At 45.0% G+C, this 72089-nt stretch overlaps 2 long non-coding RNA genes across 2 annotated transcripts; both read right to left on the bottom strand.

Moving 5' to 3' along the window:
* Nucleotides 1-16109: 16109 nt before the first annotated feature.
* LOC134482156 (uncharacterized) lies at nt 16110-23581 on the bottom strand. Its single transcript, XR_010058215.1, has 2 exons — nt 23194-23581; nt 16110-17435 (listed from the first exon to the last, which is right to left on the bottom strand). It is a non-coding gene; the product is annotated as an uncharacterized LOC134482156 (long non-coding RNA).
* A 2149-nt stretch (nt 23582-25730) lies between these two features.
* LOC103693719 (uncharacterized) lies at nt 25731-35247 on the bottom strand. Its single transcript, XR_005494364.2, has 3 exons — nt 26390-35247; nt 26096-26201; nt 25731-25930 (listed from the first exon to the last, which is right to left on the bottom strand). It is a non-coding gene; the product is annotated as an uncharacterized LOC103693719 (long non-coding RNA).
* Between the last annotated feature and the right edge of the window lie 36842 nt (nt 35248-72089).

Genomic DNA, 72089 nt, shown 5'->3' with positions numbered 1-72089 from the left:
GTTGCTCTTTCGAGGAAAAGGCTGTTTCCCTCTATCATTCCTGTCTCTGCAACTGATGATGCCACTTCCTCCCTCACTGTGCTGAGCCACCATTACCTGCTCAGCCAATCTCCCCAGCCCTGCCTCTGAGACAGTTCCCTGCAGGCGTGGCCATGCATTAGCATCTGTGGCCTGATACTGCAATGACCCCCTCCATGGCCTCTTTGCCTCCTTGATTACCACACCCAGTCTACTACCCCAGGGTGAGCCAAGTACACTTTTTTTTACTGGAATGTAAAAAAAGGAAACCCACTTACCTCTTTGCTCCTCAAGGCCTGAGCTGCCTTCCCTCACTCCCATAAATTCCTGGAATTGATACCAGTGTTTTGGTTTGGTTTCAGCATGGTCCCCTTCTCTCTATCCTGCCAATACTATGGTTACTATGAAAATAACTAACTTGGGAGTGAGAGTCAGCTCCGAGTAATCATCCTCGCCAGGGTCCATGAGATTGTTTCTCTTGCCTCTTTGCACTTCTCGAATTTCACTACAGATGCCAGTTTCTCTTGGTGTCTGGGACTCTACACTGACCCAGATGCCAGACAGTTTTATCTTCCTCTCCTTTGCAGGCCCAGGGTCCTCTTCCCAAGGGAAATCATTCTTGAAATTGCTACCCCTTCCAAGCCCCCAGCCTTCGCTGGTTTCACGGCCTCTGCAGCATGAGTCCCACTCTGGCCAGTGTGCATTATTCCTTCTCCTCTCACCTCTCGTCTCATCAAACAACATGAAAGTTCTGCGAGGAGAGAAGATGTGTCCCCTGCTCTATGGCAATGTGGCGCACAGCAGCTATCGGAACCACACAGTCACTGAATCAACGCAGGGACAGAACGACAAAGCCCCAGGGGATGAAGGAATGAGCGGGAAGCCTTGTCCCAGCCCGGGATGTTAAGGAGCCACACGCAGAATGGACAATGCAAAGGACAAGCCCAGAGGCCTGATGGAGAAGTTCCCTTTGTGTTGGTGCTGCTCTTCCCTCTCCTCCTCCTCCTCTGTCATGACTGCTCTGACTTCTCGTCTTCACTTCCTTCACTTGCTTTTAAAAACCCACAAACACAAAATCTAAACTAGTCTTCCTAGTCTTGGGTCACCTGCCTGGCTGCTTCCTGAGACCTGGTCTTGGGCAGAGAGATGCCCTTGACACGAGCAGGACTGATGGCAGGATTTCACTTTGATCACTCATCTGTCTTCATTATCTTTTATAGATTAACTTTCTGTCCCTTCCCACTATCGGCAGACAAGCACCGTGCTCAGTCTTTACATGGGCACAGTAACCGTTGTCTACAACCACACATTAAGAAACCAGATTCTGAAAGTTGAGCCGAATCAAAGAGGGACACCTGAATTTGCTGTATGCCAGGTACTGTGACAAACACAACTTAAGGAAGTGATGTAGGAACACTGGGTCATGAACGATAAGCAAGCAAGAGATGCTTTAAGGTACGGGCGAGGGTTGTATAGGTTATATACGGAGGCTGTGCTGCTTCATCTAAGAAGAGACTTGAGCATCATACGTTTTGGTATCCACAAAATGTCCAAGAATGTATCTCTCAATAAAGTGTGAGCTGTAGAGCCCATAGTCATATAAGCTTTGAAAACTGCAAAAACAGGATACTCTCTGATTGTAATGGTGATAAGATTCTTTTCCATTCCCACCCCACCCCCTCCTGCTTCCCACGCTTTCGAGCACCCTATGCAGACTTTCTGCAGTATTTTTGGAACACGGCTGAGGTGAAGTTGAGTTGGCATATTTAGCTTGGGTTTGAGGAGATATATTTAGTTGGCTTTTCGTCACCTCTGAGCATAGATAAGTTACTGCTATTCATAGGAATTGCTTCTAGAAATACCCTGTAATTTAAGGGCCAACTCATGCAGCATCGTGAGACCAAGGCACACAGTCTACCGTGACATGTGTGCAATAGAGGACTTGGCCCTGGGAATATATGGGAAATGAAAGATCACCTACGTTTGAGGTTACCACAGTGGGAAGTGGTCTGTGGGACTCCTCCCCTACCGATCATGCAAAAATGTAAGCCAGAATCTCCATCCTTCTCACTGTGTTAGTTAGGGTTTCTATCGCTATGGAGAGATACCACGGTCATAGCAACTCTCATAAAGAAAAGCATTTAATTGGGACTGGCTTTAGAGTTTAGAGGTTTGGTCCATTGTCATCATGATGGGGAGCACAGCGGCACACAGGGCTGGGGAGGAAGCTGAGAGTTCTACGTACAGTCTGCAGGCAACAGGAAGACAGAATGACACTGGGACTGCCTTGGGGCACCCAAACTTCAAAGCCCACCCCACTTCTTTCAACAAAACCACACCTCCCAGTAACACCACTTCCCGTGACCCTGTGACCACCACAGTGGTCACAAACCACCATAGTGACCATTACAGAATTTTGACTCTGGACTATAAACCTAGAGTAGTTTTCTAAACAGCATACATGTCCTGCTGTGAGGCTCAGGCTTGTGGATGTCAACTATTACACCTAGAAAGAAGTTATGATGTACTGATGAAAGACTACATCACCTTTCTATTATTCTTCTCTTTAAAATCGAGATGCTTGAAAGAGACCGGCAAAGAGTAAATATTCAACATAGTCTATGGAAAATATTATAATGTATAATGAACAGTTAACTAGAGGGGCTTTTCTCTGAATTTTGTCTTAAGCGACCCAAAGGCCCATGTGGTAAACTTGATCTCTAGATGAGGCAGAAGCTTGATGACAGGGCTGTGTTATTAGGACGTGCTAGAACCCTTAGGAGGTGGAAGCTAAGAGGTATTTAGGTCACTGGTGGGGGCAGTCCTTAGGAGACTCCGGGGACCCTCCCCCACATTCATTTCTTTGCGGTTGTTTTGTTCAGAGGCATGCTCCCACCATGATATACTGCCCCACCACAGCACTAAGGCAACTGGATGAATTGGTTCTGGAGTGAAACATCCAAAATGGTGGTTTACTAATAATTTCAAAAAATTATGGCGATAGGAAGATGACTAACACAACATGTGGTTTGGGTTACTGAGAAGAATAGCATGATGTGTAGTCATGAGTACACATGAGTAGAATATGTATGTATAGATAACATATATATTTATATATTAGATAGTATATATAGACAGCATATGTATATAACAGATGAGTCTCACACAGAAAATATAAAGAAGGAAAGAAACCATTAGACTGCATTTGAGATTTCTTGTCTGCCTTAAAAATAGTCCCCAACACTTATTCATGTTGAAAAAAAAGAAATTAAATTACGGAATTCATTATAGATCAGAGTTGGTAATCTTTGATATTCTCCTTCCCCTGTCACTAAGGAGGGAAGCTTCCAGTGTTTTATTGTTACTGCTTGTTCTGTTTATGCCGTACTATATAGATTAAGCCTTGGATCGTGTATATAACAAGCAATCAATCAACCACTGAGATTCTTTTTTTTTTCTTTTTGAGGCAAGGCTTCACAAAGTTTCCTAGTTTAGCATCAAACTTTAAGAAGTTCTTGAATTTGTAATCTTTCAGCCTTCTGTGTAGCTTAGATAACAGGCTACAAGGCCTCCTCTTCAGGGTGACTCTTGACCAAGCTATAGGGAGCAAGCTGACATCTTGGGGGGGGGGGTTGCACACGTTATTCCTAGGTCAGTCATTCTGAGGGGTGAAACAGCAAGTTGTACCCGGAAGACCCTCGATGCAATCAGCATGGTGTAAAAAGGTCTTTCTAGTTGTCCTGTGTCCTCCCTCCTTCTCTCCCTCCCTCCCTTTCTTCCTTCCCCTTGAGTACAGTAAGAACCCAGGGAGCCTTGGACTTAGGCAAGATCACACCACGTTACACCAACTTACACTTGAACAGCAAGTTACCCTGCGCCGCCTGTACCCACCCTTCCATCCCCCGCAGGACTGGGCTGTTCTCGAAGGCCATCAAGTGCAGCTTCTGACCTACCCCTGACTGTGGTTCCCAGGCGGTGAAAACAAAGCCCAGTGCAGTGAGACCCTTCTTCACATGCCAAGCAAAGATGTATATGCTAAGCGAAGCAGCCAGCAGATAATCATTTACCTCAGCTGTGACCTTTGCATTGGAGGTAACTAGTATGATTAAGCACCTGCTGGCTGAGGCGATGTTGAAATTGAAATTCTCTGGGCCTGACTCAATGCTTTTCAACCTCATCCCTGTTCCTCTCCACCGGGAGAGCGGGCTCCTGTCATAACAAACAGGGAAATCCCCACCTCAGGCCTGCCTTGAAACCCTGCACCCAGCCAGGGTTTTCTTTGTCGATGGAGGTTTGTTTACTTGCTAGGCAATGAGAAGCCGACAAACTTGTACTTGAACCCAGCAGAGGAAAGGCTACAGAGATCAAATAACACAGTGGATGGGAGGAAGCCAAGGCCAAAGGCGGACACCACCTAATCCCAGAAAGTAACTGCAGCTGTGCTCCAAGGCTGTCATCATTTTCTTACTGGAACCCTTGAAATGTTGTTTATCTCCTCTCTGAACTTGGGTGAGTGTGCCACCCTAGGATACTAACGTCCCGGTGAGGTGAGCTGCCCTCCTTTTCCCAATGTTGATTTCATTTGGACCCCTCCATTTTCAGCAGTACATGGCTCTGCCAACATTTCTTTGTCTTCTGACCACTGCCTTGAGAACCCCCACTCACACTCCTTCTTACCCCCCAGCTTCCTGTGAGAAACCAGGGACTTAAAGATGATCACATTCGTGGAGATGCTTAATTCAGACTTTCTCTTGAATGGGCCAACAGGAGAGAAGGGAGTAAAACAGGGTAGTCTAAAATATGCAGTGAAAGCTTTGGTTTGCAAGCACAGTCATGCAGAAGGCTTGACTTGGCATATTTAGACACTGGGAGCCAAATTCTCCCCTTGATTGAACTCTGTGCCTCTTGCTGGCATGAGGAGGCACACAGCTTCCACCTTCTCAGAATGCAGAAACACAGGAGTTCCCAAGAGATGTAGGCTCCACCCTTATTGAGCAGGAGGAGGGCAGTGTTAATACAGGAAGCAATTAGCATGGGGCCCTGAATGGGAAGAGTTCATGGTATCGGGGAGAAAGTGAAGGAGGAATAAGGAGAGGGGGACCAAGTGTACAGTCAGTGAGGCCTTGGGAATCCTGGTGAGGTCTGAAGTCACTACTTCTTTTCGATTACTGTCATTACAGGCTTTAAAATGGGACAGTGTAAGAACCAGATTATATATAGATTGGACCTTACTAAAATTCATTTTGAGAAATTCAAATATCAGAACACAGCAAACCTGAAATCCTAGTACCTTTCCCTCACACACTTCATCTTTTGCTCAATGAAGAGATGAGTTGTCGAAACCTGCTTATGAAAGAATCCTACACGTTGAAGACACGTAACAGAAGCCTACTCTAACTCCAAACAATTATTTTCATTACCGTTATTGAACCTTGACTGTCTTCAGGGGGCTTATTTGAACATACAGAGTATCCATAGGATGGTAAAAAAAAAATCACAAACCATAGTCGGCTTTTCTCTAATACCACACATAAGTAGGGAAGACAAAACACTAAGGCAGGCAGTGTAGCTAAGAGGTGACCCAAATAGACAGTTAAACCTCACAAGAAGAGATACTGAGTGTGTGTGTGTGTGTGTGTGTGTAGGGAGGGGGGGGAAGAGGAGAGGAGGTGGGACAGCTCATTCCTGCCTCTCACAGTGATAGAGAGATGCTAAAAATTGTGGTTGATAGTGAAGGGGGACATTAGGAGGGAAAAGCAAAATCCATACTAGGACACACACGGGGGATGGGGGGCAGTTTTAGCTGACATCCAGAACTGCCGTGCTGCTCTGAAAAGTGTTCCCAAAGATTCAAAATCACCTCTGGTGGTTTCCCTTTGTACCTGTAGAAGGTGTTTTGATGAATCGTCCTAAATTGATTCAGAAAGAAGGCAACTTTTAGGGAGGGTTTCAGATGCAGACCAATTAGTTCCCTGATGATGCGAGCTATTTGTTTTATGCTTACTTCCTGGGTCCCCCTGGAAGCCAACCGAAGAACGGTTTCTAATTGCTTAGTGCCACTTAATTCTAGAGAGTTCATTTACCTCCCATGGACCAGTTTGACTCCTTTATCCTAAATCTGTCATGGAACATGCCCTCCCTTTAATGTATTCATAACTTTCTACTCCCTTCAGAACTGCTCAGATGCTGAGTTTAAAGGGTAGGCATGACCCAGATCCAGCTTGGTTTCTGGGATAGAGATCAGGAGGCCTTCTGTGTGTGGGAGCATCCTCAGAGTTGGTTTGTAAACAAGATGCGGCTAGGATCACAATGCTGGGGGTTGTAACCCGCACAAAAGTGCAGCCATATAAAGAAAAGGGCTGGAAAGATGTCTCAGCAGGTCTTAAGGGAGCTTGCCACCAAACCTAATGGCTTAGTCCCATCCTCAGAATCCACATGGTGGAAGGAGAGAACTCACTCTTGAAAATTGTCCTTAGACTCCACATGTGCACTGTGGTGTAATCATGCATACGCACATGCACACACACACACACACACACACACACACACACACACTCATACACACACACTCATACACACACACTCATATACACACACTCATACACACACACTCATACACACACACTCATACACACACTCATACACACACACTCATACACACACACTCATACACACACACTCATACACACACACTCATACACACACACTCATACACACATTCACTTGTGCACACATGCACACACACTCATATACACATTCACACACATTCACATACACACATACACATGTGCATATCCACATGAAAGCACAAGTGTGTTAGTGTGCATGTGTGTTTAACATGTATCGGAGGGGGCTATTTGGTGATTGTGTACCTGCAGCGTGTTGAGGAGAAAACACCAACAACAAAGAAGAAACTCCCTTGTGTGCAAGGAGGCCCTGTTTTCAGCAGCCAAACCACACACCCTACCAACAGGATGATTTCCCAGATAATGCCTCCGTCTAGCCGACATTTCCCCTGAGATTTTACAATTAGCTTTGTTTTGATTCCATGCCCTGAGAGCAGCCTTCTGGTTCTTATTACGTCACTGCAGGTATCTGAATACCCAGAAGAGGTGCCCTGGATTACTGGAAATAAGTCGCTTAGTTACCAGAATGCTCGGTAGAGCCTAGCATTGTGAGGAATGGATCTGGTTTATAGCAGATACCTCAGCTCTCTGTAAGCATAGAATAACTCAGTCCCTCACAGACTAGCAGGACGGGGAAAATAGAGGTTCTTTTATCAGAAAGCTGGGAGCCAGACTCTAAATCACTATTTCCTCCAACCCCCACCATCCCTTGGTTTCCACACTTAAGACGCTGTGGGAATGAGTACCTGCCTTTGTACGACTGTTGTGAAGATTAATGGTGTTTATGGACCTGCATGTGCATGAAATGATTCAACCTATAGAAAGTGCTCGTTAACAGAACGACCCACTAGGTATTGGTTACTTACATGGATGGCCTGCCCTGCCAGCAGCGGCCAGTGACCCTCTCTTTCCTTAACTTTATTGCACAGCCTTCGGTGTAGTTCCTTCTGGACACCCAACTCTGAAGACGACTTCATATGAAAGCTATAGCCTGAGTGGCCTTATGAGCAAAGGACTCCTGTGCTTATGCAGGTTATGTGGGTCTTTATGACTCCATTGTTGCCCCCCTTGAAATTACTTTTTCAACAAGTCCCTTGTTTTTATTTTGTACTCAGCCCTAGTATGACTTGGATAAGTGCCCATCTAATGACCTTTGTGTGAAAAACTTGTCCCCTGACGGGAGCACAATCATGATCTACTAGGATCTTTAGGAAGTGAGGCATGATGAGAAGTCTTAGGCAGTAGGGGGTGTATATTCCAGGGGTCTGCAGGAGTCTGCTGGTTTCCTTTCTCTTATTCCACAGAGAGTCATCCCCCCTGCACTCCTCCCAGCCCTGGCCCTGGCAAACATGATGCCTTACAACAAACTTCCAACTGGTCATGAACTGAAAACTTTTTTTTAATCCCCTTTCCCAGTTTCCCCTCTGCACACCCCTATCCCATCCCCCCTTACCCTGCTTCTATGAGGATGCTCCCCCACTCACCCACCCACTCCCACCTCACCGCCCTAGCATTTCTCTACACTGAGGCATCAAGCATTCACAGGACCAAGGGCCTCCCCTCCCACTGATACCAGATAAGACCCCTTCAGCTCCTTCAGTCCTTCCCCAACTCCTCCATTGGGGTCCCTGTGATCAGTCCGATGGTTGGTTTCAAGCATCTGCATCTGTATTGGTCAGGATCTGGCAGAGCCTCTTAGGAGACAGCTGTCTCAGGATCCTGTCAGCAAGCACTTGGCATCAGCAATAGTGCCTGGGTTTGGTGTCTGCATGTGGGATAGATCCCTAGGTGGGGCAGGCTCTGGATGGCCTTTCCTTCAGTCTCTGCTCCACTCTTTGTCCCTGTATTTCCTTTAGACAGGAGCAATTCTGGGTTAAAATTTTGGAGATGGGTGGGTGGCCCCATCCCTCAACTGAGAGGCCAGGCCTAACCTCTGGTTATGGTCTCAACAGGTTCTATCTCTCCTTGGTGGGGTATTTCAGCTAATGTCATCCCCATGGGGTCCTGGGAGGCTCTTGCTTTCCTGGCATCTGGGACTTTCTGGTTGCTACCGCAGTTCCCCACCCCCCATGGCTACACAGCTCTGTTCAATTTCCTGGCCCTCTATACACCTCCCCCATCTCCCCCATACCTGACTCTGCCCTTCCTTTTTTTTTAAACGATGTGCAAAAATAAACCTTTCTTCTTCCTTCCAAGCTGACTGCCTGGGGCATTTTGTTATATGATTAACCATGGCTACAACCTACAAAGCTATCCTACCCACAAGAGACCCAAGTATTGTTCCTTTCATGTAGCTCTCTCTTCCATATGACATAGGGCTTCTCTCTATACAGCCTCAGCTGCCCAGGAATTCACCACAAAGATCAAGCTGTCCTCAAGCTCAAAAGACCCGCCCACCTCTGCCTCCCAGTACCAGGATTAAACAGTACTTCCCATCTCTATCTTCACTCCCACCTCCTGAATAATGAGCTCACAGTGTAATTCCTCCTGAGATGACTTGTAGCCAGCCTGGCCTTCCTTCTGGGCAGGGAGTTAGTCTGTACCTGCAACTGTTGCAAAGGACCTGAGGATAGAAGAGCCTTCCGCTCGCTCATGGTAGACTCCATTGCCAGAGTTAAAAGGAAGGAGTGGGCAGCATTCTCGGGTGACCACTAGGGAGCAACAACTATAGTTCCAGGAGTTCCCCCACCTGCTGCTGAAGCAGGAAACTCTCCATCCATCCATCCATCCATCTGTCCATCCATCCATCCAAGACTCCCTGTGAGACATGCACAGGATGCCTGCTCAGATAGGAGGAGCTGTATCTAGTTCTCGACTAAATCCTTTCATGGGAGTTAAAGGCAGAATGGTTTGAGTCAGATTTCATAAATCATTCTTTCTTTTGAGTTTCCAAGATGGATCGGCCCAAAGAAACACAGATTCTACCAAGTATATGGCCACGTGTCACTCATACATATCAATGTACTTTGTTCATATGTTGAATCTGACTTTGGGGCTGGGAACCTTGACATCACTTCTCCATTCCAAGGTTAGTCCCTGTCCTTCCTATGGTCTGATGATCTTTCATCCACAATCCTAGAATAGCCATGTAATTTTTCTTTGGTTACCCATAGTATCCTTATGTGGGCCAGCCTTCTGAGATGCTGTCTGGTCCAAGAAGTCACCTACGTATTCCACCTCTCTACAACTTGGTGTCTTTGATCAGCTCAGCTCGCTTAAGTCTTGTTTCTAAGAAGGGGTGTTAACCGTCCTGTTGCAGGAACCTGAGAAATAGTTTTCAAGGCTACAGAGAAAACAGAGACTAGGAAAAAGGGTTGTTTATTGCCAGCTCTCCCCACAGCCACTTACATAAGGGCTGGAGTTGAGACAGGCTGTCCCACCCAGACTCAGGATAAGAGCTAAACTCCTGTGGGATGCTGACAGAAACAACGTGGGAACCACAGGGTCCTGGCCCATGACGTCCAGGAAGGAAAATCAAGTGGTGTGTGGTGATTAGTCTCTTCACAATGATGCTGTGGTTTCCTGGGGTGTTTGGAAGCATTTGGGGGTGGTGCAGTCTCTAAGAGGGGGAAAGGCTCTGAGAACAAGATATGAATAGTTTCTTGTTTTCCAGTTTTAAGATAGAACAATGCACACTCGGCTGTGTGTGAGCCTAAGAGTAGAGTCAAAAGTTCAGGTGTCTTCTGGCCTTTCAGATCCAACTCTGACTCATGGGCAGCAGCACAAATAAACACTGTATCCAAATCACTATATCCAAATCCCGGATGGTTTAAAAGTTTGAGAGTAACCACGTAGGTTTTGTTCAATTGGTTTTTTGCAGAAATAAATACACAAAATCCTTTCTTCATAAAAACAAACACACAAAAGTTAACTCCGCCAGAAAAAAAATGTAAACCCCACAGACAGATTATGTTAGCGGTCCAAGGGGACGACTGGCTTCCCCCACATGTTAGTGGAAAGCAGATGTGACTACAGCGAAGTAGAGGCAGACAAACAAGCTTGGCGACACAGTCAGCTTAGCTGCTCTTCACAGCCTCCCTCTGAGGGAGACACTGCAGCCTCTCTTGTCTATGCTGTTCCCAGCTTTACACGGGAATCTGAAAAACACTTTCCACATGTTTTTATTTAACTTCTGGTTAAAACGTGGACCCAACCTTTCTTGTTCCTCCCTCAACAGCCCTTATGACTAATTGTCCACCGACCTTTCTGCTTGCACATCTTACCTAGGTGTGCCTTTTTGTCTAGAGCCAGACACACCTAACTCTTAGCATATGTCATCACAGTAACGTTTCTTCTTGTCACTTCCGGATGACAAGTTGAAACTAGTATAGCCTTACACATAAGTCATTTTTATCCAGCGTCGTACTGATGGAATTGTGTCTGCCCTGTGCTCTGTGTTTACCTTCCCTGACTCTCTCCTTTCTTCTCCTCTAGTCCTTTCGTTCATCTCCTCTTTTGCCAAAAACACTAAGCTCCGGTTGGAGAGATGGTTCAGTGGGTAAAGGTACTTGTATCCAAGCCTGAAGATCTACATTCACTCCTTGGGAATTCACATTGTGGAAGGAGAGTGGTAAACAACTTCAGCAAATAATCCTCTGGCTCCCACAAACTTTCCATGGCTCGCACACCTCACCTCCCCACACACAGTGAATAAATACGTAAAAAAGCTTTAAAGAAAAGCATCCAGTTCCTCTATTAAAGACTCTGAATGTCTAACTTATGCTTGGTATATATGCGGAACATGAGCACAGCCCCTGGGGTTTTCAAGGATAGCCTGAGTCTGTGGGTAGGGGCCCTGACTCATTTCAACAAAGATGGAGTCCAAAGGGTGAGACAGGAAGCAGGCAGGACTCCAGGATACCCTGTGCTGATAACTCCAGAATGTCTCACCTGGATTACTTCTCATCCTCTTTCTGCCTGCTGCCCTTCAGAACCACCATGGACAGGGTGCACTCTCATTTATATCATCTTTAGTTTGCCTTTCAGACTCTTGAAAAAGGTAGGAAAACCCGAGAACAAAAGTCACTCAGGACTCAGGGGTTGCAAATGGAAAAAGCACATCTTGAGTCAATAAAAACCACAAATGGAAACATATTTGTTTGTGTGGCCAAAGGACAGCAGACAGAGAGATGCTAAAATGCCCCCCACAAGAGTGTTCCCACACTCCTCTGTTAGCGCCCGCCTCCTGCTGTTTTCCCAGACCTCGTCATTCCAGGAGGTGAGGATGTGGTTGCCAGCGAAGTTTATCTCCGGTAGCCTGTGACTTAAGCAGAAATGTGCTTCTACTCACCCCCACCTCTACTCCCACCCCAGCTAATCCCGTGGAAGGGTCCCTAAGGAACGGTGCTGACTGGCCCACTGTGGTGAGTATGTGAGTGCCACAGCTGAGACTCCTGCATCATAGACCCCTCTGTGACAAGGGCAGGAGGCCATTTAAATTGAATCAAACAGCAACCATTATGACATCTGAGAGAAGGAGACCTGCAAACGCCATCAGGCCACAACAGGCAGATGACACCAGCCTTGGGTCTTCTGCCCAGTCCTCTGTCGCATAAGCAGGGCCACAAGATATATGTGATCTGGGTCTCACGTTTCTCCACAAAGATACAGTGACAATCACTGTCCCACCGTCCTGGAGAAGACCAAACACGAGAGTTTGTCCCATTTTCTTACCACTTATAACTACAGGTAATATTTGGGGTTTGCAGAAAACTGTAGACTTGGAGAATTAGAAAGATAGGGAAATCTAGATAATTTCCTACTTCTAAGCAGAGTTGAACAAAAAGGGGAATTGTTAGGTGTTCAAAGGTCTACAGGGTCATTCTTTGGGTAGCAAAGAACAAGAAAGCACCTAAAATTCTCTAGGACTGTGGTTCTCAACCTTCCTAATGCTGTGACCCTTTAATACAGTTATGTTGTGGTGAGCCGCCAACCATAAAATTATTTTCATTGCTACTTCATAACTATAATTTTGCTACTGTTATGAAACATAATAAAAATATCTGTGTTTTCTAATGGTCTTGGGCATCCCCTGTGAAAGAGTCTTTTGACTCCCAAAAAGGTCAGAACCACTGTCCTAGGTTTTGTGAGATGGCGACTCTGCAGTCATGCCAGCCTGAGGTCACCTCTCTCCTTCAATCCTGTAGAACATTGACCGTCCCTTCATTCCTATTAGCCGGCTTAGTGGCCAGCAGACCTTCAAGTCCAGGGTTCCACTGAGGTGTTTCACACCAGTGACCCTGTACAAATTGAACACATACCTATCAGGAGTTAGGAAGTCTCAGTGCTTAGAACTAGGAGTCTGCCCTTGGTTCTCATCTCATGTGTCAACATATGTGAGTCTCCTCTGCATGTGTCAACATGACCATTCCTTTCCTGTGTCTCCATTGGATTCACGAACTTATTGTTGATAAAAGAAGCATGGGGTTAAGTGTAATCATCTAGCTAATCTTTAGAGCAATGTTTCAGGTCACAGAGAACTAAAGAGAGGAAGACACACATAGAGATACACAGAGAGAAAGAGAGAAAGGGAGAGAAAAAAAGAGAGTTTTGTTTATTGTCTTTCTCCATCCCAGTAGTAGGAAGAATAATGTCCACTACCACCCTAAAAAGTTCTCAGCTCGCTGAAGAGGTTTGCAACCCCATAGGAAGAACAACAATATCAACCAACCAGACCCTCCCCCAGAGCTCCCAGGGACTAAACCACCAACTAAAGAGTACACATGGTGGGACCCATGGCTCCAGCTGTATATGTAGCAGAGGATGGCCTTGTCTGGCATCAGTGGTAACTACAGACTGTTAGATGACAAATTTGCATTGGCTAAGCCAATAAACATGTGATTGTTGGGGACAGGGGTTATTGTTACAGTCACAATAGGAACCAAATACACTTTCTTCCGCGTGTGCCAATGGAATGTTACGTTCTTAATGCGTCCAATGACTGGGCTGTGGAGAACCAACAGTGCGAAGAGAACAAGGCATCTGTCACTGCTCAGTTTTCATACCTGCAAAATAAGACCCTCTTATAAAAAGATCCCCAAAGCCTTTTTCCCTTGACTTCTGACATGCAATGACCTTTCTCTTTTCTTACTAATACCAAATGTTCTGGCACACCTGGCTGACCCTGGCTCACCACTCAGAACAGAACCCTAGCTAGGAAGGGATGGTCCACTGGACAGATGCCTCAGAGCCTGTCCACTAAGAACATGGGAACAGGAGCTGGGAGCAGACTCAGGAACTCCTAGGTGCTCTCTCTTCTCGGAAACCTTCTAGTGCTACATAAAGAACACTGGGGATCCAAGAACCTAGGGAATTATAAACCCCAAGCAACCACCAGAATTATCCTGAAGTGGTAGGTGGGACTAGTGTTGGCCTCAGAGGAGAAAGAAGCTCTGTGTGAGCTCTGAGGAACTCTCAGAGAGAAGAAAAGCCAGGAGAGCCATGGGCATAGTCAACGCAACAGGCTGATGGGAAAGAAGGTTTTGTATGTCCTGAGATCCTAAAGACATAAAGAAACCACATAATGGGGTCTTTAAAAGATTCCAACACAAAGAGACAAAGATTGAATGAGTTTCTGGAGGCTCTCCTGTATTTTGTGCCATATTGTTTTCCCTAGACTCAGTGGAGTGGGATATCACAGGCACTCCATTGTTTTCCCCAGGCTCAGTAGAATGGGATATCACAGGCACTCCATGCACCTGGTGCTAGAATTTGTGGCTAGAATAGGCATTGCTATAGTTTGGCTCCTGGGGTCCCCAAAAGGCCTGTGTGTTGAAGGCTTTGTCTCACTGTGGTGCTGTTGGGAAGAAGAGGAATGGTTAAGAGGTGGGACCTAGGAGAAGGTCCTTAGATCATTTGTCCCTAGAAATTTCTGTTGTTTACTATAGCAAATAAAAGCTAACTAATACACATGTCACTGTTTTCTGACTAGGACACAGTCACAAGGCAGCATGAATTTAAGGGAGCTATGTAGACCTCAGTATACAGAGTGGAGCCAAAGAGGCCCAGGAAAGAAAATGTCCAGATAGAAGTTTCAGATCCTAAGACGAAGCTGGGATGTGTGGTGATGGAAACTGAGGAGAGACACAGGTACATTGCAGCCCAGAGCAAGTCACTTTCCCTCAGACAAATCTCTAGTAGATAAAGCAACTGCCCATGAATAAAAACAGCTCGATAAGTTAGCACATGAAGAGCGAGAGCCCTCAGGCACCATCAAAGCATCTCTACCCCCACATCGCCAGTGGAAATGACCAGTAACACAGAGCCGTGTGATTATTATCCCCATAATTACAACGGGTAATTGGTTCATGCCTTGCCTTCCTTAGACTCCACATCCTGACTCCTGCTTTCAGAGGCTCATTCTCCACATCTAATTATTTCTATGCTTTTTCTTCTGAGTCCTCCCCATGTCCTTCTCTCTCAAGTCACCTGAATCATAAGACCAGGTTTGCTCCAGTCACACATACACATCTGACAGGCTCGCTTTGCATCTAAAGCAATGGTTCTCAATTTGTGGGCCATGACCCCTGTGAGGACCAATTGGCCCTTTCACAGGGGTCACCTAAGATCATCCAGAACATAGATATTTACATCAGGATTCATAACAGTAGCAAAATTATAGTTATAAAATAGCAATGAGGGGTTGGGGATTTAGCTCAGTGGTAGAGCGCTTGCCTAGGAAGCGCAAGGCCCTGGGTTCGGTCCCCAGCTCTGGAAAAAAAAAAAAGAAAAAAAAGAAAAAAAGAAAAAAAAGAAAAATAGCAATGAAAATAATTTTACGGTTGGTGAGTCACCACCGCATGCGTGCAGAACTCTATTGAAAGGTATCAGCCTTAGGAAAGTTAAAAAGCACTGAACTAGAGGCTCCACAAGGAACACAGCTCTGCTCAGGAAGGGGACCTCTTCCCCTATCACCTCGCCATTCCAGTTGTTCTCCAGGTCCAGGTAGCCAAAAATGCAGACAGCACTTTCCTGGAAGAATCTCACAGAAATCAATGGGAAGCCTCCCCCAGCCCCCAACAGTGTCCAGCCTTAGATCTCAAGGGTACTGCCCACCCTCTTCCTCCTCTTTCAGTGTCCCTTGCTTTGCCTCCCCCGAAGTCCTTGCCAGCAGGGACAGAAAGGTAATTGATGCCTTAAGGGATATCAAAGTGCTATTGAGCAAAACCACAGCTCCACAGCTACCCAGGTGCTTCCTGCCATGGGGAAGGAGACGAGGCTTTGGAAAACCCTAAATAACCCTGGGCAGGGATGTCAACTTGACAAATGACTCCAGAGAAATAGCCCCGTTGTTCTGCTGTGTGTGATTCATCCAGAGCCACCCTGTTGCAGGGGACCAAAGCCTTCCCTGAGTCTTGCCATTGCTCACCAGAAGACATTCCAAGGCACTTGTCTTGGTTCTCCCAGCCTCAGTCCTTTTAACCTTGCTTTCGGGTGGTTTTAATTAGTGAATCCCAGACTTGTGTCTTTTGGGTTTAAGCTGTATTCACGGGGAGACGGGAAGGAGAGGGGAAGCCCTTTCAAAGCACCCAGAGCTGCTCCTACACTGCCACTTTGAGGGCAGTCCTCAGTGCTTCTTACCCAGATGACAGTAGAGACCACACTCCTCAAGTCAGGGTCCCTTTGTCTTGTCATCCAAACATTTCTCAAATAATGTGCCCGCTTTGATACTTTTCAGTGACCAAAAGGGCCAATATAAAGGTCATGGTAGCTGGGTTTTAGCATAGATTCTTGGGACCTCAGCCAGGTGCTCAGGGCTTCCAGGTCTCTGTGAAACAATATATGTATGTGCATGTGCATATGTACATGTGTATATGTATGTGTATGTGCATACGTATATGTGTGTATGTATGTGTGTATATGTGTATATGCATGTTCATATGTATATGTGTATATATGTATGTATATGTATGTGTGTATATAGTGTGTGCATATGTATGTGTATATGTATGTGTGTATATGTATGTGTATATGCATGTGCATATGTATATGTATATATAGTATGTGTGCATATGTATGTGTGTATATGTATGTGTATGTATGTATGTGTGTATATGTGTATACATGTGTGTATATGATGTGTGTTCATGTACATGTGTGTATATAGTGTGTGCATATGTATGTGTGTATGTGTGTGTGTATATGCATGTGTATGTATACCAATCAGCCCAGTTGCCCCTCAGTACAGACTGTGAGATTCAAAGGGGTTTGCTGGGGCCACCTGAGACATAAGCCATAACAATGGAGGAACAGTATGGGGAACCCAAGGGCTCTACAGTTGTTTAGCCTACCCAGCCATGAGAGGAAACAGCAGCAGCCATACACCCAGGAAAAGGAATGTGGTCTTTCAATTAGGAAGCAGGTCTGCAGAAACTCGTTCTCATGACACCAGTGAGGACACTGAGTGGGAAGTGTGTGGCCCGGGGCCTTCGCAGAACACAGACACAACAGCACTCCAGTCCTCTTTGATCTTTTTGAACAAACTGTTCCAGCCACCAGGCTGTGACACACAGGGGAAGGCATGGGTTTATGGCGTTTTGTCATGTTTTCTTTGATTTGCTGTGAAGGGACTCAGCAGATCAGAAGGCTGTCCACCAGCAGAGGTGATGTCTACATATAAGTCATCATCACAGCACGGGATGGTACTGCTGGTCTGAAATGAGGTCCCAGGAGCATGCAGAAGGCTCAGCCAGTGTCCCTGAAGCCGCCATCTTTCATCTTCTGATTAATTTCTCATCCTGGTTTATGTGTTCTGGGTTTTAATGTCCTCAGGGCTCATCAGTGGCACCTTTGCTAATGTGAACAGAAAGCAAAGCCAATCCATTTGAAATCAAGGTCTCCTGGGTCTCACTGAGTGCTCCCCCTCACCAGAGTCGAAAGCGCTTGCAACCTTGGATTGAAAATTGAATGAAATTGCCTTTCTTTTTTTAATTCATTGAGAGACATCTGGCCGCTGAAATTAAGGGTCACAAAAGTTTTAGAAGTTGCACCTGTCTGTTTCCCTCTGGAGATCTCCTTTGGTTCTTACACACAGGTCACCAGGGCCCAATTATTGGATGCTCTTAGCACAGGCAAAGTCAGCTGCAATTCTGACCTGGCCTGCATGTTTCCCTGCCTTCCTGAAAAGTGTCTAGTTACCCTTGCACTGTTCTGGGCTAGGATTACGACAGGAGCTTTGAGCTCTGGATTCTTGCCAGACTCTAGTATCCCCCAGAAAATGGACAGGCCTTCACACTGCAGAAATAAAGAAGAAGACCAGAACATATGAAACACTCTTACCTCAAAACAGCAACACCTGCATATCTGTACACACACACACACACACACACACACACACACACACACACACACACACACACACCATGTGCCCCTTTGACACTAAAAGCTACAGATTCAAAACACAGAGTTTTGGAACTACACAGACCCAGTTTTGATCCTGATCTGTCACCTGTTAGCCATGAGCTGGACTAATTAGCCTTCTGAAAGCATGGACTTATCATTTATAAAGTGGTGGAACAGAAAGGACTAAACGACTGTGTTGCTCAAGGGCAGGAGGCGTAACACAGCAAAGCACTTTAGCAGACTCTGGCTGCTCCACGAGCTTGGTGATCGATTGATAACATTGCAACAAAAACAATAAAAGTCTCCTCTTCTATTCGGCACCTAAGCCTCCACAGAAAGTTGAAATTGACGCCACTTGGGGCTCTCCATAGAGTTCGCTAACCAGGCAGAATTATAATGCAGGTTACAACATCAATATCTGCTGTCACAGTGAATTCTGTGGCAATCTGCATTTTGGGGGTGCTCATGGGGGTGGGGGACTAGAAGTTTATCTTCATACTTTAAAGGCAGGGATAGAGAGGTCTAGAGACTGAGCACTTGATCAAGACCCCAGCTGCTTATCCCGTACATAGACTCAAGATCAGAAACTAGTTTTCATAAGTCCTGGCCTTGTGATCTTTTCCCTCAGCCATGTTTGGAGGCATTTAAATCAGCCAGTTCTTTGAGGAGACAAGAACAAAGAAAGACGGCTTTGCATGGTGTTTGATTTTAAGCAGTGTCCACAGGGAACATCAAAGGGAAACCTTTACTTGGAGAGCCTCTGCACACTTCCTGTCCTCCACTGGATATAGCTCAAACTATACTGCGTGAATCTGGGGAGACGGGACAGCCCACCTGCAGTGTACACAGCACTGAAGCAGGCCATGTTCCCTGACAGCTTGCTCCCCTCTATAGCAGGCACGGTTTTTGCTTCAGGGGCATTAGAACTTACTAACAAAAAAAGAGATAGATTCCTCGTCTTCAAAAGGAGCTCATGGTTCTCAGACACACTCTTACATAGATGCAAAAGGGGTGGGGCAAGAGAGATCTACTTGGGCACGCATCTCTATGGAACTCATGGGGTTCCCTACAGCTAACTTGCTAAAACAAGCCCAGCCTTGGTTCACACTGACTTGTGGCTTTTTGAGCCCAGAGGTTCAGAAGCTCAGCACAGCATTTGTAGCTTAAGCAGTCACCCCTCATGTCAGCTCCATGGACATAGCTTTGCTCTTGCTACACCCAAGTATAGAACAACACCCAAGCCACTACATAGCTTTGAGAACAATTCAGTGTGTAAGTTGAAGCCAATAATTTTTCTTGTCTGTACCAACTTTCCCCATCTTAAAAAGTGTTTAGAATTCGGAGATTGTTGTTTTGATCTCACTTAAGAAACTGTGCTGGGCTGGAGAGATGGCTCAGTGGTTAAGAGCACTGACAGTTCTTCCAGAGGTGCTGAGTTCAAACCCCAGCAACCACATGGTGGCTCACAACCATCTGTAATAAGACCTGATGCCCTCTTCTGGTGTGTGTGTCTGAAGACAGCTACAGTGTATTCATATAATAAGTAAATAATTCAAAAAGAAAAAAAATGTTCTGGTGAGTATTAGATATCCTGAGTTGCACAACTATCTTGCTTTTTTGTATGTTCTCCTGACAGACTAGCAGATGTCTTAACACTTAACAGACACGCCTTAAGTGACCATATGAGAAAAAGCATAGAAAGATGTAAGGTATTATCTGCTTCTTCACTCGAATCATTTTCTTAATATCAGTTATGCCACAGAGATGGCTCAGAGAGCACTGTCTAATCTTCCAGAAGACCTGGGTTCTGTTCCCAGCACCAACATGGTGGCTCAACTCCAGCTCCTAGAGTATATGACTTCTCTGGCACCCATACACTTATGCATACCCCACACAGGGACAGAAGACAGACATATACATACATATACATGACTTAAAATAACTTATACATGACTTAAAATAAAATAATTTTTTAAGAGAGAAAAGAGCAGCCAGCAGCTGGGTGGTGGTGGCAAACACCTTTAATTGCAGTACTCGGGTGGGGGACAGGGGTGGCAAAGACAAGTGGACCTCTGTGTGTTTGAGGTAAGCCTCATCTACATAGCAAGTTCCAGGACAGCCAGGGCTACACAGAAAAACCTTTTCTAGAAAGAAAGAAAGAAAGAAAGAAAGAAAGAAAGAAAGAAAGAAAGAAAGAAAGAAAGAAAGAAAGAAAGACAGAAAGACAGAAAGACAGAAAGACAGAAAGACAGAAAGACAGAAAGACAGAATAAATGGATGGATGGATGGATGGATGGATGGATGGATGGATGGATGGATGGATGGATGGGTGGATGGGTGGATGGATGGGTGGGTGGATGGATGGGTAGGTAGATGGATGGATAGATGGATGGATGGATGGATGGATGGATGGATGGATGGATGGGTAGATGGATGGATGGATGGATGGATGGATGGATGGATGGATGTGTAGATGGATGGGTGGATGGATGGATGGATGGATGGATGGATGGATGGATGGATGGGTGGATGGATGGATGGATGAGTGGAACAATTGTGTAAGATGGTTTTATTTTACTCATGTTGTTTTATATGAAGTTGACTGTGGTGTTCAGACTCAGATGTGATACCAAAACAGCGTGTTCTACCAGACCCTTTTGCTGGTTGAGCCCTTTCCCACAAACAGGCATCACAACCTCATAAGATCTCACTGAATCTCTAGCAGCAAGCCCTTCATGGAAAAAGGCCAAAGATCTTCCCAGATGTTAAACTGTGATTTATACTATCCCTAAAGCTCACAATGCATCAGAGTAAAGGCCTCTGGCTAAGGCCCCTCCCAAAACACCAGCCCAATTAAAAACCACAGATGCCTGGCCTGACTTCAATCCAAAAATCAGAAAAACCACATGTAGCAACATAGGTGAAGAGCTTATGTCTAAGTATATACATGAATTTACTGAGTCTTAAGACGTAAGGGATCCAGAGCTATGGCATATTTATCTTTCCAAAAAAAGTAAAAGCACTAAAGATCTAGAAACAGGATCCAGCTCTTGCCACCTGGGTCTTCTTGAGTACCACACATAGCCGAAATCTGATTAAACCAAGACATTATCTATATTAGCTGGTGTGGACCTGTAAACCAAGCTTTGGGGAATGTCTTCATTAGGGTTTCCATTGCTGTGAGCAGACACCATGACATCTCTTATAAAGGACAACATTTACTTGGGGCTGGCTTACAGGTTCAGAGGTTCAGTCCATTATCATCAAGGCAGGAACATGGCAGCATCCAGGCAATGAAGGTGCTAGAGGAGCTGAGAGTTCTACAGCTTGTTCTGAAGTCAAACAGGAGAAGACTGGCTCCTACGTGGCTAGGCGAAGGGTTTCAAAGCCCACCCCCACAGTGACACACTTCCTCCAACAAGGTCATGCCAATTCCAACAAGGCCACACTTCCTCATAGTGCCACTCCCTGGACCAAGCATATTCAAACCACCACAGAGACAGAAATACTGTTTGTTCAAGGCCTGCCTAGGCTACCAGGTGAGTTGAAGGCTAGTCTGTGCAAAATAAGTGAGATCTTGTCTCAAGATTAAAAATAAAGAGAGGGCAAGCAAAATGTTCCTACTAGTGCAAAAGTGGCATGCCTGTTAAGGAAGTAACTGCCTTCTGACTAAGGATTCGAGGCCTACTCTACAAAGGGGTATGGGGATTCATGCTTGGTACTGTTAACCTAGTTAAAGTCCATGACTGGGGAGGTCATAGACCTTGAGGGAGGGGACACCTACTACTGTTGTTTTGTTAAGTGTACATACAGTCAAATGCTTATGCTTGTGCCCATAAATTAGGGATGCCCTCAGTTTTGATCAGAAATGGTTCTATTGCAGTGAGTAACAGGTAACTACTGACGCAGACTCAAGGGCTGAGGTTAAGTGGCTCCCAAGAGTTTAGCCCTAAATGGGACATCAGATCCCATCTTGGGGAACACAGAAGAACACAAAACAGACTGAATGTCAAAGGCCAAGGATGGAAAGGAACATTATGAAACACTGACTTTTGGACACGACCTGAGTGTTGTGCCAGACTAGATCCATCAGCACATGGCTTGGTGGAACTCCTGGGTGCCCGCTGAGGACCTTTGAGCCATTGATGGTTGCGGAAGGAGGAGGAATCACACTCATCAGTGATGTCGCCCTGGTAAGCTGCCCTTCCTAAAGTAAATAACCCCTCATGCACGTTCATGCAAATACATGTGTGCATACCAAAGACAAAAGGAGGAGGAAGACTTGCTGTGAAGGAGTGACTCATCATGATGGGGACGGGATAAGAGAGATGGGGGTGGGGAGGTGCATTGGACATTATATAAACCTGTGAAAGAAGAAATAATATTAGATGAAATTAAGATAAATAGGTTGAAAATATAGCTTATTAGTAAAGTGTTTGTCTAGCTTGCACAAAGCCCTAAGTTCGAGGTTTAATGTTGATGAAGGAGAATAATTGAGAATACATTTTCGCATATCCTCTTGATGAACACTCAACTGACCAAGGATGTTTCATTTGTGTTTTACGGAGAAATAGCAGCCAATGCAGCCTGGGTTATCAGGAAGATCAGATCTCCTCTGAGAGGCCCGAGTTCAGATTCTGACAGCATGACTTTGAATAAATTACCTATGTAACCTGAACATCAGCTTCTTTCTCTGTCCAATAGGGGCAAAGAAAATAGTGCTTTTAAAAGTTACAGGGAGTCCCTGCCAGCTCCCAGGGGCCTGCCTGTTTCATCCATAAAGCTCGATAAAGCGGACAGCAACAGGAAGAAGCGTTCCTCTAACTGCAACTGTGACCTTTGCTCTTCTGAAGACACACCCTTGACTTGAGCAAACACTTGGCTTCCTCTCCCAGTGTTAGTATGTATAAGAGATGAGCTGCCAATATTTCTCAGTCTCGTCTGAACAATTTTTCAGTAGAGAAAAAAATGTGTATAAAACAAATTTGCTGTATTCATTTGTCCCACAGCTTTCAATGGTCCAAACTAAACATTCCTATTTAATGCAGGGTTTTCTTTCCCAACAACTTGGGACACTGATAGGACACACACACCACGCACGCGCGCACACACATACACAGAGAGAGAGAGAGAGGAGAGAGAGAGAGGAGAGAGAGAGAGAGAGAGAGAGAGAGAGAGAGAGAGAGAGAGAGAGAAGAGACTTGCTTACCTCAGCAATTCATTTCTCATTTTGGTTTGGGCCACAGCCAGTTGGTAAAAGGTTTCAGCGTGTGTTTACAGCCTCTTTGTTCTCAGGCATTTCTGGGGCCTCCTGGCAGCTCTTTGGTCTGCAGTAAAGCCTTCCAGGATTGCAAAGTCCAGACAGATCTCAGGCTTTGACCACTGCCTTGGGCTGACAGAAAACAGCTGGAAGCTGTTCTCCTAACCCGAGCTTATGCCCAGATCTCTAGACAGACTTGAGGCAGGAACTGAGCCTCCGGCCCCAGGAGCTAGCTTTACTGGGGCAGTTTAACCATCACTTCGCTCTATCTTCCGGATCCTAACTCCCATTTTACTCAACATTTGCCTCTCTATTCTCCTAATCTCCAACCAGATGTCAGAGGACCGTAGGTTGGGCCATCATATCTGCCTTTTCAGTAATGACGCTGCGTATCCCAACTTCCAGGAGGCCCAGGGACCTCTTTCTAGACGCATCCCCTGAGCATGCCGCACCAGCCGGAGCCTGCAGTTCTGATCCCAGTTAAGGGTCCGACTGGGATTGAACTTAAGTTACAACCTGTTCCCCAAGTCAGGTTCAGTCACCCACCCTGAATAAACCGACTGAAAGAACTGAATTAATAATTAAGACTCAACAGGGGGACTTCCTCCAGAGGGCGACGATTAAAGTTTAAACAGAGAGTTAGGGATATTCTCACCTAAGCAGTCAGGTCAAGGTGTGGTCCTATCACCACTGACCCACCCTTGTCTAAGCCTCCACTTCATCCTGTGAGGTGATCTGACCAGTTGTTAAAATTGTATGAAATCTCTTTTTTTCACAGCTGAACTTTTCCTTCCAGTATGAGGTTCCTGGGGAAATTCTCGTTTATTTGGGGCCCATGGTTTTTTAGTAGTCTGAGAGATTGAGAGACACTATGTTTCTTTAGAAATTTTTCAGTTGCATTTCTTGTTAGCATTCTGCCTAAGCTCCACCCCCACAGTTACCTGGCAACAGCCAGCTATGCTCCACCCCCACAGTTACCTGGCAACAGCCAGGTATGCCTGACACTATAAAAGGGGCTATTTGCCCCCTCCTCTCTCTCCTCTCCTCTTGCTCTTACTCTCTTGCTCTCTTCCCCTTCCCACTTTGTCCTTCTCTCCCCATTCCCCTCCCCTCTTCTTTCTACATGCTCATGGCCGACCTCTCCTCCTCCCCTCCTTCTCCCCTCCCCTCCTTCTCCCCTCCCCTCCCCTCTCCTCCTCCTCCTTCTCTCTCTCTCTCTCTCTCTCTCTCTCTCTCTCTCTCTCTCTCTCTCTCTCTCTCTCTCTCTCTCTCTCTCTGCCCTACTGCCCTCTTAACTCCCCTCCCCGTGCCCTGAATAAACTCTATTCTATACTATACTGTACTGTGGCTGGTCCCTCAAGGGGAAGGGATGTCTCGGCATGGGCCCGCTGAGGCACCCCCTTTCCCCAGACCTCCATAGAACATAATCCCCCCTCTCTTTATCCTTTTATTAACATAACACTTCTCTAAGTCTAGATGTAAGAAAACCATTTCTATCCCAGCTGAACTCCTCTCCAGCCCTCTCATCTGCCTGCCATCATTTTGCATTTAAATACAAACTGTGGCAAAGGTATTCAAAGACTGTATGACTCTGCAGTCAATGATATCACCATCGCCTTCAACTGACCAAGATCCAAAATGGCCATTGTATGGTGTTCTGGGATCCTGAATCTCCCTTTCAGGATCTAGTCTATAATCTAGTTTCCTAGTCTGTAATCTCCCTTTACCTCAACTCCTCTAATGTAGAGCAACAATTTGACACCTAGAGCTGGCATAGAGGTAGACAGAGGTCGTGGTTAGGAAAGGCCTGGTCCATGCTGGAGGTCAGCATGGAAAGTCCAAATATAAATTCTGGCAGATTCCGTTCTCCGTAACTCTGGGTTTGTTTCAGGGGACACCCTACAGGTCCCACAAGAGGCTTAGTGGAAGGGCAGGTTTCTGTGGGAGGTGTTGCACCTCTGGTATATTCTCAACTTTGAGAATGGTATGACCCGTGGACTGAATAATCAATTTGACGTACATGTCTTCAACATGAAGCATTGTTGAAACACAAATCTATGGGATGGGAAAGTCCCAACTTCCTGTCCTTGCGGTGAACTGGGAGACACTGGTTAGATGTTGTGGTCAGATATAAACTGGGAGGGATTGTCATAGAAACACAGTAAAGGGGATCACTGACGAGGGATGAATAAGCAGGAACATCCGGAGGAGGACGCCGGGAGCAAAGTCCAGATGGGACGGGTATGCACACACACAAACACAGCAAGGGAGAAGCCAGCTCTAGAGAATGAGGGGTGCTCTGGTGTGGATGGAAAGACCTGACAACAGACACAGCCACTCTGAGCTGCAGTAGGATGGCTTAGGCCTCTGGCAACTCCAATTTTCAAGATAATCCGTTAACTTAGGTCACCACCTCCAATGTTCCCCTCAAACGCAGCCATTGGGGAGTGGGGTGGGGATGCTGGAGGACAGCAATGAGACAAGAGTGGAGTCCATAAGTGATTTTAATGGTTCTCTCCACTCTTGGTTTTCATTGGAAGCAAATGTCTCCTCGAAGTTCAATTTCTTCATCCACACATCTACACAGTGAAACTCTGTTCTTTTTAAACACCCCAACATCAGTGTATGTCATCCTGTCATGTAGATCGTCTAAAAATGTCCTTCCAACAAGGGCTGTTAACGCATCCTAGAAGAAGACACAGCAAGCGACTGTTTTTGGGAGCCACTGTACTCCTCACACATGGCAAGGAGCATTTTGAATGGATTTTCCCAGTTTCCCCATGACCCAAACTTGACCTCTGTTTGCCACCCCTTTGCTCCAACCAGAAGACAGTGAGCTATGAAATCTCACCGTTGCTTCCTGAGAGGTGAGAGAGAGCACGTCACATCACACCAGGAGGAAAGATCTGACAGGTAAAGTTCACAAGTTCCCCCTAGGCATTCTCCGTCATTCTTCTCTGTGAGAAAACAAACAAAAAACACTAAAATCTATCAGGGATTGGGGTGAAGAGTGGATAGAACTATTGCATAATTTGACTCAACAACGGAGAAATGTCCTGGACAAGTGGCTTCTTCTGTACCACCAATGGCACTGTCTCAGTGCTCTATGTGACAGTACCTTCTTCCAAAATTACAGCTGACTTACCCTGAGGTCAAAACCAGGCAGGATATCCTGTACATGCTGATAGAAACTGAATACCACAGTCTTGGCCATTGAAGCATCTGAATGTTGACAACTCTACATTTTATGTAAGAAATCCGATATGCTCTGTCAGACCACAAGAAGCTCCTCAGAGGAAAAGACAGAAAAATTAGCCACCTTATTTATTCCTCTAGTGTTCTGGAGGTTCCCTAATGACTTCAAGAATACGACACATCCAGTTCTCAAAGAACCCATGTGGGTGGGCAGGATCTTAGAACACAGCAGAGGTCTAGGAAGAATATTAAAGTGAACATTATATTTAGTCAGTGAAACCCCTCTGGGCATAGCTGGCAACCACCAGACTTCGACACTGAAGTCTACACTCTCCGACAAGATGACGTACAGAAATTTTCACACGGGAAAGTGAAAGATTCAAATGCCTTTGTAAAGCTTGCTTCGCCAAACTGTTCAGTTGTGAATTCTTCAGACCTTCTCCAAAGTCCACAAATAGTTGAGTGGTGGCTTCCTGGTTCCAGTTTGTCCTTCCTTGCTCTTATTGAACAAATCCATCAAACGCCCACCCTGCTCTGGGAAAGCGGCCCTACACAAACAATGGGCCAGGCAGAGTCTTTGTAACACGAACCCAGCCTTCCCAGAAGGGAAAAAGCCAATTGAAAGGCACAATGCTGGGGGTGCAGGGACAGTGGAGCATCCCTGTTCTTTCTCCTTGGATTCTCCTGGGTCTGGTGTCAGTGCCTCTGCCCTGGGCTCCATGCTCAGTAAAACACATATATCTGAATCTTTGAGAGGTTGGTGGAAAGAGAAGGCATGTCCCTGAGATGTCGAGTCAGGGAGGGACAGCTGTCCCTGCACAGCTGTGTTCCATGCCGTGACACTGTGAACACAAACCCTTCTGTGACAGCACCCTGGAGACAGCCCAGGCAGGACTAAGACATGGAGACTCGGGGAATTTTACCTGGCTCTTTGCTTTGCAGTACTGCATGTTGAATCGAGAGCCTCCTGCGTGCCACAAAACTCGGTCACTAAAGCTATCATATCCCAGCTCTCTTTTTTACTTTTTATTTTGAGAGATTGTCTCACTAAATTGCCCAGGCTGGCCCTAAACTTATGCTATAGCCCAGGCAGGCCTTGAACTTGTCTTCCTCCTGCCCAGCCTCCCAAGAAGTGTGATTACAGGTCTTCCACATTCGGCAGCCGTACCTGGAGGAAAACCTCCAAAGAATGTCTGGTGACAGTAGAAAGCATCTTGCATTTTAGAAAGTTTTTGTATTTTTTTCCAAGTGATTGCAATAGTATGACCTCATTCATTTCCCTCTCCCCAAAGTTCCACCCATGTGCTCCCCAGTGGTGGGTCTGGGGAGATGGCAGAGAAAGTCCTACCAGGCTAAGAAGACAGGCCATCTCCACTACTGCCACTTGATTTGTCTGGATAGTGTGACCCAAAGCATGAGGCTAGCCTTGGCCTGCACCACTTCTACAGCTCCCTAGGATTCAGAATCCATCCAAAACAGACTCTATTAATTGACCCAGAGAGCCAGGTCCCACCCCCTTCTCACTCCTACCTCCAACTACAGAGGTTACAGCTTAATGGTTCCTCTCTTGAGGCTGAGTGATGACAGCTTGACCCCATTCTGGCCACAAGATGGGATGAGAAGTCTCTCAGAGGCAGCGTTAGAACAATTCTCCTTTCTTGAGGGAACAAGATGATCTTAGCTGCCATACCACTTCTGTTTCTACCCTCAGTTTCTGTCTTGTCTGTGCCCTGGGTGCACAACTCTTTTCCAAAGGTGAAATGAGACTTGGGCTCACTGACTTCGTAGTCCCTGCTCCTAAGGCTAACTTTCCACACAGACAACAACCAACAGAAAGAAATGTGAGGCAGTATGTAAGAGAGACTAGAGTGCTGGGCTCTGCTGCTCTTGCAGGCTCAGCCTGGCCTCAGCTCGTCAATCCCACTGAGTCTCCTCATTTGTGATCACAACTTGGGTAAATGCTCTGAAGTAGCCTCCAGGGTTCCAGTTCTATACTTAGGAATCTAGAATGTGAACATTCTGTAACTGCTTGCTAAGCCAAGATACGTCCAAAACGATGCTGCATCTAACAGACCCAGACCCTGTGGAAGCAGCCATCTAGTGACCCAAACAATTCCTGTCACCATCCTCCCACCTGCTGTATAGCACTCTCCTGACACACCATGAACCCAAGAGTCCCTTTATCTTCTCAAGACATAATGAAAGCTCCAGAATACAGTGCACAGGTCCTAGAGTGCCACAATTTGGATTCCAAAGAAAGGCATCATAAACCTTCCCCCACAAGCCATTTAGAAGCTTGGGCCCACATCTGTACATCTGAATTAACAATAAGCAAACAAACAAACAAACAAAAACCTCTTCATCTTTCTTCCATCCAATGTCCCAGTGAAATCATATAAACAAATGTTCTTTTAAAATGGCAGGCTCACCATTCATTATCCAGGCTCTAGCAATGCTCAGTGGAGTCTAAGAGGGCAACCAACTGTAATCTTGGCCTGTGAGACACTCACAAGCCACTCAGTGTACACAGTGAGAAGACTTCATAGAAGGTAGGTCTGTGATACTCGGTTATCAAACTACACTCTCTGACCCATTTTTGTGGGTGCTCAAACTTAACTTGGTATGGAGAACGTCTTGTTTACAACATCCGACTTTATGCTATTTGCAAAACCCAAAGGCAACAACAACAGGAAAAAACAAAGGGCAAGGAGAAGTTTGGAAGCACTGAGCAGTTCAGAGACAGCAATGGAAACCCCTACATGCCCCAGACTGACCACCCTACACCCTACCCTAACAGCTCTTGCATAATTCAATAAAAAATAAGATACTAAAATCAGAAATATGTCCTCCAAAGACCTTTCTAGAATGGTCTGTAAATCATCTGCTTCTTCTCATGGAGTGTTATTACTGGCACTGGTATTTGGATCTGTGACCTCAGATGAAGTGTTACCATCCAAACATCAAGAGAAGTCACATAAAGGTGGGGTAGCCAGCAAAGCAGGGAGCTGGTTTTCTTTTCTTTTCTTTTCTTTTTTTCTCTTTAATATCTACTTTTAATTATATAACTCACTTTGTCCTGCCCTATTTCCCTCTCTATTCATTTATTTATTTAGTTGCTTCTCCTTGATTTTGGGGGCCTGAAGGCTCTAGTGGGTCCCCCGAACTTTTGACACTTCCTCCCGTTCATCAGATGGAGTCATGTGCTACAACCTGCACAGGCTTCTCCAAACCAAAGGTGCTGGCCATGTCCTCCACTTAGAACTTTTCCATCTGGTTCACACTTGTAGGTTCAAACACTGGTCTTTCCTTACCCAGAACATAACCTGCTACTCGAGGACATCTTAGAAGCATGGAACTTCTGATTCTTGGGCCTGGTTTCTTCCCTTAGCTTCAGGTGGGGGGGCAGCCAGGCAAGTCTGAGATGCTGGGATCACAGTGGCTGGGAAGAGACCATCTCAGCCTGCATAAAGTACTGGGAACAAGACGCCTCCACTCCGTCCTGAGACCTCTCCCACCGTCTTAGGCAAGACTTGGCCATTACTCCTTCCAACTCATTGCCATCCAACACCATTTAACTTGCTTTTAGCTCAGCTGCACTCTGAGGCCTGCTGTCTGTTGGGAACGTTTGTCATCACTGGATAAAGTCAACTGTAAGAAACAACATGGGGAGGGAGACTGGCACAGTGGTTACATGGCCAGGCTTTGGGTAGCCTGGATTCGGTCCCAATTTTGCCTCTCACTCTATCTCTGGCATTTCAGATATGTAATTTTTTTTCTCTTTCACTTCGTGAGCTGTTAAGGAGCCAGTGCTAATGTGGGTGTCACAGAGTTGTTAGTTTTGTAGGAACCTATGAATAATTTCCTTATTATATGTCTGCCATATAAAGGCTCCTCACAAATACCAATGAGGAAAAAGAACTTTCCTACTACTTTTCAGAGCCAGACATTCAGGCTCAGACAGCAAGAACATTAAACAACTTGGCCAAAGCCACAAAGCTATCGAGAGACATATCCGAGGTGGGATTTGAACCCAGGTCTGTCTGATCTGAAGTCTTATGTGAAGGCCTGTATGGAGCGCACAGGGTAGAGGCAAGAAAACCAAACTCAAAGAAAAAATTCTGGCAGGGAACTCACGTAAGGCCAATGGAAGCCAGAGTCACCAGTGGGAAGATCTTTGATGGAGGGAGGATGAAGCGCAATCACTAAAATGAGACAAATATCCTTTCTAGAAAGTGGTATGAGAGTGTCATTGATACCATTGGATTGTCAATCCAACTGCTACCCCAAGTCCCTTCCCCATTCCCAAAGAATCTCCCTTGTAATCGGTAATAATGCACCTGCGATGAACAGGGAGACATTCCTCTTGCTTACTGCACTGATATTTTTGTCACCCCAAATTCATGTTGCAAGCTACCCACCAGGATGTTTGGAGCTAGGTCCCTGGGAGGTGATTAATGCCTTTTTAAAAGAGACCCATGGAGTGGAGGAAACACGCTTTCTCCTTTCCATGATGTGAGGGCAAAGCAACCAGGCAACCTGTGAGCCAAGAAAGGGGCCTTGTCAGACACTGCCTGCTAATACCTTTACTTTGAAGCCTCCTTCCAAGCAGTAAGTTCCTCTTGCTTATCAATTACCCAGTCACGGGAATCTTGTCACGGCTGCCTGATGGACAAAAGCAAAGCTGTTAGGAAAAGCCAGGGGAGGGTGTGGGCGATGGCTATTCTTAATTGTCAACTTGACTATATCTGGAATCAACTACCATCCAGAAATGGAGGGCACACCTGTGGGAGATTTTCTGCTTGGTTTGAAGTGGGTGAATCCACTGCTACTCCGGATGTTTGAGGTAGGGAGACATTTGCCTTTGATCCAGATCTTGAGGCAGGAATACATAAGCCTTTGATCCGGATATTAAGGCTGGAAGACGTAGGCCTTTAATTTGGATCTTGAAGTGTGAAGATACACGCCCTTCCTTAATCCAAATGTTGGGGGGAGTGGGGGAGCGGTGGAGGAGACACACCTTTGATATGGGTCATACCTCCTTCTGGAAGTCTATATAAGGACATATAAGAAGGAAGCTTTTCTTCTGTCTGTTCGTCCATGCCTTGCTAGTAAGACATTGCTTCATTGCTTAGAGGATTCAGGATTCCAGTGTATACTGAAGACCAACTGAGACCCAGCCTTGTGGGACTGAGCAATGACTAGATTCTGATAGATAAATTGTGTGTGTGTGTGTGTGTGTGTGTGTGTGTGTGTGTGTGTGTGTGTATGGAGAGAGAGAAAGATTTATTCATTCCAAAAGTTCTGTGACTCTAGGGAAACCTGACTAATTTAGGGTACTTCAGGAAAGAATTTTGTTTCTTAAAAACAAAAATCTAATATTTTAGATGAAGAGAGGGCTTTTTGTCTTTGCCTCTGGAAGTTCAGAGTGCTCATGTGAGGAGTGGTACAACAGATACTGTAGACCATGAGGACAGCAATTCTGGGATGACAATGAAGGACAGAAAAAGCAGTGAATACCAAGTCGTCCTGCAAACGCTGGAGCCCGTCCTCCCAAGCGTCTTCTTCAGCAACCATTACACTCCACTCTGGCTCTCTGTGCCTGGTTAACTAACCATCCTATTCCTGCTTGAAACAGAATGCATTCTTGAAGGGGAAAATAAAAGCTGAGCTAGCCAAACCTTCTCATCAAAATAAAAGTTCCTCCATCCTCGGTCTCATAGCACAGCCAGCGCTCCACTCTCAGGTTTGCTGGTTACACAAAGTTCTTCTTCCCCTTTTTAGAACCTCCTGACCATGATCACTCCACTAATGGTAAACTATTTAAAAGCACCAAGTAGCCTGAATCATTTTTATATGCCCTACTCTCCCCACCCTGCCTGTTAATAATGACTCCTTGGACGACTTCTATCCTGAGTTGTCATGCCTACTATAGACTAGACAAAACTCACCACTTTGCACACACATGTACACACACACACACACACACACACACACACACACATACACTGAGCCACATACACACACAGACACACACAGAGAGACACACACACAAACACACACATACACAGACATAGTCACACACACACACACACACACACACACACACACACAGCCACACATTTATTGACTTAAAACAAGAACCAGCAAGCCAAGGGTACTTACTGTTCACCACTCAAGATATAAACACACCAGAAGAAAGTGGGAAAGGTGCAACCAGTGTCGAAGCACTGAGAAGAAAACTGAGGCCCAAGGAAGGAGATGAAGGAGAGGCAGGGGAGACAGCAACAGCGGCAGTTCTAGGCTCGACCTCTGTGAGACTGACTTTTCTAGTAAGACAATCACCCTGCCATAATCAGCTTTTACAAAAGCTGCTTCTCCTGACTTGTAACCAGTTAAAGCCTACGGTGTTTTTTCTCGAGCTTTCCTATTCTGTCACTGGAGGGCTGCTATGGCTCCCAACTCAGCTCACACACCTATCCCTTGCCTGGCACAATTTACACGTCAGTCACACTGGTTTGGGGTAGTCAGGCAAAGAAGTCAGGAAGATGCCGTGGGAGGCAGTACCAACCATAAGTGACGCCTGAATACACCAGAAACAGTACCATTGAAGAGTTGACCCTACTTACTTTCAATTTAACTGGTTATTTTTACATTTCTCATTCAGGAGGCAAACCCAGATTTCTTATTTGTTAGTAAAGATCATCTGGGCTGAGGGTGTTGTGGAATGGGAAGGGCTTGCTGCCACATACAAGGTCTGGGCTTCAATTCCTGGTACTTCAGTAAACAAATAAGCAAACAAATAAATTTGGGGATATTGTGGTACACACTTGACATCCCAAGTCTTAGGGGACTGTTGCAGAATCACGAGTTCAGGGCCAGCTAGGGCTACATAGATAGATCCTATCTGAGAAAAGAAAGGGGGTTGGGGAGGACAGTGCTATGCTGAGGTCAGCATTTACTAACCTAGGATGCTAGAAAGACAATCCTGTGACTGAGGGAAGCCTCCTCTGCTCCTGCAAGGGGTTTTCTGGTCACCACACAACGGGGCTTTTCACCACATGCAGTCTGTGCTCCATCCATAGCCTTGGCAATCAATGAGACCCTTCAAGTTCCCCCAACAGAGCATCCATGCAAAAAGACAGGCTGCAGGAGGGAGGGGAGGGGAGTCCCTGTGAAAACAAAAACGCAGACTTCTGCAGGACGGCACATCCTGCTGCGAAGGCAACCTCTTCCTCCTGAAGTTGAAATCGATAGGAAATTAAATCCATGGTCTTATCTCCACAGCCACCTCCTGACCTTCCTCCTCAGCCAGCTGAAATCTCTTCCCCTCATCAGTTCTGCTCAGACGGTCTCTTCTGTCTAAGGGTTGTTTTTAACCTGTTTTTCCGATACCGGAGCTATGCACCCCACGTGAAGAACAGCACACACACATATCACCTTCTCTGTCACAGTAGAGTAACCCAAAAACCAACGCTCAAGCCTGAGATCTGTGGAGAAGAGAGGAACAGTTAGCTCTTGGGCTGCTGATCGCTGCCCATCACCTGAGCATGTCTGTTAAAAGAGTATTGACTGCAGCAAACCACGTTCTGAGATATGATTATGAGTCCATTACCTTCTTTTCTCGGTCTCTGTCTCCCTTTGTCTGCCCACCCCCCACTTCTATTAGTCCACTAGTGGTCACTATTTCTACTGCCTGATCATGTAGTCCACATTTTTACCTTCTTTTCATAAGAGAAGACGATTCAGTTGAGTTGGTGCTTTTGAACTGTGACATAGAAGATAACTTGGAAAGTCCCCCAATGAGCTGAAAATGTCGAGTATCCTTTTCTTCAGGATTTTCTTTTATACTTTTGCCCTTTTAAGTTAGTGGTTCTCACCCTTCCTAAGGGTGGGCTTCATGTTGTAGTGACCCCCCAACTATAAGATTATTCTGTTGCTACTTCATAACTGTAATTTTGCTACTGTTATGAATCATAATGCAAATATCTGATATGCAGGGTATCTGATATCACACACACACACACACACACACACACACACACACACACACACACACACACACCAAAGGGGTCACAACTCACAGGCTGAGAATCACTCTTTTAAGTCATTCTAGTCCATTTCTGCAAATCTCTACTACTTGCTGTACCACCGGTATTCTGAAACTCCAGTTAGGCATTTTCCTTGGCCTGACACATTGGCCCTTTACCAGAAGCACGAAAGCATCTTGGCATTGGAAAGGTCTGTGGTCAGAAGTAAGAAAGATGGCTTCAGTCAGCTCTAGCAGAAGCATGTTTTAAGGAAGAGAACATAGCCCCCAGCACCTGAGGAAAATAGCTAACATCCTTAATGCCCTGTTACGTGATGGGCACCAGCCAGTGACCCCAAGGCGGTTACATACTCGTTATGCTCTCTAAGAGAGGAAGCTGGGGCTTGGAAGGGTGGCTAAGACTGAACAACTCAGCAAAACACTCAGTCTCCGTTCTGTTCGCAGATGGTAGTCACATGTCCCTAGACTGTATCGCCTTCTTCCTTCCGGCCACCCAACAGGTATTGATGAGCACTGTAGCAATAGCTGGTGTCAATGTCAGACAGAAATGCCACCAGCACAAGACAGAATGTTAGACTGCAGGATGCAAAGCATTCCGGTCTTACCTGCTGACCGCTGAGCAGGGGTTTACTGAGAGGCGCTCATCACTCCCCAGAATCATCTAGAACTGTTGATACTGACTTGGCTTCCTTCCCCAGGGTCCTGCAGAGTGTCACTGAACAAGCCCTGTCTTGCCCCTTGATCCTGTAATCCTAAATCAAGAGAACCTTGATCTTTATCCAACTAAAAAGCAGGAAACTGGGGTTAGGCCAAGGACAGGGCTGTTTACTTCACTAGTTAACACTGGGAGAAGTGGAAGCTTCAAGTCTATACCTGTTTTAGTTTGGCAAACACCCATGTTTCTATTGCACTTACAGCTTTATGCAAAACAGCTTCATGCACTGGCCCCTGTTTTGACCTGGGATGAAAAGTATATTCCTCACATCCTGTCCATCCTCCATCTATCTCCTGTTTATGTACTGTTCACCACACCATTAAAGATTATGGTGACCAAGGCCACAGTCTCTGAAGCCAGATACCCCTGTCTGACCCTGAACTGTGTCATTTCTCGCACGATGTCTGTGCACTACATCTGAGATGAAGGAAGGACGAGCGTTCTCTAGGGGTATTGTCAGAATAAGTATGAGAATATAAATTCTTAGAATAGGGTGGACTTAAGTTGAGGCTCATAAGTAATACCTATTCCAGTATAATCACTAATGTTGCTCTTTGTAAACCTGGGGAAAGGCAACCTCCTTTATAACCCCCAGAGCTCACTCAGCTCTGCAAAGAAGGAAAAGACCAAGAGGAGACTCCAGTGTCTCTCTAAGAGGTTGCGGTTGTAGAAAGCATGGAACGTTGGATCAGAATTTGAATGGAATTATACCCCACTACTCACAAATCCTCACACTGATGCTGTAACCCTCCATGGGATAGTATCTGAGTATGAAGCCTTTGGAAGTTTGGCTAGGTAAGGTCATTAGGGTGGGACACTCACAATGGGATAAATGCCCTTATAGGAAGAAGTACCAGACAGCCGACTGAGCGCTCCCCTGCCCAGTATGTGATAACATAAAGAAGTGCCCATGTGCAAGCTGGGATGTGGACCTTCCCCAGGAACCGCCAGTTAGAGCATTACTTTGGACTGCCAGCCTACCAAGCTATACAAAGTAAATGTCCACAGTTCAATCCATCTTGAGTGTGGTATTCTATTATGTAAGTCCAATCGGACTAATATAGTGCCCAAATATGAAATCAAAGTTTTTCATAGCTTCTTTCACATGTGGGGGGTGTTTCACATACGAGCAGGGCTCTTAGAAGATGCCATTGCAGAATGAGTTCTAAGACCAATATTTACTTAAAAGTCACCCCAAGCTGAGCATAGTGGGACATGCCTGTCCTCATAGAACTAGAAGATCTAAGCAAATGGATGGGAATTCAAGGCCATACTGGCCTACATAGTCAGACACAAACACAAACAGTGTGTGTGTGTGTGCGTGTGTGTGCGTGCGTGCGTGTGTGTGTGTGTGTGTGTGTGTGTGTGTGTGTGACTTGCTCTCTCTGGGGCCCTTATTGTAATTAACTCACATACAAATATCACAGAGCTAGAGTAAGATGGCCAGACACTCAAACTATTAATTAGTGCAAACTCGGTATTTTTCTATTTCACTGAACTTCTTTACAGTTAGAAAAGCTATCATGGAGTTTCTCTTAAGGTTTACACTTTCACTACCAATTATATTCTTATGGACTAATCTAAAAGGAGAGAGAAAATTATAACAGAGTTGAAAGCAGAAAAATAAATTAAGTCTCTATCCAAAAAAAGCAAACACACATAATGTGTGCGTGCGTGTGTGTGTGTGTGTGTGTGTGTGTGTGTGTATGTATGGCAAATTTTTCATTTGATCTTTTCCCAAGTGTGCCATGGGCAGTGCCATACCTTCTTATGGCAACAATTTACGACAGCACTTCACAGCTCCCAGTCAGCCATATGATCATGAAGGCAAAAAAACTAACTTTATAGTGAACTGTGCTCTTAAGCCAGCACTCTGAGTAGGTTAAGTATATTAATATACTTGCCTTTTAATATTTTTTTACATTGAGATGGGGTTTTATTACGTAGCCCGGTTGGTCTTGAGTTCCAGATCCCCGTGTCTCGACCTTCCCTGGGCTGGGTTGCAGGTACACAACAGCATATTGTCCTCTACTCATGCATTTAGACTGGGATACCTTCCGTTTTACAGTGTATAGAGACATACCTCTTAAGAAGTTCAACAAACATCTATATTTTTAGTTTTCTTTAGTGACATAATTGGAGTCTTTCTGAAAACCAGCATCTGCACTCAGTGTCACAGAGCAAGGCTTCAGTGGCACTGTCAGATGAAATGCCCTTGGCCTCACGACATCATTTGGGGGTTCTAAGACCCAAACCACTGCCTCCTGGGTGCTGCTCTTATGGTGAACACCATCGCTTGCCTCCAAATCCAATCTTCTGTTTCTTGCTAGCATTCACGTTCTCTCCTGAGAATGGCTCTGTGGTGCTGACACATGTGGGTCCTACGGTGAGAGCTCTGACCCCTGTTAGTGCCCACATGCTTCCTTACTCTAGGGTTGTACCTCTCCACCACCCCACATGCCACAGGGTGCTGGTTTCCAACTGCTAGGCTTGATCGCTGTGGATGCTATGCAGACAGAGCCGCTGAGGGGTATGTGAGCTGAAGCTCTCACAAGCAATGTCAGCGGCATGATTAAGACGCTCAGGTCTCCCTCATCCTAAACAAGGAACTTTGGCAACACAGGCAACTGCTGTGGTCTGTTGGTGTGCAGGGTATCCTGACAAAGATGAGGAATCCAGACTCTACAGGAGGACCCTGAGAGCCTAGGGTATCGGGGGTACTGCTGCCACCATGTGTCACGAGTGTACATGAAGCAATGACCAAACAACTTTTGGAGAGATTTTGGAAAGTAAAGAGATGAATGAAAAAGGCCAGGCTTGGAGGCATGTGACCACCAGCTCTGGCTATTGCTCAAGCAGTCACTCAGCATTCCACTTCAGAAGCTGTCACGGACTCAAGTGGATACTTCCTTGCGTTCTGTTCTACCCAAGGCCATTCGGATGAATTGCTGGGATGATGGTTCCCCATGTCAATGAACCAGTATGTGGAATGCCAGAAATAAAACTCTAAACAAGCATGCTAAGAAGCAGACCTGAAATCTGCTTCTGATAGAAAGGAAGTGCAAGCAGAGAACGAGGACAGGAGGTGAACCTGCCCCTCACAGAGACAGCCCTGTGTATTCCTTTACACACCATGTGGGGCTGACTTTCACAGTCAACTGTGGGAGGTGGTTCTTGCATTCTGTTCTGACTGCATAAGTCTCCTGTGAGTGTCAACAGGGCTGAACGCTCACAGAAATTCTCAACATTTCACAGTCCCCTTCTCAGCCTCCGCCATGAGGGACTAAGCCCTGATAACTGACTTTATTTCCTTTGACTATTTAGGAAAGCCTCGTTTGTTTTATGTGCTAAGTGACTAGTTGGAATACAAGAGCCACTCTATAAAACTGTTTCCATTTCTCTCGTTCTGCCTGAGTATTGACTCTGTTGCCAAGGAGACAAGATGAACGGCATGGTTCTCTGAGAACAACACTTTGGTCGGTTTGTTTTTTTCTTCGTCTTGCTTTTGAATTTTTAACCATTTAAAAGAGCATTTTCTACATGATTAAAAAATTCTTTTAGTTTCTCTCTCTGCTCAGCATGACCCTCCAAATCAAGTTACAATCAAATCCACACTAAACTATTCTAATTGTTTACCCGGTCCCAGTAGCCTTTTCTTGGCCAATCCTTGACCAAGGTGTGATTAAAAGACTTGGCATTTGTCCACTTAGTTAGTGCATTTTATTAAGCGCCTGTCACATGCAGAAGGGTAGAAGGCCTTCTTATCCCACCAGGTATTATGAAAGTCAAGAAGTGGGGAGCTGCCCAGGAACTCTGTCAGGATCTGGATAACTGGGGATAGCACAAATGCCGAGTTCTCAGTGAGCAGAAGTGAGGTGGACTGCAGACCATGGAGAGAACAGAGGATGAACATGATTCTATAATGATAAAATAAGATAGAGCTTGGGGTATTGGACTCCTTGAACCATGGTGAAACAGGAAGCACCGCTTATAGGATGTGGTGAGCCGCCTTCCATTACGACAGCTGGGAAGGATGCCACGAAGGAACGCAGGAGAAACATGTCACAGCTATAAACCAAGGACGGACAAAAGCTAAATTGTTCTTGAAATAGATTTGCTGCACAGGCCCTGGAAAAAGACATGAGGTGTTTCTGTCTGGAGAAGGTGCCTGAATTTGCCTGTTGCAATCCTGCCAGAGCAATTGGAATGGCCCTGATGGAAAACTTCCATGACTTGGAGGCCTGACCCAGTGACACACTGGGTCTGCTGGCTCTAGGCATGAGACCAAATTGCCCAGGAGCAGTGGGCCAGAGAAAATAGGGTGTGGCTCTTAAGGCCAGCTTGGCCCTCCCAAGTGAGCAGGTTTGGGGTCATGGGCAAGGATTTCTAACACAAAAACTCCCATTCAGATTTTGATCTTCAAAGTTGTCATATAACCCAGAACTTAAAAAAGGGAGGGTAGCTATTCTGTGTCCTACAAAACAGAGTACCATTCAGGTCAAGGTCAGTGAAGAGGGGCCCATGTAAGAATAGACCCTCAAGGTTTCAAGGAGGAGCCACTGAGAGTCCCCAGCCCCTAAGGAAAATAAGAGTGGGAAAATCAGGTCCCTGGGGACCCTGTCACAGGGAATATAGGGAAGTGATAATATATGAATGGATGGGTACCCAAATGAATGAGTAGGTGACAAAGTAGATGGATGGAAGGAAGGAAGGACGGACAGATGGGAGGAAGGAAGGAAAGAAGGAAGGGGTGATTTAAGAGAAAATGGTCCCCATGGGCCCATAGGGAGTGACACACTATAAGGGGGTGTGGCCTTGGAATAGGTGTGGCTTTGTTGGAGGAGATTCGTGTCTATTGGATGGGTTTTCAGGTCTCAGAAGCTCAAGTCAAGTGGATATCCTGCTGCCTGCCAGTTTAGGTGTAGGACTCTCAACTCCTCCAGCGCTATGTCTGCCTGTGTGCTGTAATGCTTCACGCCAGGCAATAATGGACTGTACCTCTGAACTGTAAGCTAGCCCGAATCAAATGTTTTCTTTTATAAGAGATGCCATGGGCATGGTGTCTATTCAGAGCAATGGAAACCCTAAGACAGAAGGGTTGGTCGGAGCCCCAGATCTAAAGAGAAATGCTGATTAGAAATACAGTGTGGGGCTGGAGAGATGGCTCAGTGGTTAAGAGCACTCACTGCTCTTCCAGAGGTCCTGAGTTCAATTCCCAGCAACCACATGGTGGCTCACAACCATCTGTACTGAGATCCGATGCCCTCTTCTGGTGTGTCTGAAGACAGCTACAGCGTACTCATATACATAAAATAAATAAATCTTTAAAAAATATATAATGTGATGTTGACACACTAAGGGTGGTCAGAGGACAACCTGATGATTTGATGTAGCAATCTGCTTGCTGAAGACAGCTATTCTGGTCGAAGCAAACAGTCCAGCCGCAGGTCCCTTGGGAAAAAATGGGCTAGTCTCAGGACTTCTGTCCCCTCAGCCATCAGTCACTCCTTCCATCCTTCTGTCCTTCCATCCACCCATCTGTCTACTCATTCATTTGGGTATCAAATTAAAACTCAGAAAGCAACAGTGTATCTGAACCAACCGTCTGCTATCTACATTAAGAACACACGAGAAATGTGATCCTCAAGCCCAAAGCAACGTTCCAGAAAACCCCAATATGTGGACTAAAACCCAAGTGTGTATGCCTATATGTGTATATTCTAATGCCATTAGGTTGCATCGGCTAAACCCTCACCTGGGGCGGTCTTTGTGAGGCATTTACCTATAAACAAACACTAAGCTCTGTCTAAACTCCACACAGGAATTGCCTGACAGTCTTATAATGTTTTCCAAATCCCTAGTCAAATTTCATTTAAATGGAGCAAACCAGGTGAGGCCAGCTCTTCAGTCACATCCGCCCTGCCAGGCGCTCGGTAGGTTGGAAAGTGAGGGCGGGCGTTATTGACTTTCCATTCCCACCACACCCATGGCTCTGTTTCCAGAGATGAGGCCCCTCCACCCTCACCAGGCCAGATTATTTACTTTAGTTGCAGGGTAGTGCAGGAGGGATTTGATGTTACTAAAAGTCTGTTGTTGAAAGAAAATTCAGGTTAATCAAAATATGCGAAGAGAATTGTTTGGTGTTGCTCAAATGAACCAAGGATTTTCCAGAAATCCCCTTTCACATTAGCACTTGCGCAGACTCACCCTTAAAAATAAGAAACAAATGGGGCTGAGCGCCTAGCCCAGTTGTAAGAGTGCTTGCCTAACCTATGCAATGAATGCCCTGGGTTCATCCCTGTTACAGCCTTAAACCAGGAGCTGTAATGAACAGGTGTAATCCTAGCACTTAGGGAGTGGGGGCAGGAGGATGAAAAGGTCAAGACAACCCTTAGCTTTATAGTAAGTTTGAGACCTGCTTGGGGTGGATGAGACTATCTCTACAAAAAATACATATAATCAAAATAAAAGCCCTTTACCTATTAATAAGCAAAAGGGACTCTTCACCCTTACTGCTTAGCAAGGGTAGGAGACACAACTATAGCATCAACCCTACACTATATAACATGTATGTACATGTACTCAGAATTTGGTGGCCCATGCGTGGAATGGAACAACACAGAACACAGGCATAAGGAAGCACCTAAATAGGTCCAGTCTCGCCTTGTCTTCTGGAATCAGGGCACCAGTTCACAGACATGAATAGACTTGAAACCATATCCAGGTATGCTATCTCTTAGATCCTTAGAATGGCTCTAAGAAATCAGACTGACAGTTTCCTTTGAGGTGAGAGTTCACAACAGGCTAAATGATCACCTTGGTCAAGGTCAACCCAAAAGAATGTGAGAACCCACACAGGAAGTAGCCGGCCCAGCTCCTGGATACAGTGGCTCCTTTACAGTACTGGTGCCTCTGAGCAGAAAACATCCTAACGGGAAAAATCACTTTTATAACTAATGTATTCCTTGACTCCTCCCCAAACCGAGAAGGAAAGGGGTGATATCACGTTAGGGGAACAAAAGGTCAAATTAATGCTTTGCCCAAAGTGACATAACCCCCTGGGGATTCTTAAACAGGTGATGGGTTCCTGCCTCAGCTTGCTGTCTCTTTCTATGAGGGTTATACTATCTCCTGTTGTCATTTACCTGTCCCAAACATCACCCCGCAGAATGGTTGCTTAGCACTGAATACATATCTGCTATGTGACGGGCACAGTTTTTTTCCAACACAAAAGTGAGTGAGATGTGTCTCTACTGGGGCCCAAATGAGGGAAGTGGGCTTATGAACGAAGCCATGATGAAAGCGACTCCTGCTGCATACAGGAGTGTAGCAGGGGTTTGGAAGGATTCATTCTACCTGTCTGGGAGGGGATGATGGGAATCCCGTATGGTTTCCATAAGGGATACTGAAGCAATCCACAGAATTAACTGAACACGGAAGTAAGTTTCTGCACCAGGCAAAAGCTCAGAGGACCAAAACAGTCTCACCCTCTGAGGCTTTTCCAGCACAATGAAAATTACAAATGTACCAGCATCAAATGAGAGCACTCAGCCACAACACCGATTTTCTCCGTTCTTAACACCTTAATTGAATTTCATGAGTCAGCTCTACGACCCTTGATTTTTGGAGCCGTAACAGGTAAAAGTCCTCAGCAACCAAGTTGTTTATCCAAAGCTATCCCGGAATCTGTGCCACGGCTGCCACAGAGCCTGTGCAAGGAAGATGAAAAGGCCAAATTTAGTAGCGGATGACAAGCCTGAGGTCTGGGTGCTTCTGAGAAGCTCGGGAAACCTCTCTCCTGTTTACTCAAGGCCGCAATCTCCTTGGCCTACAAGAGGCTATAGCGCATGCTCACTGGGGACAGGCTGGTTCCTGTGGCTTTAAGGAGCAAAACCTGACCACCTTGCAACTAGGCAGCCCTCGAAAACACTGAGCGCTCAGGGTTATGTAAATGGCTGGGATCATCATTTCCCTGAATCAGGCTCCCAAAGAAAACAACACAGGGATGAAAGAGAGCAACTGTACACGTCGACATGGTTTCCAGCCCTGGGAATTCTTACACAGGTGGCCTGCCACATAAGGACCCAAGCCAGACAGACAGAAGGTCTGGGACCACAACCACAGAAAACTCCCTTCTGAGGTGTTTTCTTAACAGGACACCACAGCCTAAGGGATGTGACACAAGGAGACTGAATGGATTTTTCCTCACTCAGGAAGACCTACCCAAAAGCCGCCGCCAGTCTGTGACCTCCAGAGATGGAGAAGAGCATTTCAGGTGGCGAGGCCACCGAGCTTGCATCCACCTGTGGGTTAGCATCCACTAGAGAATGCTTTGGATTCTGAGTTTTTAAAATCCTGTGCGCAGAGATATCCCCCCCTCTAGCCTTCGTTCCTGACCTCTAGAAGGGACCACTGCCCTGTGCTCACCATCTTACTGGCCTCCCAAGAGCATCGCCCACACAGACCAGATCATTTATCTAATTTCCTTCTGGTCAGCCCCCAGGAGCTATTTTGGGCTTGGTCTCTGTGTGTACTCCACTTTCCTGCCAGGACTGACTCAGCCCTTCTCCTCTCCTGGGACTCATTTCTCATTAAAAAAAAAACAAAAACAAAAAAACAAAAAAAAAAAAAAAACTTTGAAAGATGCAGGCTTCCTCTAAAGCAGTACTTGGTGCCTGACTCAACTTGGCACGTTGCCGGGAGATTTCAAGCACCACCCTGCATGCCAGCAGAAGGGGCGGGAAAAGCATGAAGGTCGGTCCTGGGCATCAGCTCCCACAGCTCAAGCCCCTCTCCTGCTTACTCCAGCTATGTCGTGAGGCCTGTGCGAGTCTATGTGCATCCTGCCGAGCGCTTAAGCCTTTGCTTTCCTTTTCTCTACCCACAATGCACCTGCCTTTGTCTAATTCCTGCTGGTCTCATCGTGATCCCCGGCGCAGCCTACGTACTCGTCTCTGGTTCTCCTTTAGACTGTCATGGGGCATCCAACCCATCCAACAGAATCCACCTCCTATCTCCCTCAGCTACACTGGCTCTACACGGCTAACTATGCTGTGTGCTTTTAGGGCTCCTGTAGCCCATATGCTTTTTATATGTGGAATTTGATTTAATTGTGTCATCCAAGTAAACTGCTAAGAGGGCAGGATAAAAAGAAAGGGGGTTTGAAGAAAAGACAACTTAAAAAGCCTTTGGCTAGTGGGAATGGAGAGGGGCCCCTCCAAATTACCACGCCTGACTGTGTGAATTAGCATCAGGCTGATGATGAATCAGTTCGAAACGGCTGCATCTCTAACCTCTGCTGCCTAGAGAAAGCTGCCCAAGTCCAGTGACTCCCTGGGCCAAGTAGGTAACATCAGTGTGAGGATGGGAGCCAGATATTAAACAGCAGGGAGCAATGGTGTCATGGAAACACAGTGTAGACAGCCTAGCCCAGCAAAACACTCAAATTCAAATTTAAACACACGCAGAGCCAGCGAACAGCCCTGGTCAGAGTCGGATAGCTAGATCTGCAAATACAATGCTCTGAATTGTCTGGAGAAATGCCTGGTTCCCCTTTTCTACATTTGATATGTTTAATAGAGTGAAGTTATATAATATATAATATATATTATATAAAATATATAGTATGGCATTATTCTGACTACGCCGAGCTACAATTCATGTTTCTGTGGATGGCGGTATCACAGTCTCCAGTTCTAAATGTGAGGAATGTCCCAGAGGTCTATTTTTGGTAAAGAAAGAGGCTATGGGATCAACATCTGAGGCTTGGAATCCCGCTGGGGAGGCAAGAGAAAACCCCCAGCACAAGCAGATCATTATCTTACACCTCAAAGTCAGAATTATCCCGCCTCACTCAACACTTCACCCAACCAAAATGCCTAGAGGCGATGCTTCCCCCACCTCCACCTCTTAGACCGGTGACTGAACACCTCATCCTTACAAGGCCTCCTCTTTGTCAGCCTTGTCTCTTCCTTCTCTCCTCCATCCCAAATGCTCCCTGAGGACTGTGTGCTTCGCAGGGCAATGCTTGCCCACCCTAGATGGCAACTGTGATTTGTATCTGTCATAGGCACCCGAGTGGCAAAAGAGGACAGAATCTGTGTTGCTGGCTGCCGGGTGTGACACAAATGCTCATTTGTTAGCATTCCATAAATAAACAAAGGGGTGAAAGAAAGAAATGAAGAAAGGAAGGAAGGAAGAGAGAGGAAGAAGCAAGATTTGCAGGTAAACTGCTGGCCAGGCCTCCTCAAATAGGTCACACCACGCATAGTCTTCTCAAAGGGCAGAGACAAACCTTCAGTCTGCATCTCTCATGCCTGAATGTTTTATGCACATTTAATCTGCACAATAACCGCCATGGCGTAAATGCTGTCATATTTGTTTATTCTCTGTATCTCTCTCCTCTTTCTGTTTCTGTCTCTGTCTTCCTCTCTTTCCCTCCCTCCCTCCAACACTTCCTTGCTTTCTCTTCTCTTTCTTTTTGAGACAGGGTCTATGTATACCAGGCTAGCCATGAACTTGCTGTGTAGCCAGTGATGGCTTTGAACTCCCAATTCTCCTGCCTCTACCTCCCAAGTGGGATTACAGACATGCACTGTCACTCCCAGTCTCTGCAGTGCTAGCGGTTGAACCCAGGGACTCCTGCATACTAGGCAAGCACCTTTCCAAACATTTCCCCAAACGCCATATCCCTTACACACACACACACACACACACACACACACACACACACACACACACACACACGGGATCCAAGACATGGAAAAGTTTCCCAGCAACCTACATCTAGTAAGTAGCTGAACCCCAAACTCCAACCAGCGTCCCTAGACTGTAATACCTCTTTCCACAACCCAAAGATAGGCAATGACTGGTACCCCTCAACCCCCGGTGAGCAGTATGCCTCTGTCTCTGGTGTCATAGTGCCACTGTTCTAACCTTATCATTTCAAGCTCTCAGAAGAAGAGGTTCTCCTGGATCAGACTCGGGCTCACAGCCATTAGGATTAGAAGTTGGACTTTCAGTAGAAGCTTGAGTTCACCGGGCTAGAGTCTGTGAGCAGCTAGGTTTCACATCCACCTGCCATCTCAGACAAATATCCCTGGTCACCTCTTCTCATCAGCACATTATAATGTCATTGAAGGACAACCCCAAGCTACATCCTAAATCCATTTACAGTTATTTAGGTAATATAAGTACGAGAAGGAGGGGGAGAGACTAAGAAAGCCAATCCAAGCACACCGGCTCCTAAAACACCCTATCTTGTCAAACTGTAATCGTGACACACATTAATACAGAGAACAGGCTGGAGAAACCTCTCTGTCACTGGGACCTTACAAAATTATTGATTGATCTTATTCTCGAAGTCACGTAGCATTAAGTGACAAGGAGTTTATCACAGTGAGTCAGCCGTGGCCTATACAGTTTCTATTTTAGCATTGCAGCCTAAAGTGACGCAAACTAACCACGCCATTCCGAAATTAATCTCAAATCAAATCTTCACCCAGGAGAAGAGGGGTAATTACAAGCTCACACCCCAAATGTCCACTGGCCTTCATGACATCCAGGCTCAAGCTCTAGGAAACCCTGAGACTATTGCCTGGCAAGGACCCAGGCTGCTCACACTGGCTGATGCAGGCACTGAGGCCCCTCCCACCAAAACACATGGAAAAAGAGATCAGACCATTCCAGAACCCAGGAACTGCCCAATAAGACAGGAAAATGGACACGAGCTCCCTTGTAGTTGAACCTGCAGGAGTGAGTTTAGCAGTGCTTAGAGAATACAGTTCCAGACATGGCTCTGTTACTTTTAACTCTTCTGGGCGAGGGAAGAGTGTTATATCTACTCCTTCAGAGAGAAGACTCGTAAAGAGACAGGCAACACCCAGGACTGACCCCAGGGGCTGAAAATGGTGAGAGAACACATGAACAATAGCCATCAGATTCCCAATGGACTGTCCATTGATCAAAACATAAGAAAGCCCTTTGAATGAGATCCCATAAAGAACATGTCTTCAAATGAAAAATTAATCTTTCGGGTTTCACTCTTCAAAGACCCCTCCCCCCGCAAAAAAAATACTCTGCTAGTTTACTCCCTCTCTTTTTCTGTCCTGCATCTCCACTGTCCTTTTGAAGCTAGGGGACATCAGGATCCAGCCTGTTCTGTGTTTGCTATTGAAATGACACCAAGCTAAGTGAAAAAAAGCTAGCCATGGTCACAGACTGTATGATTCACTCTCTATGCTGTGTTGTTATACTTGTCCCATTGGATACTCCATTTGTTTGGGGTGCTTGTTTGTTAGTCTTTACTCTTTGTTTCTGGAGGCTTCTCTTGGAATTTCATCACACTTGACAATTCTTTCCTGCATCACATTCAGTCCATGTTAAAAAAAAAATCATCAAATCAGTCTTATCTTCATGTCAGAAACAATCTTCATCTCTGCCCAGGTGTTCTTTATCTGTAGCATTTTTTCTACTCATTTATAGAATTCCCATTCCTCTGCTTATACTACTCAATAAAGCAGCTTCCCCTAAGGGTAGACCTAGCTCAGAGGAGCGGAGGGCACTTGCTTTCTCAGTGTGGTTTCTTTCTTCCTTCTGAAAGAAGCATGAAGAGAATTTCCCCCACTATTCATTGAGAATGTAGTTGGGCCCCTGGGGTTAACACTCATAAACATATTTCCTCCCACGGAGTCCCTCTGAAAATATTTTAAGTCATGTGTCTGTTATGAATGTTTTAAACATTCATGTGTGTACTACGTGTGTGTGTGTGGATACATGTGGAGGCCAAAGGCCGACACTGGATCTTTTCCTCAATTGTCCTCTGTCTTTTTTAAGGAGTCTCACTGAACCTGGACCTCATGGATTCAGCTTGGCCAGCAATCCAATACCTTCTGAGGACCCCTGTTTCTGTGTCTAGGGCCGTAGGCTTACAACAATACACAATAACTAGCTTTAACAAAGGTTGTGAGGATGGTCCCCTGGTTGCATAGCAAGTACTTTACTGCTGACTAAACTGTATCTCTATCCCCTACCTCCTACCCTAGAATGGTTTGTTTGTTTTTGTTTGGGTTTGGTGGTAGTGGTGGTGGTGATGGTGGTGTTCTGTGGGGAAGTGCACTAAGGATTTTAGTTAGCTAGGGTTTTGGGGGTTTTTTTTGTTGTTTTTTGTTGGGTTTTTTTTTGTTTGTTTGTTTGTTTGTTTGTTTTTTAAGAATGGGTCTCGTTCTGTAGTCCAGATTAGCCTGAAAGTCATGAGTAACCTAGGGCAGCCTGAAGTTCACAGAAACCCTTCTGCCTCAGCCTCCCATGTGCTAAGGTCATAGAAGACTGAGTTGATTTGGACCCACTTCCGACAGCTTTGGGTGCCTCCTCTTCACCCACAGAGAGCTTTTCCATAGACTTCACCACTACACTATGTGAGACAGTCTAGGTGGATATATGAGTCTTTCCTGATGATACCAGAAGGTCATGGAGGACAAATGATATATTTTTCATTGTCTTGGAGCAGTTAATATCCTTGGAAATATTAAGTCGATATTTGCTAACTGAGCAAATATCAGGAGAGCATCCTGCTTCCATGATGCAGGTCATGGCGAGCCAGCCAGAAAATAGTTCCCACTTCCCATATCCTGAAAAGGTCCATTGCTTTCCCCGAGGAAGTGTCCAGGCTCCCAGACTTCCCAAGATTCCCAAGTCGGAATCTTTTCCTGTTTTAAAAAAATTAATATTTTGAATTTTATACAATTTATTTTGATCGTATTCACCCTCTCCCCCAAGTCTTCCAAGTTCTACCCTACCTCCCTACCCATGCAACTTGCAATCTCTAAAGAAACAAACAAACAAAAACCCACTAAGTCCAATCAGCACTGCTACATACTCTTGGACGTGTGGCCATCCACTAGAGTATCGTCAACCTCCCAGAGACCACACCTTAAACTGAGTCTCCTATGCCAATGGCTCCTCCACTTGGGGCGAGCCTTCACACTCACCTCCCACCTGGTTTAGGCTCACACAGATCAGGTGCACGATCTTATCACTGCTGAGAGATGACGCAACTGCCTGCAGTGTCTGGAAAATCCTGACTCCTTGCCTTTGGCTCTTACATTGTTTCTGCCCCTCTGCCACAATGATCCCTGAGCTTCAGGAGGGGCCGATAACGATCAGGAGATTATCTATTATATTATTGAGAGTGATATGCGATTTAAAGACACTACATCGTCTATTAATCTCTGCACCTCGACTCAGTGCTGACTCTGTGTTAATGTTTCTCTGATGAGGGCCGAGAAGTGCAACTAAAATCTACAGGTATAGTAATATATATATATATGTCATTACAAGCCAGTTTAATAATGTACCCATTTAGCAGATTAATAGTGGGAGGTTCTCCCCGAAGAGTCTATGACCTGTGTAGTCATTGGTTTCAACATGCCTCCTCCTCAGCAAGTGAGTTCCTGTTCAAAGAGCTCCAAAGAACCCCCTCCTGGACTCAGGCAAGATCTCCATGGCAACAAGTGCAGCAAGGACTGCAACGGCTGATAAAGGATGGCTGTGACCCCAGACAGATATGCAAAGCAAGTCTAGGAGCCAAAGACAGAAAACAGGAGTTGACTGAAGAATTCTTGAGGTCACCATGCTTGTCCTGGTTACTTTGTGTCAATAAGCACACACTTAAATATATCTGGGGAAGAAAGACTCTCAAATGAGGAATTACCTCCACAGATTGACCTGTGGACATGTCTATGGTATGTTGCTGTTGCTGTTGTTGCTATTGCTGCTGTTGTTGTTGCTGCTGCTGCTGCTGTTGTTAATGACTGATGTGGGAGGCTCCAGCACACTGTGGGTAGCACCACCCCTGGGCAGATGGTCCTGGTGTGGACAAGAAAGCAGGCTGAGCAAGCCAGTAAGCAGTATCCCTACATGGTCTTTTCTTCGGTGCCTGCCTACAGGTTCCTTCCCTGACTTTCCTCAATAATGCACTGTGATCAGTACATGTAAGCCAAATAAATATTCTCCTCCCCAACTTGCTTTTGGTCATAAACTTTATCGTACTAACAGAAAGCAGACTGAGATGCTACTTGAGCAGTATAGGATAATATAAAGCATTTGCTGATATCACATGTATTAGTCTCCATACTTGAGGCAAGCCTCCTTAACAAAAGAAACGGCCACACCTAGAGCTGATTACATGGTACAAGAGGGATGTGCAGAACAGGAGAGGGTCGGACACACGTGGGAGAAGAGGACCAGCAGCTGGCCTGACAAAGATTCCATAAATATAAGCAACAAACTATTTTTCCCATTTACAGATTTCTATGAATATGTTGAACGCCAAAGGTGGAAAATCCTCAGTGCAAGTTTAGTCATTGCTGATAATTCCCGATACTTGTCCCATGTAGTCGGAGTTGAAGATCTCCAGGTCTGCTCACAGGTAGACCATACGGTGGTCTCATCTAGGGAGATCTTTAACAAACTCAACAAACATACCAGCACAAATGTAGGTATGTCCTCTCCATGCTGATGGCTCGGGTCCAACTTGCGGAACATCACACACACACACACACACAAACACACACACACAGAGAGAGAGAGAGAGAGAGAGAGAGAGAGAGAGAGAGAGAGAGAGAGAGAGAGAGAGAGATTGAGTCTATGGAAATAGTTCAAAGCTCATAAAGCTGCATGTGGTGAATAACTCCCTGTATGTCTTCTTGCTGAAACTGACTCGGACCATACTGTTGCGTACAACACTGTCTTTTCTGAGTGTCTTGCCTACGCTACCCTGTACGTGAAGTGACTCAATTCTCCCACTACTTTCCTCAATTTAATTTGCTGCACCGCCTCCATGCGTGCCAAGCTTCGTGATGTCATTAGCCCTTCCCCGGTGTGAATACGATCACAAGAGTGGGTGCTGTGATTGTGCCTTGTAGTACTGCTAAGTTGATCATCTGCTTCTTCTGTTAAATAAAACCTATGATTTTGTTCCTATTGTGAAGGAGGATCTACTATAACATTACAACACTCTGCAGAGAGCTAATGGGTCCCTGGTGGCATCCTCCTATCTGTCCAACTTCTTATGGTTTGTTCTGAAGGAGGGTCAAGCCAGTCACTGCCAGAAACCTTGAAGAAATGCAGCTCCTAGACCACCAGGATTAACTACATAGAAGAAGGCACTGTTATTGTAAACGTCCCTCTATGCATCATGATGGAGGAATTCATAGGAAGCCCAGGGTCAGTAGATGACCTACCTCTGCTCCCAGCAAGCCTCCCCCAAGCCTTGCTCTGGTGGCCACACTTGGCAGTCCCCAGGAACCTTGAGATACTAGGTAAGAAAAGCCATTCATTAGTGAGTCGTTTTAGAACTGGCCTGTCTTGAGTTATTTTATTTACATATGTGTACATATATAGAGATATGTCTCAGTCACTTTTGCATGAGCAATAACACAAAGTGTATGCACACCGGTCTACAGCTGCTCTCTAGAGCTTGTCATCTTGTAGAGCGGTAGTTCTCAACCTGTGGGTCGCAAACCCCCTTGGGGGCTTGCATTTCAAATATTCTGCATACCAGATACTTACACTATGACACAAAATAGTAGCAAAATGATCATTATGAAGAGGCAACGAAATGATTCTATGGTTGGGGGTCATCGCAACATGAGGAACTGGACTTACGGATCGGGTCGTGGCGATAAGAAGGTTAGAACCACTGTGGCAGAGCCTGAATGCTGAGCTCCCTTCAGACGGACGGACTCTCTGTGGCCCCCTCCCTCAGGCTTTTCTTTCTGCTTTGTGTTTCAGAGTCGTCTGTGCTAAGGGCCCCTCCTATCCCTACATGAGAGGATCTATACAGTCATCACTTTTCTGTGACTTGACTCATCCCACTAAGTATAAGTCCTCACAGTCCGTCCATGTTGTAAGGGGCAGAATTGCCTGCCTTATGAAAGCTGAAGATTATTCCATTAACTGTATACGTCACACACTTCTCCCACCCTTGCTCTCTGCCAAATACTGTAGTTCCTTCCATATTTGGGTTATTATAAGTAAAGATGCTATGAACATGGGCATAGTCAATGGATTCTTTCTGAATTGTTTGGGTTCTGTGTTTTGTAGATTTGCTAAATCCCTGCTTAAGCCTGGGAAAAATTGCCTCTAGGATTTGATGGCCACTTCCCCCCCCCCTCTGTTGTACAATTTCATATACTTTCTGTTCCAGGCATGGGCACAAAGCTACACAAGGGTGAGATTTTAATGGGGTGCCTGACTGACTCGCTTCAGTGGAGGAGAGCTGAACAGGCCTTTAAGGTCATTTCTTTAAGGTGCAGGTCTGTTATGGCAGGATCGAACCATCCAGCATGCCCTTTGGTGGGCCCTGCTTCTTCCCATGCCAGCTCCCCCCTTATCTGTTCTACAAATGCTAAGCTGTGGTTCTTGTGACTGATAAGGGCCACCCAAAGTTAGCTGATATTGTGGATAGAGCCTGTCATGCTCACTTGAAGTCTTCCCTGTGAGTGACACGTTGAAATGCACTGTACCTCTTATGGAGAAGGACTGAACATGCCACCATCTAACAGCTACCCAAACTGACATACACCCAAACAGGCACATACATGGACACATGCGTGTGCATGCACCATATCCCATCTCCCTCGGATACCCAGGGAGAGCCTGGCTTTTCCAAGCCCTGTAGTCCCCTCTGTGCAGTCCTGGTACCAGCTGAAGAGCTCATGGGAAAGTGGAAGGGAGAGGTGGTAGCATCAGCTCTTTAAAGATGGCGAAGATCACAGCGAGTGCCCTTTTTCCTAGACAAAGAAACCAGGGCTAGAGGAAGCAGCTCAGGGCAGACAGACTGAATTCCCAGTGAGTGGTTCCTTCCTTCACCTATGTGTGCAGCCAATGGGAAGAGTAAACCTGGCTTATGAAAATGCTTTTCAAATGACAAACATCATTGCTTGTTTGAAACCCAGCCTAATAAAAACAACTTTCTCCTCTGAGACATTGCTCACAGCTCTTATACCTGCCAGGTAGGATTCAGTCTTAGGAACAGATGGGTAAACCTAGCCACTAGCTCCATTCTGCCTGGCCTGCGACATGTCCAGGCTCAGAAGGCTGCTCCATCAAAGGACTCTGGAGTCCTGAAGCCGGGCTTGTATCTGCCTCACCTCCTGCTCTGAGAAGAGCCAGTTCTCCAGAGCAGCTGCAAGTGTCCACTCAGTGCTTCCAAGTGAACCCCATTTTCATTTCAATCCATTCCCTGAGAGCAGTCAGAGACACTGGCAAGCATGACCTGCACTGCAATGGGGGGGGGGGGGGACAGAAGGGAGGGTCCTGGCCGCCTACACACTCCTCAAAATAAGGGATGGAAATGTCAGCAGCAGGAAACTCTCTTTAGGAGGAAACTCAAGTGCCTGCCTTTCCTGTTCTATCATGAACTCCCAGTAATAAAATTCTGCTAAAAATAGGTTTTCTTCAGATCTCTCAGCTTACGTTTCTTAATCTCTTCCTCTAAGCTTGGAAGAATTAAACACTGCCCCCAACCCCATCCTCCTGCCAATGCTTCCCACGTCAATCGGGAAAGTGAAATCGTAACATCGTTTTTCTTTCAGTTATTCATCCATTTACAAGACTGTAAAGCCTACATTCACATAACTGTTGGGATTCTATCCCACAAAAGAGTTTTTACCATGAAAAAAAGAAGTAAATCACAACCTTTACCTTGGAGGATAACAGCAAGAAGAAATGTGTAAAGGTATTTGGCTCCACTGCATCTAAAGGGAGACTTGATAAAACCCTCCCACTTCTATCTAACAAAGTTCTTCTCAAGTCCCTGTTCAGCTTTAACTGTCAACTTGACAGGGTCTAGAGTCACCTGAGAAGAATCTCAGTTGAAGCATTTTGTAGATCAACTGGCCTGTGGGTATTTCTATTGGGGGTCGTCTTGCTTGCTTTTTTTGATACAGTAGTGCTCAGCCCACTGAGGGCAGCATCATTCCCTTGGCAGGTGATCCTGGGCTGTATAAGAAAACCAGTGAAGGATAAGCCTGGGAACAGACTAAAAACAGTATATCCCCACCTTTTCTGCTTTGTGTTCCTTTTGAGCTCTTGCCCTGACTCCCTCAATAATGGACTGTAACCTTATCAACTCAAATAGAGTCCTTTCTAAGTTGTTCCTGTTGACAGGGTTTTATCACAGTGATGGAGAAGAAGCAGGAATACCTAGCATCTCTGAACTCCCACAAGAGACTCTTAGGGGTAAATCACTGTCACAGATGCTGTACTTACTGGCCGGGTGCTGTACCCCAAAACTAAACTAAGGTGATAAGAAGGCCAACAGTCCAAGGGTCGACTGTTTACAGTGAGACTGCAAAATATAAAAAAATATATATATCGCACTGTCATGGAAAGGCCACAAAACATCTGAAGAACTATTCTCTAAAGGAGCCTAAAGAGACATGACAATGACTGGCTTGCATTAGATCCTGCCATATTTTTAATGTTCATAAAATATAGTAATGGGGGTAAAGAATTGAACGCAAGTTGCATATTAAACAGTGTTTTGTATAATTGTGAAATCTTTTAGTGGTAAAGGTATACTGCTGCTCCATAGACGACTGCCCCATTTCCTAGAACTTGGAATCTGAAGTATTTGGAGATGAAAGATTGCAAAGCCTACAACCAACTCTCAAGCAGTTTGACAAATTCAAACACCAGTGTGCACAGTCTCAGGTTTCTACTGCTGTGACAAACCATCATGACCAAAAGCAACTTAGGAAGGAATGGATTTATTTCCATTTACAACTCCTAGGACATACTCCATCACTGAGGGAAGTCAGGCATGAACTCAAAATAGCGATCTGGAGACATGAACTGAAGTGGAGACTATGGAGTAGTTCTCCTTACGAGCTTACTCCTCATGGCTTGCTAGGTCTGCCTCATTATATCCCTGAGGACTATAAGCCCAGGGTGGTATCTACCACAATAAGCTGGTCCATCCCACACTAATCATCAATCAAGAAAATGCTCCACAGGCTTGCTCATAGTCCAGTATAGTAAGAGCATACTTTTAATCGAGGTTTGTTCTTCCCAAATGACTCTATCTTGTGTTGAGTTGACAAAAAAAAAAAAAAAACTTGCCAGGACATAGACACGCATGTATATGTGTGTATGTGTATACGTACATGGAGAAAAAAGTATTATAAGATATTAAGATTGGTGATTCAAAGTCGAAGGTATATTACTGCTTTCTTCCGATTTTTAATGATTAACTATTTTAAGAGAAAAGTTGGGAATATAGACTTTGTTGCAATTCTAAATTCTGTTCTGCCACAATCACTCTGCAGTGAAAAATACTCATGCAAGAGTCTATTTTAAATATTCAAGTAGAGGGGGAGTGAAGGTCATCAAGTCAGTTGCCAGTTTACTCAGCAAACACTGAACACCGCTTCTGTTCACACACAACTGAGACCCCATTACATACATCACTTGTTAAACAGTAAAATTCTTTTATTGTTTTATATACATTGCACAGTATATCATACTGTTTTATATATTTTTCATTCATTAAACAGTCTATATTTAGCATATGTTCACTGGCTAACAAAAGGTGGGGAAGGATATCGGTACAGACCTGAAGGTAAGAAGCCCTAAGGAGAACCTAGAGCACCCCAAAACTTCTCCTTAAAGATAGCCACCTGATCCCTTGGCAAGATCGGCAATAGTCAATCCTGTGCTTGGTAGCCTGAGGCTGATAATATTCCACCCAGACAATATCAGGTAAAGATAGAGGTGTAGAGAGTGAAGGGTCCTGAGAGAATGGAGGTGACACGTGGGTAGTGAACAAGATGAAAACCTAGCAGTAATGGACCAAACCCATTGCAAGCAACAGCGGCATCCAGGCACTGGGTTGGGAACTGAGTGGGGAGAGAGAACAGGGGAGCTCATTTGTATTAGGCTCTAAACTATACTCTCCAATGGTACATAGTCAGTTCAGGTGTCCCCGCCAGCGGGGACCCAGTTATTCAGGGTCCCGAAGAGGCTTTCTACCTGTGGGCCAAAGTGGGGGTGAAGAGAAGAAGGAGACCAAGCAAAAGTTCTGTTGTCAAGGTCTCGTTTATTGGGATGAACATTGCAGCTTTTAAGGCTTTCAGGTAGGGGGAGTGACCTTTGTGAAATATGAAGGAGGGGGAGATGAGGGTATAGGCAGTGATAGCTGGAGGCAAAGAAGTCAGGCGATGAGGTCAGGTGGTGGAGACACTGGGTGTTGACTGAGGAGATAACTGGTATCTGCTGAGGGAAGGTATCTGCTGAAGGGAGCTGAGGCATCCCTTGAATGTTATACTCCTGTGCCGTAAATTCATGGGAGAGGCTTTATCCAACAATCTTAAGATTTATGGCAGTCATCTTCGGGGTGAGTCTCTGTGGCCAAACAGCCCAGAGTCACTTTGAACCAGCAGTCAAAAAGCGGCTAGGCCCAAATCCAATATGGCTCCGTGCATTCAGGGATCTGGAAGCTAGAAAACTCTAGAACTGTAAAAGGGTCACATTCACAGGAATTATGTTTATGTTCAGACAACATATGCCTAGAGAATGTGTCTGTTGACGAACAGATCTTATTCATTGATATTGAGGGGGGTTTGAATGTGGGAGTGGCTTCAAGTAAGTTTTGATTAAGTCTTAAACAAACCATCTCAGTTAGAATTTGTTTGTTTAACTTTAATTTGCATCCCTCAATCCCAATGGATGCCACAGCCTCTTACAGAAAGAATGAGATGTGGATGTCCATGAGGAAGCTCGCCAAGGGACCAGTGGTGGGCACATGCTCTCAGGTGACCCAGTCGCATTCTCCAATGAACAACAAGGACATTGCTTTGCACTGTGATTTATTGTGCAGTGCAAAACCAACTCCTTTTATATTCTTCGCTCTCCCTTCCTCATTCCTAAATCGATCTGAACCCATGCCTGTTGGGATTGTAGAGCTGTAGTCCTCTTGGCTAACGCAAACACCCTAAATGGACCAAGGAAGCTGAAATAGAGACCAGGTCTGCTCCAAGACGCCAGTAAGTCCCTGTCGGTGAAATACAAATTCAAAGTTATATTTCTAACACACATAACGTAAAAACCAATATCTCTCGAAAACTCATTCAGTGCCAGGCAGTTTTTAGACATTACCTCATTCAACTACGAGATCAACATTAACAATCTCGTTTCACTAGTAAGAAAATTGGAGTCTCAAAGAAGCCAAGTATTTTGGCCAAGACTTCTCATCTAGAAAGTAAGGAGCCAGAATACAAATGCATATGTTTTTAATTCAATGGCTCATTCAGCTGTACCAACTATTACATAATACACACACACACACACACACACACACACACACACACACATGCATACACACACAGGAACCAAGCAATCCACCGAGGGTATCATATATGCCAGGGTACAATCAGAAAGCACAAACCCCACTGGTAAATTTAACAGAGAGAGTTTAGCATGGGAAAGTAGTTAAACAAACACTGGAGCTGCTGAGAGATTGTAGATGACACTGAGTACCAACAGCTGGTAACTACAGGATGCTGCCACCAACTCCAAGGCTAGGCAGGCACATGAAGCAGGCTCGGGTCATTAGAGCCTAGAAGCTTGGTAGTTCTGATCTGGGACTCAGAATCTGAGGAGAGGGCAGACATTTCCTGGCCAACTGCTGGTCCAGTGAAGCAATACTGCTCCCAGGGTAAATGAACAGCCTAGTTTATAGTGCTCTCAGGAGAGCAAGGGAGCACAAAAGGTAAGTCTGTTCTTCTGCCTTGCCACCCAAATGGCCCCTAGTTGACAAACTAACAAGCAGTTGGCAGACTCTAAAAGGGTAGGTTTAGAGTTGAATGAGAAGAGCTTCTGAACCAAAATAATGAAGTGTGTAAGTTCCAGGCAGGTGGCCTGGGGTAAGGGCGGGAATTGCTGTGGTAATAACCTCAGCAGCCATTACTGAGTGCCTGAGATGTAACATCCACATCCCACTTCCTGCCCGGGTCAGCACTCCTTGCCTCATGTGCTCTGAGCAATTGTATAGATGCATAAGCCTGAGTTCAAAGATGCAGGATAACTTGTAAAACATTAGAAAGAGGAGAAGCCAAGGGTTCAAGGCTGAGACTATTTGTATATTAAGATCCTAGGACTCTTCAACACCTCCTATATGAGTCTACCAGCACAGCTCTAACACAACACCACCAACCAGAAGTTTATAAGAAAAATGTATGGCGAGCTGGATGAATAGCCTAGTAGTTAAGTGCACTGGCTGCTCTCTCAGAAGACCTGGGTTCAGTTCCCAACACCCACATGATGGCTCACAACCATCCGTAACTCCAGTTTCAGGGAATGCCCATGGTCCACACACATACATGTAGGCAAGCAGTTATACATATAAATTAAAAGTAAAAATTTAAAAAGAAAAAATGGCATGGTCTTTGTGGGACTAGGTTCACTGGATCCCAAGGACTTTTACCGTTGCTATTGTAGCTGTGGTAGCTCCCGGTGTCTCTTGGATATGTGGATACATCATGTCTATCTCTGCCAGGCCATCTCCTCTGAAGGTCTAAGGACAAATTAGAGCACATGTGGGTGGTTCCTTGGGAGGCCTACCTTAACTACATCTGCAGTGGTCGTTTCCCCAAACAAGGTGGGTTTTCCAGGTTGAGAGGGGACAGAACTTTAGAATCACTACTTTTGGAGTTCCATAATTCAGCACCACACCACCAGACCATGTAAAATGTCTCCTGGCTTTTAAATGCCCTGCTTGGCAACTTTGCTCACAATGAAATTCTATCGTTGTGTGGAGCATTTTGGGCTTCTAAAGCAATGTCTGGAGGACAACATTTTCCTAGTTGGTGTTTCTGTATCTTTAAGTTTTCTAGTCCTCTCCCTAAAGGCAAGCATGCACCAAGGCAGCTCCTGTCACCTGGAATGACCACCCCACACTGCTTCACCTCATCAGCTCCTACCTCATTTATCTGGAAACAATCTCCCCCCCACCCTGTTCTGCCTTAACTGCTTCCTTTGTCTTGGATTTAATTAGCATTTGCATCCTGCCATCCCAGAATTTCCTGGGTACATTGATCCCAAAAGTGTGATTTCAGATGAGACGTTCCCTTAGTTACAGGAAGGAGACTCCCAATGCCTCCAATCCCTTCCCTGCCCTACCCTCCATTCCTGGCAAGAGTCCACCCTCATTCTTAAGACTTTACTTGGGCTGGAGAGATGGCTCAGTAGTTAAGAGCACTGACTGCTCTTCCAGAGGTCCTGAGTTCAATTCCTAACACCCACATGGTGGCTCACAACCATCTGTAATGGGATCTGATGCCCTCTTCTGAAGGCAACTACAGTGTACTTATATATATATATATATATATATATAATAAATAAATAAATCTTTTTAAAAAAAGACTTTATATTCCAGTTGGAAGAAGAGAACATTCGAATCCCACTTTCTCTTCCTAGTTGGGTAAGAGGAGTGGTCTATTTTGCAATTCACCTGGATGAGAACATAATTCAGAAATCTGCAAACCATGTATATACATTTCTTCTTCCCTATGTGAATTGCAAAGAGATTTCTCAAACCGCATTTAAGAGAGAGAGATCCAGTGTATATTTTGCAAAACAAATGTGAGCTGAGAGGCTCTTAACACATGACATGATGGCCCCCCCGCTCCTGAACTCAGAGAATGCAAAGGGCCTGTCTCTCCGTGTAGGCAGTCAGACCCACCGTCCTTGGTATTATTTATTAGTGAGTGCTTTCAGCTTGCCTAGCGCCAAATCCTTTGGATGTAAATTCTGATGGTCTCACCTTTTGGTTCCTGTAAGAAAAGATGTATATTAGAAAGCAGAATCCTAAAAGCCAGCCAGAGTTTTGTTTCTGTCGGGTATATGAGTAAATCACCAATATAGGTTTGAATTTCAGTTCTCAGAAAATATTGTCTGCCTTCGACAGATATAGCGATTGATAAGACAGCATTGTTCTCCCCCCTTTCCCCAAGAAGTCCCAGGAGCCACCTCCTGCACTGATGGAGCACACATGGGGCCTGGGTCAAGTCGCACCTCAGCACTTCACCTCTTCCCTGCGTGCACTCGCACTCTGTGCTTTTCTTGTCTTTTCTTCTCTTTTTTTTCAGGCAGCAGATGAAAAGGGCAGAAAGGATTGTCTTAGACATGCCGTCTGGACATTTCTATATTGACAGAAAGGTTATTAAGCCTTCAATGCCACATTACAAGTTATTAGAAACCGAAAGAAAATTACCCAGGAGAAATTACTCTGTGCAGTGGTATTTGCCTGGTATAGAGCCCCTTTGGGGTTTAGAATAGAAGGGTGAAGGAATATGAGAGAACCATAAAGGAGAGGGAGGTTTGTGGGGGGAAGAAATGCTAAAACAGCAAGCTGCAGCTCCAGGCCACATTCTGATATACCAGTCAAAGCCAACCTAAGCCTTTCGCTCCAGTTTGTTGAAAGGAGAGCAGGGTGTTTTTCTAGTTCCGCTTTCCAGACCGGCACTCCTGCTTATCAAGTCTGTATTCCTCCTCTCACTGCCATCAGGAGTGGCAGCTATGCAAGGTTCACAGTCCTTAGATAAGTCACCCAAGAGACCCTTGGCCACGGGAAGATGCCCACTGCTGTCATCCATCAGTCACATTCTGGTCTACAGATCCAGTCAAGCCAACTTGCTACATCATAGCCAAGGACAACATGACCCAGTGGGTAGCTTGTGAACTCCAGAACTTGTCTGTACAAGACAGATGAAGAACAGAGGGTATGGATCTCATCTTCTCTGCTCTTCAAACGAACCCTTTTGTTTCTTCTGTTCTTACTACCTCAGTGCTCCTTGGCCTACTCCAGCTGAGGGAATCTCACGACTCTTGAAGGATGTCCGACTAATGTCTGCTGACAAAATTCATGCTGCTCAGAGGCGTAAGCCATGAGTGGATAACTTTTGTGAAAGCGTGACAGGTGACACAGAAAGAGAAGCTTTCGTTTGTGTGTTAGGTATGGTGGCCTCTCTGAGCTGACACGTGGGAAAGAGGCCACGTAAAGATAAGAGTTCAGGATGATGTAACCCCAAGCCCTGAATGGTTTTATGGCAACTTGGCAAGCTAAAATCACCTGAAAGAAGGAAACCTCAATTAATTAAAATGCTCCTATAAGGTCAGGCTGTATTCACACAAACCTATAGGGCATTTTCTTAATTCATGATTGACAGGGAGGGCCCAGCTCATTATGGGTGGGAAAATCCTGGGGCTGATCATACTAGGTTCTATAAGAAAGCAGGTTGAGCAAACCATGGGGAACAAGCCAATAAGCAACACCCCCTCCCTGGCCTCTGCAACAGCTCCTACCTCCAGTTTCCTGCTCTGCTCGTGTTCCTGTCCTGACTTCTTTCAGTGGTGATCTGTGATGTGGAAATATAAGCCAAATAAACCCTTTCCTCCCCAAGTTGGATTTGGTCATGGTGTTTCATCACAGCAATAGAAACTCTGACTAAGACATCAAGGAACAGCAGGCATTGCTATGAACCTCCACAAGAAGAGGAGACAGGCATGGGGCAGATTCTCCTCAGAGCTTCCAGAAGGAACCAACCTTCCTAATGCCTTTATAGCTTCTAGAGAGTGAGGAAAATACATGTCTTTTGTTTTAATCCACTGTGTGTCTAGTAATTCGACACAGTAACTCTAGTGAACAGAAGATTTAGCCTAGGTGGTGAGGAAGTGCTTGCTTTAATGAACACCATTATAATCTACAATGAATTTAACACACAATTTGATAACTATAATGATTAATGCCAACTTGAAACATCTAGAATCATGTGGACAAGCCTCTGGGCAGTCTGTGAGGGAGAATTTAGATTAGGCTACTTAAGGTGTGAGAGACCCTAACTGTGGAAGGTACCATTTCATATGTTAGCACCCTGGACTGAAGAAAAAAGAAAGCTTAACACTGGCATTCATCTGTCTCTACTTCCTGACTCTGGGGCACAATATGACCAGCTGCCTTCTGCTCTTGCCTCCCTGATGCCCTGTGGTGATGGATGGCACCCTCAAACTGAGAACCCAAATAAACCCTTCCTTAAGTTGATTTTGTCAGAGACTTTGCCACCGCAGTGAGAAGTCACTAATGCTGCTGTTTATGGAAGGTTTATCTGCCATCTTGTTTTCTCCCTACTTTTGGTCCAGTGGAAACCACAAGCCTACAGCCACAGCAGGGAATGCCAAATGAGAATGGAAAGGGTCCACAGAAAGGAAACCAACTCTGTCACTCAGGGAGGAATCAGCAAGGGCTCTTGGGAGTTCCTTGTGGATGAGTGAGCCTCACAGTGAACAGTCAGGGCCTTCAGCATAGCCTCTTCCTTTCCATTAGCCTCTATGTATAACAGCCAGCATTTTCCCACCCAAGTGATAGGTAAAGTTGCTGACCCCCAAGCTTGATGACATGAGTTCAATCCCCATGCCACACGGTGAAAGGAGAGGACAGACTCATATAACCTGTACTCTGATTGCCATACAAGCACATTAGCATGTGCACACCCTAACACACATAAAAAATTAATAAATATGATCTTTTAAAGATAATGGAAGGAAGGTTGTCACTCTCCTCAGCCAATGGGTTTGGCCTTTGTCCCCTCATCTTCACTCATGGCTAAGACTTTATGAGGAACACTAAGAAATGCAAGTGGTGTGAAAAGGTGTAGTTTCACACTGGAGTGAACTTAGAAAAGTATTTGGAATCAAACGAGATGAGGTTCTTTTTTGTCAGACTTCTTGGAACCTTTCATACACTGACCTACAACAGCACACTCAACATAGGCAATGCCACACACTGTATTTCCCAAGCCCATGGGCTAGAATTTCTCCTGAAGTAGCTTGGGGAAGCAACATGTTGTGGGAAGCAGCATGTTATGGAACATAACACGTTTTGAAGAGTTCTGAAGAGTGCATTACTGGAACTATGGCTGGATTCATGTGATTGACTCACTTTTTCCTTCCATTCTCTTTGCTCCATGCTTCCTCCCAATGGAGTTGGACAACCCATCCCTCAGAGACCCTGTTCTGAAGTAGCTAAACTCCTTCTGGGATATGAGAGGGTGAGGTTGTGTCCAAAATGGAAGACATCAAATGATAATGTGAGTACGCAGGTCCTTGGCAGAGTGGTTTTCCTGCAGTCTCATAATACTTGTTTTAGCATGTAACCTCAGCCACTCAGAAATGCTTGCAAGTCAAGGGCCTGCAGAGCAAGCCAATATGTAAGATGTGATGTGACCCAAACCCTCATCTCAAATAAGACTAACATCAAGGCAGGATGCACACTGATGACCTGTCATCTCTTGGCATGCTTTGGTTGCCTTCTGGAAGATGCTATTCCAAGCATTAATGTCAGAAAAGCCAAAAGTATATAACATGATTCCATGATATGTACAGCCTCGATTGAGTGTGTCTCCCAATATTCGTGAGTGGGACCTGATTGCTGTGGGCTCCTTGTATAAATGGTACCTCGCAGAATCAGATAAGTCAGCAATAAAGCTAAACACAGAGGCGTGTGGCCAAGTTCAGAGTCCTCGTGAAGATTAGAGATAACACATCACTACTCTAAAGCCTGGGCAATGTCAGCCTACACAGACGATCTTCATGCTTAAAGGGTAGTACGTTTAGCATCACAGGAAAGATATGGACTTGAAGGTTAAATCAGAGATACATGACTAATGGCTGCACAGAGTAGTGTGGCTTTGGGCGACGCACTATGGAAAGCATAGAGGCTCTCACCTTCACAGAAACTGTAATGAGATGAAATAGATCTATGGTAACTTTAGCGTAGCAAATGGCTAAAAACGGACTGTTACTCTGGTGGATGGCCCTACATCCATGTACATACAGGCAGCATCAATCAAACTCTGGGTTAAAGAAAGAAGGTGTGAACTTGGAAGGGAGATTGCATGGTTGGGGAGGAGTCAGAGTGAGCACAGAGGAGTGGATCTGTTCAAATTATATCACATACAGATATGAAATTCTCAGAGAATAACAGGCTATGATACCTCCATGCATTGGGATATGCCCCATTTTCCAGCTAAGCATCCTTTTTCATTAACCTACACCAATGAAAAAGCGAGCAGACTAGCCAACAGCAGCAGACTAGATCATCAGGAGCTACCCACTAGGGGCAGAGGCTTGATTGTACACACCTTTCATCCAGGCTTCTCAAGGGACTGAGACATGAAGATCACAAGTTCAAGCCCTTCTTCAGAAACTATTTCAAAATAAAAAGTAAAAAGGTTGTGGGGGCATAGGCTCAGTGATGGAGCACTGCCCACCATGGTCAAGGTTCAGGGGTCAATGTGGTCCCCAAATACAACCTGCTTATTGGTATTATCCTCCATACACTTCACTAATGTGTTCACTTACTGAGCATTTCTTATGCTACTATACATGCCAGACGCTAGATATGAACTCCCACTGCTCCCCAGCATCACCAGGATGTACTGTTAATTGAATCTGTGTCACCTTTGGGCTCTCCAGGTTGCGATCGAAAAAGCCTGGACCTCTCCTAGACTCCTCAGACAGTTGTGTAGCATAGCCACTCCGCAATCTCTGGGCGGTGTGCATATCACAGCTCCTCCTTGATGCTTCTCCTCTCAAGCCTTCATGGGATATTTTTCTACACATCACACTAGAAAACGGAGTTAAATCAGCAAAACACAAAATCTAGACTGTTTACCGAGGGGAGGAAGCCAGGCCTTCAGCCTGTGAGGTCCAGCTCTTCATGCTTAGGAACACTTGCTTAGAAAACTGAAGGACTTATTAATATTGGTAATTACAATGAAACAATATACATCCAGCCACTCCTTGTCCATGTGGTCCACAATTGACATTCCATCAACCTCACATTGAAAGCGTTCATGGAGGAAAACATCTGTTCTGAAGATGTACAGAACTCTTTTATCCCATAAACAATAGAGAATAACGAATTAGCTGCAGAACGCTTTCATCATAGTGGGCATTAAGAGAAACTTAGAGATTATTTAAAATACATGGGAGAATAGCTTTGGTTATATACAAACACTGCCCCACTTTCTTTATGGGACCTGAGCATCTGCAAATCCTGCATCCTGGGGAGGGGGTCCTGGAATGAAACCCTCAAGGATGCCCTCCAAGAGGTGACTACATTTTTATCTTCTTTTAATTCTTAAAAGGATCACGTGACATGTTATCACCTGCATTTTATTCCTGAATAAACGAGACGCAGAGAAATTAATCTCAAGGCCCCAGAGCTGTATGTATCTGGACTGGGGTCTACCTCTGTGCTCTGACTTCCTCCAGAGACTGGTAGACCCTTAGCACTGTCCAACAGAACATTCTGGAATGATTGGGTATTCCACATCTACACGGTCTAATAGTGCAGCTACCAGCCCAGAGTGACGTCTGAGCACATGAAGTGTGCCTCGTACAAGTGAGCTTCTGTTTCATTTTCTTTCATTTAACCAATTTTACCCACTTGTGGCTAGTGGCTGCCATTGACGACAGCCTGGGACCTTAATGTTAAACTGAGCTCCTCGGTGTGTTTATGAGTCAGGCACTCACTTCTATTTTTCAATAAGAAGTTTCTCCAGAGCCAACCCTTTTCTAGCTCAAGCCCCAAACCCATGTGAGGCCATGGATGGATGCCTGAGTACTTCAGGGTCCCCTGGAGCAGGAGCTGAGCCCACATACACTCAGAGACCATAGACTGCCCTTACAGTTTAATAAGCCCTCATGTCGGTTTGGTACCCAGCCCGTCTGATGGTTAGCTGTTCCCCTACAAGACCTTGATTTTCACCATCAGCCATACTGTGTCCAGGTACCAGAGGCTGTGAAGACAAAATGTAATTTTGCCTCTTTTAAGCCATTATCTCACCTGTAACTTCATCTGTTAGCCTGGGTCAAAGAAACCAGAATGAATAAGAAATGGGCTTGGAAAAGAAAGAGGAAGGAACATAGCATTGCTTAGGAAAGAAATTCACAGGACAGGCCCATGGGGACATCCAGCCCTAAGCCTTATTTCATGTGGTCAATACATTGGCTCTCAAGTATTTAAACACAGTGAGATTTCGTGTGTGTGTGTGTGTGTGTGTGTGTGTGTGTGTGTGTGTGTGTGTGTGTGTGTTCATGTACATGCAGGTACAAATGTGAGGGTCCATGTGTACCTGTGTGCTCACGGGTGAAGGCTGTTCTTCACGTCATCCCCCTTGTGTGTCTGAAACAGGGCCTCTCATTGGCCTGTACCTGTTGAATCAGAGAGGTTGGCTCATGAGCTCTAGGGATCTGCCTGCCTCCACCTCTCCCCTGTTAGGTTTGTAAGCACGCACCACCTACATCACCTGACTTTTTTTTTTTTATTAACTTGAGTATTTCTTATATACATTTCGAGTGTTATTCCCTTTCCCGGTATCCGGGCAAACATCCCCCTCCCCCCTCCCCTTCCTTATGGGTGTTCCCCTCCCGACCCTCCCCCCATTGCCGCCCTCCCCCAACCAGTATAGTTCACTGGGGGTTCAGTCTTAGCAGGACCCAGGGCTTCTCCTTCCACTGGTGCTCTTACTAGGATATTCATTGCTACCTATGAGGTCAGAGTCCAGGGTCAGTCCATGTATAGTCTTTAGGTAGTGGCTTAGTCCCTGGAAGCTCTGGTTGCTTGGCATTGTTGTACATATGGGGGTCTCGAGCCCCTTCAAGATCTTCCAGTTCTTTCTCTGATTCCTTCAACGGGGGTCCTATTCTCAGTTCAGTGGTTTGCTGCTGGCATTCGCCTCTGTATTTGCTGTATTCTGGCTGTGTCTCTCAGGAGCGATCTACATCCGGCTCCTGTCGGTCTGCACTTCTTTGCTTCATCCATCTTGTCTAATTGGGTGGCTGTATATGTATGGGCCACATGTGGGGCAGGCTCTGAATGGGTGTTCCTTCAGTCTCTGTTTTAATCTTTGCCTCTCTCTTCCCTGCCAAGGGTATTCTTGTTCCCCTTTTAAAGAAGGAGTGAAGCATTCACATTTTGATCATCCGTCTTGAGTTTCGTTTGTTCTAGGCATCTAGGGTAATTCAAGCATTTGGGCTAATAGCCACTTATCAATGAGTGCATACCATGTATGTCTTTCTGTGATTGGGTTAGCTCACTCAGGATGATGTTTTCCAGTTCCAACCATTTGCCTATGAATTTCATAAACTCGTTGTTTTTGATAGCTGAGTAATATTCCATTGTGTAGATGTACCACATTTTCTGTATCCATTCCTCTGTTGAAGGGCATCTGGGTTCTTTCCAGCTTCTGGCTATTATAAATAAGGCTGCAATGAACATAGTGGAGCACGTGTCTTTTTTATATGTTGGGGCATCTTTTGGGTATATGCCCAAGAGAGGTATAGCTGGATCCTCAGGCAGTTCAATGTCCAATTTTCTGAGGATCCTCCAGACTGATTTCCAGAATGGTTGTACCAGTTTGCAATCCCACCAACAATGGAGGAGTGTTCCTCTTTCTCCACATCCTCGCCAGCATCTGTTGTCCCCTGAGTTTTTGATCATAGCCATTCTCACTGGTGTGAGGTGAAATCTCAGGGTTGTTTTGATTTGCATTTCCCTTATGACTAAAGATGTTGAACATTTCTTTAGGTGTTTCTCAGCCATTTGGCATTCCTCAGCTGTGAATTCTTTGTTTAGCTCTGAACCCCATTTTTAATAGGGTTATTTGTTTCCCTGCGGTCTAACTTCTTGAGTTCTTTGTATATTTTGGATATAAGCCCTCTATCTGTTGTAGGATTGGTAAAGATCTTTTCCCAATCTGTTGGTTGCCGTTTTGTCCTAACCACAGTGTCCTTTGCCTTACAGAAGCTTTGCAGTTTTATGAGATCCCATTTGTCGATTCTTGATCTTAGAGCGTAAGCCATTGGTGTTTTGTTTCGGAAATTTTTTCCAGTGCCCATGTGTTCCAAACGCTTCCCTAGTTTTTCTTCTATTAGTTTGAGTGTGTCTGGTTTGATGTGGAGGTCCTTGATCCACTTGGACTTAAGCTTTGTACAGGGTGATAAGAATGGATCGATCTGCATTCTTCTACATGCTGACCTCCAGTTGAACCAGCACCATTTGCTGAAAATGCTATCTTTTTTCCATTGGATGGTTTTGGCTCCTTTGTCAAAAATCAAGTGACCATAGGTGTGTGGGTTCATTTCTGGGTCTTCAGTTCTACTCCACTGGTCTATCTGTCTGTCTCTGTACCAATACCATGCAGTTTTTATCACTATTGCTCTGTAATACTGCTTGAGTTCAGGGATAGTGATTCCCCCGGACGTCCTTTTATTGTTGAGGATAGCTTTAGCTATCCTGGGTTTTTTGTTATTCCAGATGAATTTGCAAATTGTTCTGTCTAACTCTTTGAAGAATTGGATTGGTATTTTAATGGGGATTGCATTGAATCTGTAGATTGCTTTTGGTAAAATGGCCATTTTTACTATATTAATCCTGCCAATCCATGAGCATGGGAGATCTTTCCATCTTCTGAGGTCTTCTTCAATTTCCTTCTTCAGTGTCTTGAAGTTCTTATTGTACAAATCTTTTACTTGCTTTGTTAAAGTCACACCGAGGTACTTTATATTATTTGGATCTATTATGAAGGGTGTCGTTTCCCTAATTTCTTTCTCGGCTTGTTTCTCTTTTGTATAGAGGAAGGCAACTGATTTATTTGAGTTAATTTTATACCCAGCCACTTTGCTGAAGTTGTCTATCAGCTTTAGTAGTTCTCTGGTGGAACTTTTGGGATCACTTAAATATAATATCATATCATCTGCAAATAGTGATATTTTGACTTCTTCTTTTCCGATCTGTATCCCCTTGACCTCCTTTTGTTGTCTGATTGCTCTGGCTAGAACTTCAAGAACTATATTGAATAAGTAGGGAGAGAGTGGGCAGCCTTGTCTAGTCCCTGATTTTAGTGGGATTGCTTCAAGTTTCTCTCCATTTAGTTTAATGTTAGCAACTGGTTTGCTGTATATGGCTTTTACTATGTTCAGGTATGGGCCTTGAATTCCTATTCTTCCCAGGACTTTTATCATGAAGGGGTGTTGAATTTTGTCAAATGCTTTCTCAGCGTCTAATGAAATGATCATGTGGTTTTGTTCTTTCAGTTTGTTTATATAATGGATCACGTTGATGGTTTTCCGTATATTAAACCATCCCTGCATGCCTGGGATGAAGCCTACTTGGTCATGGTGGATGATTGTTTTGATGTGCTCTTGGATTCGGTTTGCCAGAATTTTGTTGAGTATTTTTGCGTCGATATTCATAAGGGAAATTGGTCTGAAGTTCTCTTTCTTTGTTCTGTTTTTGTGTGGTTTAGGTATAAGAGTAATTGTGGCTTCGTAGAAGGTATTCGGTAGTGATCCATCTGTTTCAATTTTGTGGAATAGTTTGGATAATATTGGTATGAGGTCTTCTATGAAGGTCTGATAGAATTCTGCACTAAACCCGTCTGGACCTGGGCTCTTTTTGGTTGGGAGACCTTTAATGACTGCTTCTATTTCCTTAGGAGTTATGGGGTTGTTTAACTGGTTTATCTGTTCCTGATTTAACTTCGGTACCTGGTATCTGTCTAGGAAATTGTCCATTTCCTGAAGATTTTCAAGTTTTGTTGAATATAGGTTTTTATAGTAAGATCTGATGATTTTTTGAATTTCCTCTGAATCTGTTGTTATGTCTCCCTTTTCATTTCTGATTTTGTTAATTTGGACGCACTCTCTGTGTCCTCTCGTTAGTCTGGCTAAGGGTTTATCTATCTTGTTGATTTTCTCAAAGAACCAACTTTTGGTTCTGTTGATTCTTTCTATGGTCCTTTTTGTTTCTACTTGGTTGATTTCAGCTCTGAGTTTGATTATTTCCTGCCTTCTACTCCTCCTGGGTGTATTTGCTTCTTTTTGTTCTAGAGCTTTTAGGTGTGCTGTCAAGCTGCTGACATATGCTCTTTCCTGTTTCTTTCTGCAGGCACTCAGCGCTATGAGTTTTCCTCTTAGCACAGCTTTCATTGTGTCCCATAAGTTTGGGTATGTTGTACCTTTATTTTCATTAAATTCTAAAAAGTTTTTAATTTCTTTCTTTATTTCTTCCTTGACCAGGTTATCATTGAGTAGAGCATTGTTCAATTTCCAAGTATATGTGGGCATTCTTCCTTGATTGTTATTGAAGACCAGTTTTAGGCCGTGGTGGTCCGATAGCACGCATGGGATTATTTCTATCTTTCTGTACCTGTTGAGGCCCGTTTTTTGACCAATTATATGGTCAATTTTGGAGAAAGTACCATGAGGAGCTGAGAAGAAGGTATATCCTTTTGCTTTAGGATAGAAAGTTCTATAAATATCCGTTAAGTCCATTTGACTCATGACTTCTCTTAGTCTGTCTACATCTCTGTTTAATTTCTGTTTCCATGATCTGTCCATTGATGAGAGTGGGGTGTTGAAATCTCCCACTATTATTGTGTGAGGTGCAATGTGTGTTTTGAGCTTTAGTAAGGTTTCTTTTACATATGTAGGTACCCTTGTATTTGGGGCATAGATATTTAGGATTGAGAGTTCATCTTGATGGATTTTTCCTTTGATGAATATGAAGTGTCCTTCCTTATCTTTTTTGATGACTTTTAGTTGAAAATTGATTTTATTTGATATTAGAATGGCTACTCCAGCTTGCTTCTTCCGACCATTTGCTTGGAAAATTGTTTTCCAGCCTTTCACTCTGAGGTAATGTCTGTCTTTGTCTCTGAGGTGTGTTTCCTATAGGCAGCAGAATGCAGGGTCCTCATTGCGTATCCAGTTTGTTAATCAATGTCTTTTTATTGGGGAGTTGAGGCCATTGATGTTGAGAGATATTAAGGAATAGTGATTATTGCTTCCCGTTATATTCATATTTGGATGTGAGGTTATGTTTGTGTGCTTTCATTCTCTTTGTTTTGTTGCCAAGACGATTAGTTTCTTGCTTCTTCTAGGGTATAGCTTGCCTCCTTATGTTGGGCTTTACCATTTATTATCCTTTGTAGTGCTGGATTTGTAGAAAGATATTGTGTAAATTTGGTTTTGTCATGGAATATCTTGGTTTCTCCATCTATGTTGATTGAGAGTTTTGCAGGATACAGTAACCTGGGCTGGCATTTGTGTTCTCTTAGGGTCTGTATGACATCAGTCCAGGATCTTCTGGCCTTCATAGTTTCTGGCGAGAAGTCTGGTGTGATTCTGATAGGTCTCCCTTTATATGTTACTTGACCTTTTTCCCTTACTGCTTTTAATATTCTTTCTTTATTTTGTGCGTTTGGTGTTTTGACTATTATGTGACGGGATGTGTTTCTTTTCTGGTCCAATCTATTTGGAGTTCTGTAGGCGTCTTGTATGCCTATGGGTATCTCTTTTTTTAGGTTAGGGAAGTTTTCTTCTATGATTTTGTTGAAGATATTTACTGGTCCTTTGAGCTGGGAGTCTTCACTCTCTTCTATACCTATTATCCTTAGGTTTGATCTTCTCATTGAGTCCTGGATTTCCTGTATGTTTTGGACCAGTAGCTTTTTCCGCTTTACATTATCTTTGACAGTTGTGTCGATGATTTCTATGGAATCTTCTGCTCCTGAGATTCTCTCTTCCATCTCTTGTATTCTGTTGGTGAAGCTTGTATCTACAGCTCCTTGTCTCTTCTTTTGGTTTTCTATATCCAGGGTTGTTTCCATGTGTTCTTTCTTGATTGCTTCTATTTCCATTTTTAATTCCTTCAACTGTTTGATTGTGTTTTCCTGGAATTCTTTCAGGGATTTTTGTGATTCCTCTCTGTAGGCTTCTACTTGTTTATTAATGTTTTCCTGTGTTTCCCTAAGGGAGTTCTTC

This window comes from Rattus norvegicus, chromosome 15, assembly GCF_036323735.1.
Source record: "Rattus norvegicus strain BN/NHsdMcwi chromosome 15, GRCr8, whole genome shotgun sequence".
In the NCBI taxonomy this organism is placed as follows: domain Eukaryota; kingdom Metazoa; phylum Chordata; class Mammalia; order Rodentia; family Muridae; genus Rattus; species Rattus norvegicus.
The sequence above is the reverse complement of the archived record's forward strand: the minus strand, read 5'-3'. Positions and strand labels throughout refer to the sequence as shown.